This window comes from Jaculus jaculus, chromosome 11 (genome assembly GCF_020740685.1).
Source record: "Jaculus jaculus isolate mJacJac1 chromosome 11, mJacJac1.mat.Y.cur, whole genome shotgun sequence".
NCBI classification, from domain to species: domain Eukaryota; kingdom Metazoa; phylum Chordata; class Mammalia; order Rodentia; family Dipodidae; genus Jaculus; species Jaculus jaculus.
This window is the reverse complement of record NC_059112.1, coordinates 1,031,864-1,099,042: the sequence shown is the minus strand read 5'-3', so window position 1 is coordinate 1,099,042 and position 67,179 is coordinate 1,031,864. Positions and strand designations below refer to the sequence as shown.

The 67,179-nt window shown below is 42.4% G+C and overlaps 3 protein-coding genes across 4 annotated transcripts; 1 reads left to right on the top strand and 2 right to left on the bottom strand.

Annotated features, from left to right (window-relative positions):
- Positions 1 to 10,732: 10,732 nt before the first annotated feature.
- Sdad1 (SDA1 domain containing 1) lies at positions 10,733 to 40,459 on the bottom strand. 2 transcript variants are annotated; one of them, XM_045161474.1, is made up of 22 exons: positions 40,268 to 40,459; positions 39,106 to 39,210; positions 38,441 to 38,539; positions 36,684 to 36,794; positions 33,018 to 33,089; positions 32,843 to 32,943; positions 31,942 to 31,999; positions 31,373 to 31,447; positions 29,228 to 29,329; positions 28,111 to 28,180; positions 27,627 to 27,730; positions 24,230 to 24,287; positions 22,235 to 22,293; positions 21,253 to 21,329; positions 20,139 to 20,236; positions 19,941 to 20,017; positions 19,015 to 19,141; positions 17,859 to 17,959; positions 17,545 to 17,735; positions 17,354 to 17,438; positions 15,409 to 15,570; positions 10,733 to 11,388 (listed from the first exon to the last, which is right to left on the bottom strand). In XM_045161474.1, exons 1-22 carry the CDS (start codon positions 40,355 to 40,357, stop codon positions 11,341 to 11,343), a joined length of 2,070 nt encoding a protein of 689 aa, XP_045017409.1. In that variant the 5' UTR covers positions 40,358 to 40,459; the 3' UTR covers positions 10,733 to 11,340. The 2 variants fall into 2 exon arrangements, with proteins under 2 accessions (XP_045017409.1, XP_045017410.1); XM_045161475.1 differs by lacking the exon at positions 40,268 to 40,459 and adding an exon at positions 39,911 to 40,109.
- LOC105944518 (alpha/beta hydrolase domain-containing protein 17C-like) lies at positions 34,182 to 35,479 on the top strand. Its single transcript, XM_045130134.1, has 2 exons — positions 34,182 to 34,193; positions 34,354 to 35,479. Exons 1-2 carry the CDS (start codon positions 34,182 to 34,184, stop codon positions 34,969 to 34,971), a joined length of 630 nt encoding a protein of 209 aa, XP_044986069.1. The 3' UTR covers positions 34,972 to 35,479.
- A 14,970-nt stretch (positions 40,460 to 55,429) lies between the features above and the next one.
- On the bottom strand, positions 55,430 to 60,167 carry Cxcl9 (C-X-C motif chemokine ligand 9). The gene is made up of 4 exons (XM_004664811.2): positions 60,088 to 60,167; positions 58,582 to 58,708; positions 57,993 to 58,077; positions 55,430 to 55,531 (listed from the first exon to the last, which is right to left on the bottom strand). Exons 1-4 carry the CDS (start codon positions 60,149 to 60,151, stop codon positions 55,430 to 55,432), a joined length of 378 nt encoding a protein of 125 aa, XP_004664868.2. The 5' UTR covers positions 60,152 to 60,167.
- Between the last annotated feature and the right edge of the window lie 7,012 nt (positions 60,168 to 67,179).

Genomic DNA, 67,179 nt, shown 5'->3' with positions numbered 1-67,179 from the left:
GTGAAAAGCGATTAGGAAAGTCCTACTGTGGTAGAAAGGAATCCTATGCCTTCCTCTCACTCCGTCCCTGTCATTTGCTCACTTTTTTTTTTTTTTTCAGGGCTGAAGAGATGGCTTAGTGGCTAAGGCCCAGGTTTCCCAAGGACCCACATAAAGCAAGATGCAGGAGGTGGCACATGTGTCCAAAGTTCATTTGCAGTGGCTAGAAGCCCTGGCATACTCATATTCTCTCTCTCGCACACATGCACACACACTCTATCTGCCTCTCTTTCTCTGTCCCAAATAAATAAAAATAAAAATGATTTTCAGGGCTGGAGGGATGGCTTAGCAATTAAGGCGCTTGCCTGCAGAGCTGAAGGACCAAGGTTCGATTCCCCACGACCCACATAAGCCAGATGCACAAGGTTGAGCATGCCTCTGGAGTTCTTTTGCAGTGGCTGAAGGCCCTGGCATGTCCATTCTCTCCCCTCTCTCTGACTCTTTCTGTCAAATAAATAAACATAAAAATATAAAAAATGTTTTCAAACATTTATTTGGATTTTACATAAGGCAGGAGAACCTTTATATTTATTTTATTTTTTCAAGGTAGGGTCTTACTCTAGTCCAGGCTGGCCTGGAATTTACTATGCAGTCTCAGGCTGGCCTCAAACTCATGGTGATCCACTTACCTCTGCCTCCCAAGTGTTGGGATTAAAGGCATGTGCCACCACACCCAGCTCAGGGTAGCCCTTTCTTGTTTAATACTTCCACTTCAGTTTTAAATAAAAAGTGAAAAATTTAACCAACATTTACGTGCCTAATATTTTTGCTGTTTCATTTAACCAACAAAAATAGACCAATGATGGGTTTTACTAATTCATCCTCAATTTACTGTTGGAGATTGGGGCCTTGGAGAGGCTTGTTTTAAGGTCACACTGCTGAAGCCAGTATCCCCACGATTTTATGGAAGATGTAAAATATCCTTAATAAGGCTGGAACACTCTTACACATATCTTAGATGTCTACAGAGAGAGTAAGTGTGCACAAGAAACTTGGGAAGCTTTTTCTGGGGTCCCCATCCCCCCATCCTTGTGTGTGTGGCAGGGGGAGGTGTAGGCAGAGGTTGAGGTTGATTGCTCTCCACTTTATTTACTGATGCAGGATCACTACTTGAACGCGGAGCTCACTGATTGGGCTAGTCTAGCTAGCCAGCTTGCCTTTCCCAGTATTTGCCTCCCAAGTGCTGGGATTACAGGCAGGCCACCACACCCAGCATTTAAATGGGTTCTGGGGATCCTAACTCTGGTCCTCATAGTTGCACAGCAAGCGCTTTATCCACTGAGTCGTCTCCCCAGCCTCCACCCTTTTGTAACCTCTGCTCCCCAGTAGAATACAACAACCTCTGAATTTCCCCACTTCTACCACCTGCATGTCACTGGGTTGAAGTTCCTTTTGTTTCTCCACGTCCTGTTTCCTTGCTTTCCAGCAGAAGCCCAACCTTGAACATAACAGCAAATATTCAGCAGAGCAAGAGGAGCTGAAATGTGACTGCTTGGAAGGCATGACTCCTGGTTGAGATACTCAAGCTCAGCTCAGGTCCTCTAGCATGTGGAATCTAGGCTTGCAAAGGGAAGCCACTGGGCACATGGACCAACAATCGTGTGACCCTGCAGCCTCCTTCTTGCTCTGGCTGAGATTGCTGTCTGCAAAGAACACTGGCTGTCATACTAAAAATACTAAGAAGTCTTATGCAAAAGTCCCTGTATTGAGGAACTGAGGCCTTTTACCCAGAGGGGAACTGAGACTTCCAGCCTATGGCCATGTCAGTAAACCATCTTCAAAGTGGATCTTCTTGCTCCAGCTAAGTCCTTCCCAAATAACTCACCCAAAGAAACTGACAATGACCATTGCTTTAAGTCACTAAGTTTTTGGGTAATTTGTTATGGCAGTAAGTATCTAATACAAACACCTAAAAATGCATTGCTTCAGAATTGGTTGTGGGTGGAAGAATTTCAAGATATGACAGCTTAAATTTCCTTGAATAGACAATTAGTAAAGTAGAAAGCTATGAGTTGACTGATGGCTCTGAAGGGCCATGTGACTTCTAGAGAAGTGAAGAAAAATGTTATTAGGAACTAGAATTAAAAGGTTGCTTTGTCATGTGGCAGCAACACTTGTCTATGCTTCTATAGAGAAACAGTCCCTAAGGAACTGGGTACTCGAGCAGATTGCAAAATGTGGAAGTTGCCACCAGGTTTCTTACACCTCCTAGTAAAAGGTGAGGTGAGGGGAGGGCTGGAGGGATGGCTTAGCACTTAAGGTGCTTGCCTGCAAAGCCCATGGACCCAGGTTCGATTCCCTAGGACCCATGTAAGCCAGATGCACAAGGTGGCACATGCATCTGGAGTTTGCAGTGGCTAGGGGCCCAGGTGTGCCCATTCTATTTGCCTCTTCCTTTCTATTTCTTCTTCCTCAAATAAATAAATAAATTTTAAAAAAAGGTGAGGTGAAGCTGGGTGCCTTTCATCCCAGCACTTTGGAGGTAGAGCCAGGAGGACCACCGCGAATTTGAGGCCAGCCTGGAACTACAGGATGAGTTCCAGGTCAGCTTGGGCTACAGTGAGATCCTGCCTCAAAAACAAAACAAACAAAACAAAACAAAAAACCCAAAAACAAAGTTAAGGGCTGAAGGGATGGATTAAATTAACAGTTAAGGCACTTGCCTGCTAAGCCAAAGGACCCAGGTTTGCTTCCTCAGGACCCATGTAAGCCAGGTGCACAAGATGGGTCCTGCATCTGGAGTTCATTTGTAGTGGCTACAGGCCCTGGTGCACCCATTCTTTCTCTATCTGCCTCTTTCTCTCTATGTCTCTCAAATAAATAAATAATAATAAATTTTAAAAAACTAAATTAAATAATAAAATCCAATTGAGTCTGATTAGAACACATGTCTTACTGCTTTCAAATAAATTAAAAATGAGTGAGATATAAGGTCATCTTGAGCTACAGTGAGACCTTACCTTAAACAAAAAAGTTAAAAGGTGAAGAGAGAAACTATAGTAAAGACTTTTAGAAAGGATTCAGGACTAGTTTTGAAAATCCCCAGGTCCAAAGTTTATACAGGAATTTAGTCTATTACAGATAGACCATTTCCTATCTATGGAGACAGTTGTAACATAATTAACAGAAAATTAGAACCCAGAATATATGAAGATATATATTATTTCCTGTAAAGCAGTAAGAAATGGCTAGCCAGGTGTGGCGGTGCATGCCTTTAATCCCAACACTCAGGAAGCAGAGGTAGGAGGATTGTCTTGAGTTCAAGGCCACCCTGAGACTATATAGTGAATTCTAGGTCAGCCTGAGCTATATAGTGAGACCCTACCTTGAAAAACCAAAAGGGGGGCAGGAAGAGAAATGGCTATGTAAAAAAAAGATGAAACCTAAAGTGAATAAAAACAGAAGCGGTCATCCTTACTTGATTGCATATTAAAATGACACCATATAAATAATGACTTTGGAGACCGATACTTTATTATTGTGAAAACATCAAAAGATCATAAAATGTTTAGTTTTTTTTTTTTTTTTCAAGGTAGGGTTTCACTCTAGCTCAGGCTGACCTGGAATCCATTATGTAGTCTCAGGGTAGCCTCTCCCAAACTCATGGCGATCCTCCTACCTCTGCTTCCTGAGTGCTGGGATTAAAGGCATGTGACACCATGCCCGGCATAAAATGTTTACTTTTCTAAAAATTATTTTGTTTTTATTCATTTATTTGAGAGAGAGAGAGAGAGGGAGGGAGGGCGAGAGAGAGAGAGAATGGGCACACAAAGGCCTCTAGCTACTCCAAACAAACTTCAGATGCATGCACCACCTTGGGCATCTAGCTTATGTGGGTCCTGGGGAATCAAACCTAGGTCCTTGGGCTTTGCAGTTAAGCACCTTAACCTCTAAACCATCTCCCCAGCTCCTAAAATGTTTGCTTTTTTTTTTTTTCCATTTTTCGAGGTAGGGTCTCACTGTAGCCCAGGCTGACCTGGAATTTACTATGTAGTCTCAGGGTGGCCTCGAACTCACGGCAATCCTCCTACCTCTGCCTCCCCAGTGCTGGGATTAAAGGCATGTGCCCCCACGGCCGGCATAAAATGTTTACTTTTCTAAAAATTATTTTATTTTTATTCATTTATTTAAGAGAAAGAGAGAGAATGGGCACACAAGGGCCTCTAGCTACTGCAAACAAACTTCAGATGCATGCACCACCTTGGGCATCTAGCTTACGTGGGTCCTGGGGGATCGAACCCAGATCCTTGGGCTTTGCAGTTAAGCACCTTAACCTCTAAACCACCTCCCCAGCCCCTAAAGTGTTTACTTTTTTAAAAGAGGAAGATTCAAGTATCCTTGAAACAATAACTTGTTGCAAGTATCATTTATCCTTGTTTTAGTTCCTTTGTGGCTCCTTTACACATCCCCTGCTGAGACATTTCCAGAACTACAGTTCCCATCTTGTCCTTAATTCCCATTCGTTCTATGGTCTAATTCAGCTTCAAAGTATCCCTGATGTTAACTTACATATTAGGAATAGCAGGTCATCCAAAGTGAATCCCCCACCCCCCAGGTAGGGTCTCACTCTAGCCCAGACTGACCTTGAATTCACTGTGTAGTCTCAGGGTGGCCTTGAACTCACAGTGATCCTTCTACCTCCTGGAGTGCTGGGATTCAAGGTGTGTACCACCTTGAATCAGGTGCTGGAGACTGGGATGCATGTTCACATTACCAGTGTTTACACCTTACTTTGAGACATGGTCTACGTAGTGCAGGTTGGCCTTTAAGCTCTCCATCTTTCCACCACAGCCTTCTGAGTGTCACCACATCTGGCTTGTCCCTTATAAAGTAACTCTTATTAGTGATTGGTGTTTCATGAGTATCTGTTATGGCTAGGGTGTGAAATGTCACTCACAGCCTCATGCACGTGAGCACTTGGTCCCCAGCTGGTGGCACTATTTTGGGAGGTTGGAGAACCTTCAGGAGGTGGGGCCTGGCTGGAGGAAGTGAGTTGTGTGGTGGTCTTCAGGCTTGCTCTGAGTCCCCGCCACCTGTTTTGACCAGAGCCGCGCTGCCATGCCTTCACCACTGGCTTGAATTCTCCAAACTGCGAGCCAGGACAAATCTTTCCTGTTGCTTCTTGTCAGATATTTGATCACAGTAATATGAAAAGTAACCAGCAATATTCTATCTAATCATGTGTGATTTATATGCGAGGTACAACCTGGTTCAAGAGAGAGGCACAAGAGCGAATGCCCTTTTAGAGATTGGGAGTGTTCAGGGTGGTATGACTATGCACTGAAATGCTCTTTTAGAAGTACAACTTTATTCTTTATTTATTTGCAGGAAGAGAGAGAATGAATGTACGCCAGAACCTCTAGCCACTGCAAGTGAACTCCAGATGCATGCACCACTTTGTGCATCTGGCTTTACATGGGTACTGGGGAATTAAACCGAGGTCATTAGGCATTGTAGGCAAGGACCTTAATCACTGAGCTACCCCTTTAGCCCTATAGCTTTATTCTTTTAAAATATTTTCATTTTACTTGCAAGCATAACAAGGGAGAGAAAATGGATATGCCAGGGCTTCTTGCAACTGCAAATAAATTCTAGATGCATGTGCTGGTTTGTGCATCTGGTTTTATGTGGGTACTGTGTAATCAAACCTGGGCTGGCAGGCTTTGCAAGCAAACACCTTTAACCCCTGAGCCATCTCCAGTCTTAGAACTGGAGCTTTATTAGGGTTAAGAATATCTTGCCACAGGAGCATGTGGTCTGAAGGTAAAGCCTTAGTTCCAAGGAACAAAAGGGAGGTGTGCCTTTTCTGTTTCTGGGAGAAGGGCAAACTATGTGAGAGAAGTCTCATAGGGAACAGAGGAGAGAGTGGAAGTCCTCTGGTCCTTTAAGGTGTCTCATGGGGAGAGGCTGAAGGCAGGAGTGGGGGCTAGGGGTTAGGAAGGCACTAAATAAGAATAAGGTTATAATTCAAGGTTGCCTAAGCCAGGGCAGTAGGGGAGCTGTGCCTGCTTGAGCATGTGCCTATGTGGGAGATTTTGCACCTGTTTTTGTCACTATGCGTAGCTTGCAGGAGACACTGCTAGCAGTCCCTCCCAATCTACTTCCCTCTTTCCAGTCCTGCTGGGCTGCTGTGGCGTATCTGAGGGGCCGACAGTCCCATTTCCATGTTCTTGGGTTTTCTCTTTGACAGGGTGGCTATTGAGCCTATTCTGGCTGACGAACTCTAGAGGAAGGCTGTGGAGACTTCCATGGAAACTCTTGCTTTCCTAGGAAAAGGGACCCCAGAGGCCACTTTTGCCCCTTGCTGCTGCCTTCAACACAGAAGGGAAGGTGTCAGCATTTTTCACTGTTTCATTGATGAAGAAACGGGGGTAGAAATGAGTGAGTCACAGCTTTGTCAGAACAGTGCTCTGATCCAAAGGCTGCCTTTACTACACCAAGAATTGCAAAACAACAGGCTGGAGAGATGGTTTAGTGGTTAAGGTGCTTGCCTGAAAAGCTAAATGAGCCAGGTTCGATTCCCCAGGACCCATATAAGCCGGATGTACAAGGTGGCACATGCAGTTAGAGTTTGTTTGCAGCAGTTGGGAGCCCTGGTGTGCCCATTCTCTCTCAAATAAATAAACAGAAATAATAATTTAAAAAAACTTAAAAGAAAAAAAAAATGAATTGCAGAACAGGAGTCCAAGGTTCTGGTGTGACTGTGAGAGCAGAGCCAGGGTATCACTGTCTACCTCCAGGCCTATGTGAGACAAACTCCATCCCCAGTCAGGACATTTTCAAATGCGTTTTCTGCTGCAGGCAGTTAAACATGACCACTAACGTAGCTCATGTTGTATCTAAGATAATTTTCTTTGCCCAATTTTGCAAAGTAGACTTGAGCCAAAGGTTAGGTGTGTTTTTAGGTTCTTGGTACATGGTACAAACCACTTTCCCCCAAAATTGTGCCAACAATTGCACTTTGCAGACATTAAGTACTGTTGGTGGAATTCAAGAGGGGCCCAGAGGATGACTTGGGCAACCAGTCAAGAAACAAGGGGAAGAGAGAGAGAGAGAGACACCCCTGGAGGTCTTCAAAGCAACCTGAGCCGTGGCTTCTTTCAGGGCTGGTGGTAGAGCACTTGCTCTGTATGAATGAGGACCTAGGTTTGATTCCAGCAACACAAAGAATTTAAAGTACATTCTTTTCCAGTTGTAGAGAAATTTCACTTGAGTGACTTTCAATGGACCATATTCCTCACCTCAAGTAAAGTTGTTTGTTTGATGTAACTATTCAGAAAGTAGAGAGAAAAAATAAACTTCATACATGACTCTTAGCACCACAGAAAAATTTAATATTTGGCATATTTTCTCCAGGTCCTTTTATAACTGCCCACTGACTTACATGTATGTTGGATTATACAATACTTTCATATAACATTAACTTCCCATTGCAAATAATTTAGTGGATGTACAATATTCCATCATACCTTCACCATCCTAACTGAGCTCAGGCTAACAAAGCATGAAATAAAATATGCAGAAGGAAGTAACATGACACACACACGGGCCCTATCTATGCACATATACACAAATGCATCTTCATGCTGCCTGAACATGAAATGGCTGTGTTCTCTGCTTTTTATACAAACATAAACCAAAGACTCTAGTAGGGAGGGGAGGTTATGCCCAGAGCCTTGACCTTGTGAGAATGAGTTGCTCTGCCTCCTTCTCGTGCCAAGACCTTTCCTTCTCTCCTTTTTCCCCATCCCATGGCTTGGGATTTGCTATGTAGCCCAGGCGGCCCTCACACTCACAGTACTCCTTCTGCCTCAGCCTTCTGAGTGCTGGAATTACAGGTGTATGCCACCATTCCTTGCTTTAAACCTCAAAAAATACAATCCAAAAACATTCAAGGATTTAATGAAGAGGTCACCTAGGAGAACCTCATTATCAACATATAAAGATGTGTTATTTAAAATAGCTTTTAAAAAAGCATGTAGTCTGACTAGACATTTTAGGTAGAATAGAACTGCAATGTAATATCATATGCACATTCTAATATTTCAAGAAATTAAAAATGGAAAAAACAAAATTTACATTAACCATAACTTTTCAAAATTACATCAAACTTATACCAACTTTGAAAGTATAGCCTTTCTTTTTAACACTCAGGAATATCTTCTAGTATTGCCAGCAAATAAGAGTTTGTGTCTGCCCACTGAGCTACCCTTTCCTTAGACTGCCCCAAGGCCCATGGCTGTGCTTTTCTTGACAAAAATGCATGTATTTATTGTGCACCCTATGAGGCTTTTGTGTCTACTGTAAAATAACTGAGTCAAGAAAGCCAGTGTGTCCACTCACACTTCCTCTGTCATCTTCAGTGGAGTGCATTCAGTATTCAAACTAGTTGTCTGAAAGTTGGATTTGAGGGTTAAAATACTTACTTACCATATTTATAACAACTGTAACTGTTTTATGTAAGAAAATAAAAGCCAACATAATAGGTATTTAATCTTTGCTGAGACATTTACTGAAAGCTTACTCTGTGGCAGATAGTATGCTATTAAGATCATGTAAACATCAGTTCTTAAGTAAGCACCTTTAACCGTTGAGCCATCTCCTCAGTCCTTAACATTAATTCTTAAAGTTCACAACAATCAGTGAGGCTGTTGGTAGACACTGACCTAACAGAAAACTGGATGGGGCTGTGGCTCCTGTGCTGTGCCAGACACAACCAACACTGGGGCGCATGGCCCTACATGGAGCTTACACAGATTGGTAGTGAGTAAGCATTTTGGATTACGTGCCACATTAGACACTGTGAGTGTGGACATTGTGCATTCACACTGAAATGGTTCCAGTCTGTGTTGACAAAAATTTGAGCCTGAAAAGTACAAGTTTAGATACAGACAACTGACTTCTGCTAGTTGAATTCAACCCAGGGCAATCTGATTTTCAGACACTAAACAGAAAAATATCAACAGATTTATAAAATAACAACAATAATCACAGAGAAATAGGAGCACAGGATTAAAGAAACACAGCAATTAAGAACGGAGTTTTGGGCTGGGGAGATGGCTTAGCGGTTAAGCGCTTGCCTGTGAAGCCCGGTTCGAGGCTCTATTCCCCAGGACCCACATGAGCCAGATGCACAAGGGGGCAGCACACTCGTCTGGAGTTCATTGGTAGTGGCTGGAAGCCCTGGCATGCCCATTCTGTTTCTCTCTGTGGGTGTGTCTCTTTCTCTGTCACACTCAAATAAATAAATAAAAATGAACAAATGAAATTAAAAAAAAAAAAAAAGAATGGAGTTTTGGTCTATGTGTCACTGCTAACCCACCTGTTTCTGTCCTTAGCTGGAGACTGGACCCAGGACCCTTTACCACAGAGCTCAATCCTCAATCTCTAAAACTGTAGCTTTTATGAGAGCGAGCAAGCAAGTGAGAGAGCACGCGCCAGGGCTTCAGCCTCTGTAAACAAACTCCAGTGCCACCTTGGGCACATAATGTGGCTTTTAGCTATTAACTTTCTGCCTCAGGGTTGTCAAGAACAAAACAAGGTCACTGTAGAACTGGAGTCAGAGTGTAGAATGGCTTCCTGGTATCTGAGTAGATGATCCAGAGGAAGAAATAACTCCAGACTCCATCATAAAAGACACAGCATGGCTGTGGCTCCCAGCTATGTGGCGATTTAGAATTTAATTCTCATTCTGGATCCTGATAATGAGGCATAACAACGGGAGACAGTTCTGAACACACCAAAAAAAAGGAACAGTTTCAGGACTAAAGTACATGAACTTGCACTGGGCACTTCTTGATGTAATTAGGTTGCTGGGGCTGATGGACAGCTGGACTAGCTCTGCCTGATCTGGGGCATTGTGGGGAGAGCCACAGGATGCATTCAAATCAAGCCCAAGTTGAACTCAGTGAACAGAAGCAACTAGAACGGGAAGAACTCCAGAAACTGCTTTCTACTTCTGAGTGGGCAGAAAACTGTCTTTTAGTTTAATATGAAGTAAGCTGAAACAATTTCTAATTACCAGATCAGCTAAGAAATCTGGGCAAAAGGTACCAAACTATTTCTAAATTCAACAACTTGTGCACAGTAATTGTCCCTTAAGATGGACTCAAGCATGCCTGTTAACACACACCACCACAAACAGGGGCACCTATATGACATTAAAAACTTTTCAACTTTTTTGAGAACAAGGCAAATAATGACCTGAAAGTTTCACATAAAAGGAAGCCAAGTTAGCAGCTTGGTGGTGTAACACTTGCCTAGCTAGCTTGAGGCCTGGGTTTGAGCCCCCAGTACTACAAAACAAAACTCACTCCCAAAACAATGGACAATAAGCAGGCTGCTCAAACACTGAGCTAAAGACTTTTTCCTTGGAGTTTAAACCGGGTTTCACTACATATTCTAGGCTGGCCTGGAACTCATTGAGTAGCCCAGGGTGGTCTCAAACTTCTCAAAATTACAATCCTGCATAGACTGTTGAGGGCTGGGATTATAGATTACCACTACAGCCTGCCCAGATATTTCAAAATGACCAATTTAAATTTAAGGCAATTTAAAAAACGAGGTCTTAACCAAAATTCTTTATAAAGCATTAAAAATGTTTGGATTGACTAAAAAAGCTAAATTATCTATCTGTACAGCAGGGTCCTGTTTTCAGCAGGTAAGCCTATTTACAAGTAAGAACCTCTTACTCTTGTAACATTGTCCTGTTTTATTTTCAGAGCATATAAAACTCCCATCCTTACAGAGTTAGTCAGTGAGGCCCCAGTGACCCCACACACCCACCTCTACAAGGGAACTATGTACACAGCACTGTAAACACACACAATATGTACACCTGCCCCACCAGCTGTGAATGCTAGAATGGAGGGCCTATGGCTCATTAATTACAGATTCAGTGACAATTCACAGGCACTTCATTTTTTTGGTATGAGTTAAATGAAAATGACTCCCCCCTACCCCCCAAGACAGGGTCTCACTCTAGTTCAGGCTGACCTGGAATTCACTGTGTAGTCTCACGGTGGCCTTGAACTCATGGTGATACTCCTACCTCTGCGTCCCGAGTGCTGGGATTAAAGGTGTGCACCACCACACCCAGTGAAAATGACTTTTAACACCACTATTATTTCCATTTCACACATGACTACCACCAAATTAAAAGTACCAAATTGCTACCAGGTTTACCGTGGTTTGTAAAATATGGTCTTCTTGACTCTTTAATGCAGACAAATATTCTTGATTTACTAATTTTCAGACTAATGATACAAATTTAGCTTTCAGCATGGAATGGGAAACTGCAAGTTACTTCATCCTTTTCCTCTTTTTCAAAAGTGCATCTCGTAGTGCAAGCTGCAAGACAAGAACAAAGATACTTCAACACAATAAGTCTATGGTACACTGTTATATTAATTAGGTTATAAAGAAGTTTACTGAAAAAGAACCACTAAATCAATAAAACACCTTGCATCAAGTAGCAAAATATTCCCTAAGAGTAGAGCTGTATGCAGAAAGTGGGGGCCTCTACACTTCTCGTGACCACTGTTCCAATCTCAAAGACAAAAGCTCAAAGTGTGATTGACTAGAGAACGCAGAGACCAGTATCACCTGTCTCTCAAGATATTTTGAGACAGAATTTTGCTTTTTAGCCCTACCTGGCCTGGCACTTACTATGTGGCCCAGACTGGCCTCAAACTGATGATCATCTGAGCTCTGCTTCTCAAGTGCTGAGGTCACAGGCAGGCTTGACTTCGTCTGAATAGAAATCAACAGGACAGAAGTTCTCCACAATCACCTTTTCTAATGTCATCGTCCATACTAAATAGTGTGGTGGCACACGGCTGTAATCTCAAAACACAGGAGTTATAGCAGGGAGATCCAGACAAGGCACATCCCCCCAGCATGTGAAGAGCACTACTCCTGAAGCACTGTTCTTTGGCCTATGCATTTTTGGAAAACTGCTAGCTTTTGAATCTTAACAGGCTATGTGTTAATATTTGTGTTAGAAAACCAGTTTTGGCAACTGGGTATGGTGGCTTACACCTGCAACCCCATTACAAGGCACAGTGAGGACAGGAAAGCTACCATAGGTTTGAGGCCAGAATGAGATACTGTCTCAAAAAAACCCCCCAAAACAAAAAGCAAACAAACAGAAAACATTCCTGGGTTGAAACTGCCTTTCCCTACATCTATATGTTTTGAAGTTCTTTTTGGTTTTTTGGAGGTAGGGTCTCACTCTAGCCTAGTCTGACATGGAATTCACTACGTAGTCTCAGGCTGGCCTTGAACTCATAGTAACCCTCCTACCTCATCCTCCTGAGTGCTAGGATTAAAGACATGTACCACCGTGCCTGGCTACTGTTTCAGATCTTTTTAAAAAAATATACTTTAATATTTTATTTTTATTTATTTGACGGGGGGGGGGGGAGAAAATGGGTGTGTCAGGGCCTCCAGCCACTGCAAACGAGCGTCGCCTTGTGCATCTGGCTAATGTTGAGTCCCGGGGACTCAAACCTGGGCCCTATGGCTTTGCAGGCTTACGCCTTAACTGCTAAGCCATCCCTCCAGTCCTGTTTCATATCTTTTGATGTAAGTTATTAATCCCTTGTCTTCCAGTTTACACCTGGGCCTTTGTAGATAGTTGGAATTGTTAGGCTATTTAAGGTAGAAAAGAACAATCTATAAGTTCATTTTAGCCTCATTGGGCCAAGGAGACATTTCTCAGACTTATCTGTGCCCTGTTTTCTCCTTGTATTAATAGTCTTGCTCATAAACCTGCTCATGTGTACTGAGTTCATGAAAAGCTCTGGAACAGTTAAGCTCTCCAGGGTAAGAGCCCGTGTCTTAGCGAATGTTGGTTATAACCTTTGTAACAAAGCACACGCTATACTCACATGTCTAAGTCCCCTGCCCCCTTCCAAAGCCACCACCTGAACATAAACAGGCACATTCTGCCTCCTCTTCGTTTATCCTCCACAGTTCCCCTACAATATCCTCTCAACCACTGTCATACGCTTCATTTCCCCTTCTAGTCTCATCTCATGTCACCTATTTCTCAAGCCACATGAAATCTTTCTGTTTAAGACAGAAAATGTCAGTGAGGCATGGGACGGGTATGTGTGACATATGTTGCTCCCTTTCCAGAGGGCACCTGTGCCACATGCCTGTGTCAGCTACTGAGAGTCTGAGCCAAGGCTGGCACTTGGTTTCAGCATCACATACACTGCACTGGAGTAACATGAGGAGTAAGGATGGGCTGTGATTCCAGTGAGCTCACAACCACAAATGCAAAATATCTCAATAATTTTTTTTAATGGGGGGGGGGGATTGGCACACCAGGGCCTCCAGCCACTGCAATCGAACTCCAGATGTGTGTGCCACCTAATGTGCAAGTGACACCTTGCACTTGTACCACCTTATACAGGATCTTGAGAGTTGACCATGGGTCCTTAGGCTTATGTGTTAGAATTGGAACTATTCTGACATACTAGGTTAAATAAGATACACTATGAAAACTAAACATGTTGGTCTAACATGAAGGAGAGAGAATCAAGGCAACCTGGAACCTAGAGCTGTTTTTTTTTTTTTAAATATTTAATTATTTGAAAGAGACAGAGACAGACGACACAGAAAGAGTATGAGGGCAAAGATGGTACCAACATGAGCTGTTTACACACTAAGTAAGTACATAAGTAATAAACTCCAGACACATGCACCATTTTGTGCACCTGGCATTTCATGGATATTGGGTAATCAAACTCAAGTGCCTTTAACCACCAAGTAATCTCTCCAGCCCTAGAGTTATGTATTATAATGAATAAACCTTGAGAAAAATATAGAGCAAAGAAACAGAGAAATTTTGACCAATTTCATGTTTCAAGAAGCAAGAAAACTGAAGGACAAGGCAGTAGCATTCTTAAAACAATAGGTGTGTATGTTGAATGAACTCATTACTACTTTTTCTTAATCTTTGAGAGAAATGTCTTACAAGGTGCTGGTAAGGAACAAAGAGACTTCTCTGTCATGCCAAAAAAGGCATTCTACAAAAGAGGAAGTAGGGGTGGAGGATGACCTTACCCAAAATAAGCCTCAAACTTCATAATGAAACAGGGCTACACATAGGGTGGCTACTATTTCCTCAACCATAAAATTTAGGAGCAAACAAAAATAGATTAAAGGACTTAACTCCACTATTAAGAATAACTTGCTGTCACTTTATCTACATGTTGTGTTACACACAGATCTTAAGTCAAAGATTTATAAAAACAGTAAGGTAGAATTTCAGGGAATCCTGATGTGACACCCAGACAGCATAGCTTTGGAGGGCAGCCACTGCATCTAGGCCTGGTAGATGCACCTTTGGCTATTAAGAACACTGATTCAGAAGGTGGGACTACGTAGCTTGGAACTGATTTTCTGGAGTTTCTTCAGGATGACATTTAGCGGTGTACACCTTGGTACACTCCCAGAAAAAACAAAAGCATGTTTGTTTGGCAATGAATTATGAGATAAGCAAGGTACCCAAGCAGTATGGGATTACCATGCAAAGGCTACAAGCTGGGCCAGGTATAGTACTGCATGCCTTTACTCCCAGCACTCAGGAGGCTAAGGCAGATGAATTTCAAGTTCAAGGCCAGAATGAGCTACATACCCTGTCTCAAAACAAAGGATACAAATCAAAAAAAAAGGAAATTCCATAAACATAAAGACTTTTTGCAAAAGGAACATATAGCAATGATCAAACCAACAACAAAACTGCTTTACACTGCTTTCCTGAAACTGAGCTATAACCACACAGAGTGGGGCTTCCTGAAAAGCACCACATTAAAACTGTGAATATCAATATATTGAAAGTATTGGGGACTGAGGAAATGGCTTAGCAGTTATGGCATTGGCCTGTGAAGCCTAAGGACTAGAGTTCAATTCCCTAGGACCCACATAAGCCAGATGTACAAGGGGGCACATGTGTCTGGAGTTCTTATATAGTGGCTAGAGGCCCTGGCATGCCCATTCGCTCTTTCTCTCATAAATAAATTAAATTTTAAATGTGTATATATATGTGTGTGTGTGTATATATATGTATATATATATAAATTATTGATATCATATTTTACAGACAAATGACAATTTTAGCATGGAAACAGACCCCAGGAGTGATGTAGCTGGCTTCCTTTTGCTTAGACAAGAAACAAACAAGGCAAATCCTGCGGGTCACACAGCTGATCCCATTCTGCTTAGGTCTGAGACTTTCATGCCCTGAGCTTCCCCAAACCCCAGTGCACTTAGCACATGAAGGTACAACCCACCTCAAACATAAAGGCCTCTCAGAACTACAGTCTTGTTCGTGCCACCAGGCATCAAAGTGGAACTCACCTGCTTTTCCCGGAAGGAACGCTTGTTTTTGGACCGGACATTCTGGCTGTATCGCATCATCATAAAGTTCTTTTGCTTTTTCTTCTCTTTATTTGTAGAACTGGAAAATGGGTTTATTTTGGTTTTCTTCCTCACAAATTCCTTCCGGTCTGTCTTTCCAGCCTATCAGCACAAAAAGATTGACATTTCTTCTTAAAAAGCACACTTGAAGAATTCTCTAACCAATGAGCTGCCAGAGGTGCTGTGCTGGAGGCCAAGGAAAGCCCAAGAACAGAACAAAGCCTTGCTCCCTGGGACTCCACCTGACAGAGAAACAGCATGAAGAATTACAATGAAGTAGGGAGCCCAGTGGAAGGAAAGGCTGTAGTTCACCCTGGTTCCCAGAAAGCCAAGGAAGTTGTTTTGGCATGGTGAGAAAATGATAGGTAGTTCGCTGAGATGAACTTCCAGACCAGGCACAGTTATGGAGGAAGGGATTTATTGAAGCTTACAGATCCAGGGGAAGTTCCATAATGGCAGAAGCTGGCCTGCCTTCACAGGCCAAAGCAGACAGAGAGAAGCACAAACTTAAAGATCAAAAGCCAAAAGCCACACAGCACACTTCAGGAACTCCAGCTAGGCACAATTTGCATATCTTTAGATGAAATCAGAAACCCATCACCACACCTTAAGATCACCCAGTGACATTGCCACCAGCCAGGTAGCAAACAGATGCAAACTACAAACAATAAAGAACTGAATATATCGGGGGCCATCTATTCAAACCACCACAGACTGCAAGAGGCAGGGACAGTGTATGAAGAAGTAAAGGAGAAAGAACACAGGTTACTACACTTACTTAAACAGGTTTCCAGGCAAACAGACTGCAGGGCTGAGGAAGTAGCGTGGATGGAGCCCAACACCAGTTAAGGCATAGAAGATAAAGCTGAAAATGCAGTCAAGATGCAAATAGCACGAACCAGAGACCAACTCTCATTACCTGTAAACATATTTCTATCACCTTAATAAATGTATTCAGCCTCAAGATACCACATACAGGCTCTCAATCTTGTTTTGTATGGTGGCTACATAATTATATATAGTTGTCAAAACTGATCTGCCAGGAGTGGTAGCACACACCTTTAATCCCAGCACTGGGGAAGCAGAGGTAGGAAGATCACTGTGAATTCAAGGGCATCCTGAGATTACATAGTCAATTCCAGGTCAGCCTGGGCTAGACTGAGACCCTACCTCAAAAAACAAAACAAAACAAAACAAAACAAAACAAACCCCAAACCAAAACAAAACAAAACAAAAACCAAACTAATCAAACTAAGGTTGGGAATGTAGCTCAGTTGTGGTAGAGTGCATGCCTAATATGAACAGGGCTCTAGGTTTGATTCCAGCACCATATAAACAGATATGTGGCACTATAACCTATAACCTAGCACCCAGGAGATAGAGACAGAAGGATAGGGATTTCAAGGACATCTTCAGACATGTTTGAGGCCAGTCTGGACTACATGTAACACTGTCTCAAAAATACAAAATAAGATAAAAATCTTACCTAACAGCCTAATAATGGTGCATTTTACCTTAATTATAATTATATTATATAATTATATAATTATAATTTTTTGAATTTTTATTTATTCGACAGAGAAAGAGGGAGGGAGGGAGAGGGGGAGAGAATATGAACGAGCGCATGCCAGGGCTTCCAGCCACTGCCAATGAACTCCAGACGCGTGCGCCCTCTTGTGCATCTGGCTAATGTGGGTCCTGGGGAATCGAACCTGGGTCCTTTGGCTTTGCAGGCAAATGCCTTAACCACTAAGCCATCCCTCCAGCCCTTAATTATACCTTTAAAACATTAACAAAATAGTGGTCTATGTCTGTATATACTGTGGACTATCTTTTATTTTATTTGTTTTCTACTTAAGAAATAAGGAATGATATAATCACTCACCATTGCGGTTGCTAGTCTTGTCTCCTTGTCAGACTTTGGTTTTTTATGAAGGCGCTCAATGTCTCGAAGAGACAGTAATTCACCCCTATGGAGAGGGAAAAAAAAAAAATGAAATAAGGGTAGAATTCCTTTCTCTGATGCTTTCAGTATCACGCAAGATGACTGCAGGTCTGGCTTATGTGCTACTTTACCTGGACTCCTCATCGCTGTCTACTTCAATATATTTCCTCTTTTGAGCTTTCCCGGGGGCAGCATCCAGTTCTTTCCTCATCTGTGCCAAGCGGATTTTCTGGAAGTCATCCTGTGTTAAAACTCGACTTGTGCTGATGGCTGCAGCTTTGGCTTTCCGCTCCTCCACAGGCATGCTGTCCAGCTTCCTGGCCTCCAAAGGACACAGGCAAAAGCTTACTGGCTACCAGGTCAAGTGACAGCTCAACATGACTAAGCAAAACTGACACCTCAATGAACACCCATGATGCTCTTGGAAGGGGATATCCAGACTTACAATTTCTTGTTGTTCTTCATCGGAAGAGTGGTGCACATCGACCCATTCACCACCCTCCTCCTCCTGCTCGTCCTCACTGAGACTGGCACTTTCCCATCCATCTGTGTGAAGAGTTGGCTGATATAACTACCCCTTTTCATTGAGTATTCACAGCAAATGAGAGAAATCAAGCAATGTTTTTATAAGCCAAAACCTCACAATCGCTTCACCTAACCCTCATAACTCAAAGGATGAGGAACACACTCTGAATTAAGTTACACACAAGAAAATGCTGCCTATGCTGAAATCATGAGGGCCCTGTCTGACGCCAGAGTCCACCTCCATCTTCTTTCCACTGAATCAACGGTGCTCATCAAAAATGCATGTGGAGGGCTGGGGAGATGTCTTAGCAGTTAAGGCACTTGCCTGCAAAGCCAAAGGACCCAGGTTCAATTCCCCAGGACCCACGTAAGCCAGATGTACAAGGCAGTGCATGCATCTGGAGTTCATTTGCAGTGGCTAGAGGCCCTGGTGTACCCATTCTCTCTCTCTCTCAAATAAATAAAAATATTTTTAAAAAATGCATGTGAACATTTAACTAGGGCTGAAACCAAGTATCTGGTATCTGACTCTTTCAGATGTACTTATGCATGTATGCTAAATGATTTCTAACTATTCAGAGAACCAAGGGACAAGACTGTTAGATGAGAAAGAACCCTGTAGACACCTTAATGAAATGCCTCCTAAGGCTCTACTGGACAGTATCGCAGGTCTTTGGTTTGGCACATACACAACCACTCATGACAAAATCTCCCATATTATCACATTGCTTTGCTCTGAATAATGCTGAAATAAAAGTGAGCCTTTTGGGCTTGAGAGCATAACTCAGTGATAGGGTGCTTGCCTAGCATTGTAAGAACCTATGTTTAATAAGCTGGGCGTGGTGGCACATGCCTTTAATCCCAGCACTCGGGAGGCAGAGGTAGGAGGATCACCGTTGAGTTCAAGGCCACCCTGAGACTACATAATGAATTCCAGGTCAGCCTGGGCCAGAGTGAGACCCTACCTTGAAAAACAAAACCAAAAACAAAACAACAACAACAAAAAGAATCTATGTTTGATACCCTGGAAAGGGGAAAGGAAGAGGGAAGAGGAGAAAAAGGATAGAAAAACAAACCTTCATCATTTTCAGTTTTCTCTTCCTTCTCAACCTCCAGCACCTCTGCTCCTGGAATGTAATCTTTAGCATCTAATTCTCCGTATTCCTGTATTCTTGCTTCTATGGAAGCTTCTGTAGGTTTACCCTAAAAGAGAAGGCATTATTTCTAGTAAGGTGCTCAGATTACAAGTAAACATTCATCATGCCAGGTATCCTCTGGGACTAGCAGAGAATATTATAAAAAATCAAGGCTAGGGCTGGAGAGATGGTTTAGCGGTTAAACGCTTGCCTGTGAAGCCTAAGGACCCCAGTTTGAGGCTCAATTCCCCAGGACCCACATTAGCCAGATGCACAAGGGGGTGCATGCATCTGGAGTTTGTTTGCAGTGGCGGGATGCCCTGGTGTGCCCATTCTCTGTCTCTCTCTCCTTCTTTCTCTCTGTTGCTCTCAAATAAATAAATTAAAAAAAAAAATCAAGGCTAATGTATCGGTCAAAGCATTTCCCCAGCCAGACCTGTCCACTTCTCACTCTCTTTTGATCCCAATCAAGAATCTGGTCATTACTAAAGAACAACTGCTCTGACTTTTTAAGTCTCAGAAACACCATCACTATCTATGACCTAGAAGCCTCCCTGCTCCCATGCAAGGGATGGCACATGGCTGGGGATCAGCCTGCTCCACACTGGCACCAGCCAATGACTGACAGCATCAAAAGTACGGAAACATACTGACAGGTCTTTACAACTCACCACCAAAGAGCACAGGCCACTATCTAATATTTGCGGCTGAGGAACTCAATCAATTGCATTCAGAACTTAAAGAATAAATGATGTGTGTGTCATTCATAGTCATCATGTGGCATCACTGATACTAACATCCTAACTAGCACGTGACTTTCTTTCTGAGAACATTCTCTTCAGACCACTTAAGCAAGCTTTACCTACCCGGAATTTCTTCTGCAACATCTGAGGATTAAGTGTCCGGAAGAGCTGGATCAAAGTTCTGGCAGACATCATCACATCTGTAGAATAATACTTCTCATCAGAAACTTTGCAGCAAAGAGTACATTGAAGTAAAACTGAGTCACACCGTGCTACTCTTTGGCACCGTACTACTCTGGCTGACAGTAAAATGCAACTTACTCTTATCTTTGTGTGTCTTATACTGGGCCAGGTCTTGGAGAAGTTCTTCTGTCATGGCTAGAGGACATCGAGCTGTTATTTCTTTTATGGCATTGATTCTAGAAAAGTAAAACTGAATTAAAAATAAGACTATCTCTCATTAAAAAAGAAAGAATAAAAGGGCAATTTTACATGGTCCAACTTAAGAACATTTCCTAAAGTCATTACAAGCTCAGGTCTTTAACCCTGCAGAATGGTAGACAACATGAGGCGAGAGCCCTGCAGGCCGTTACCCAACAGCCACACCATCATGGTAGCACATGCTGACCAGCACTAGGACACAGGCATCAGATGAGGTCAGATAAGAAAGGTATAACAGCGCTGGAGAGATGGCTTAGTGGTTAAGTGCTTGCCTGTGAAGCCTAAGGATCTCCGTTCAAGGCTCGATTCCCCAGGACCCACGTTAGCCAGATGCACAAGGGGGCACACGCGTCTGGAGTTCGTGTGCACTGGCTGGAAGCCTTGGCGCACCCACTCTCTCTCTGCCTCACTCTCTGTCACTCTCAAATAAATAAATAAAAATGAACACAAAATATTTTTTAAAAAGTCCTTCACACATTTTTTTTTAAAAAGAATAAAGGTATAACATATCATTTACATAAAAGGACTAGACAGTCCTTGAACCAACTCTTACACACATCAGGTGTTTCTGAATTAAAGTACTGATTAAAAGGACAAGTAGCTGACAAATCAAAACACAGAATCTCCTGAGAAGACTGAAATATATATATATATTTTTAAATTATTTATTTATTTATTTATTTGAGAGCGACAGACACAGAGAGAAAGACAGATAGAGGGAGAGAGAGAGAGAATGGGTGCGCCAGGGCTTCCAGCCTCTGCAAACGAACTCCAGACGCGTGCGCCCCCTTGTGCATCTGGCTAACGTGGGACCTGGGGAACCGAGCCTCGAACCGGGGTCCTTAGGCTTCACAGGCAAGCGCTTAACCGCTAAGCCATCTCTCCAGCCCCTGAAATATATTTTAAATGGCTGCTTTAGAGGCCACACCAACAGCTGTAATAATCCATCATTGTACTTAAAAACACCGACTGTACCCAACTGTGTTCTACATACCCTACTGTCATGACTTCCCCAGAGTTCTTGTCGGAAACAAAATTGTTGGCCACAGTCATGAGCAATGACTGAATGATCTACATTGAAACAGAAGAGAGGAATGCAGGTGAAAGAAACATCAGTGTCCCTCAGGATAGCAGATATTAGACACAGCACAAAATCAGTCTTCTGCCTTTAGCTTGAAGTTGGAAATGCAAACTAAAGTTAGAGGTAGAAACACTCACCCTAATTTATTCTTCTGAACTATGCTTGAGGTAAATTTTATTTATTTATTTATTTATTTATATTTTTAATTTTTTTTGAGGTAGGGTCTCATTCCGGCCCAGGGTGACCTGAAATTCACTATGTAGTCTTAGGATGCCTTCAAACTCAGTAAGGTTCACTCCAGGCTGATGTGGAACTCACTTTATAGTCCCAGGCTGGCCTTGAGCAATCCTCCTATGTCTGACCCTCAAGTTGCTGAGATTGAAGGCATGTGCCACATCATTTTTTATTTTTCAGGGCTGGAGAGATGGCTTAGCGGTTAAGCGCTTGCCTGTGAAGCCTAAGGACCCCGGTTCGAGGCTCGCTTCCCCAGGTCCCACGTTAGCCAGATGCACAAGGGGGCGCACGCATCTGGAGTTTGTTTGCAGAGGCTGGAAGCCCTGGCGCGCCCATTCTCAATCTCTCCCTCTATCTGTCTTTCTCTCTGTGTCTGTCACTCTCAAATAAATAAATAAATAATTTTTTTTAAAAAGAGGAATTTTCAGCTTTGAAAAGTAATCATGACATACTTACTATTATTCTGACCTTCCTTAGTCATAACACTTGGGGATAGTAAGATGCAATAGCTTCTGCTGTTGAACTCAATGGGAACCCTCAGCCTGTTCACCTTCTGTGTGTCTCCTCTGCTCACTTAGAAAGGGGGCAGCAGCAAATGACTCCTATCTAACAGTGGCACTGCTTTGTACGTGTGAGGCCCAGAGCAGGTAATAGTTCTCACCTCTGGGGGTACCAGGTGATGTGAGGCCTGTGCAGCGAACAGAAGGATCTTCGTGACTTCTGAAAACACAAGAAACAAGGAAGGTCATACTTTGTCACCCTGCCTCAGTTCTATAGCAACACAGTAAACCTGTACTGCTGTGATGCAACTGCTGCTTACTCTATTTGACAGTCCTTAACCACAACCTGTGCCACGGCTCCTCGTTCAGCCTGAAGTCCCCAACCCCGATCTATGCCACAGCTGCTCACTCTACCTGAAGTCCCCAAACCTGACCTATCTGCACACTCACCCTTTGCCTCTTGTAGGTCTCAGCTCAAATGCTGCCTTATCACAAGGTCTTAGAGCCTGTCCTCATACAACCTACTGTCCTGACTGCTTTTCTCCCCCAATACTTCACCTGGACACATTATATATAGCATGATCTGCATTTCTCTCACATAAGCACTACAAGGGTGAGGGCTTTCTTCAATGCTCATGAACACAAATGGACGTATACACATACATTCTCTTCTGAAGGGGAGCCCAATATATGTAAAGAACAAGATCGCTCAGCCTGGTATAGTGGCTCACATCAGTAACCCTACAACTGAAGAGGCTGAGGTAAGAGGATCACCACAAGTTTGATGTCAGCCTGGGTTACAAAATGAGATCCTGTCTCAAAAAAAAGAAGAGAGGTAAGTCTCCCAAAACACCAAGAACTTTGGTGAAAGAAAGAAGCAAGGCAAATGTGGACCTGCCATTTATTTGGGCATAATCTTGGTTATTTTCTTTATTTCTTCAAAGGATTCATGTAACAATTTGATGCACGGAAGTATGGAAAGAAATTAGTATAATGCTTGGTTCATGTTAGATCCTCAAGAAATGGTAATTGGGCTGGAGAGATGACTTAGCGGTTAAGCGCTTGCCTGTGAAGCCTAAGGACCCCGGTTCGAGGCTCGCTTCCCCAGGTCCCACGTTAGCCAGATGCACAAGGGGGCGCACGCGTCTGGAGTTCGTTTGCAGAGGCTGGAAGCCCTGGTGCGCCCATTCTCTCTCTCCCTCTATCTTTCTCTCTGTGTCTGTCGCTCTCAAATAAATAAATAAATAAAAATTAAAAAAAAAAAGAAATGGTAATTTCTGTTTCAGTTAAAGAAAATCCTGCTTTCATGCTTTTTTTTTTAATCAGAGACGGGGGTGGGGTGGGGGGTGGGGGGGGAGGGAGAATGGGTGCCCTAGGGCCTCTAGCCACTGCAAACGAACTCTAGATGCATGTGCCACCACGTGCATGTGGCTTCATGTGGCTTATGTGGGACCTGGAGAATCGAACCGGGATCCTTTGGCTTTGCAGGCAAATGCCTTATCGACTAAGTCATCTCTCCAGCTTTGCTTTCATGCTTTTTAACTGAGAATGCATATAAGATCAATGAAACCAGTAAGGTAAAATCCCATTATCACACAGTCATAATAAAACATTCAACTTCGACAGTTTTTGTTTGTTTTTTTGAGGTAGGGTCTTGCTCTAGCCTGGGATGATCTGGAATTCACTATGTAGTCTTAGGGTGGCTTTGTACTCACGGTGATCCCCCTACCTCTGCCTCCCGAGTGCTGGGGTTAAAGGCATGTGCCACCACACTTGGCCTTAGGATTTTTTATATTGTGTATATTATAAAGGCTTCTATAGGATATAAAGACATTTATACTATAAAAAGACTTGCCTTGACAAACTAATTTATTGCTGTTTTTTAGCCTGTTTATTATTATTAATGAATAGGACAATTAACTCATGGCTAACTCTAGAAAGAAAATATAAAGGCTTCTCTTCCATTTTGATTTTTGAGACAGGGTCTTGCATACTCCAGAATGGCCTTGAATTCCTGATCCTCCTGCCTAGAGCTCCCATCTTCTTTTTTTCTGTAAAACATACTTAAATCCAGCTGTCTTTGATGGTAGCAGAACAACAGATTAGAGTTACTCCAATGTCTAGACCATCATAGAACAGGCAAATGGGCTAATTACCTCTCTGGTGGGGCTGCAGAAATCTTTGTACAAAGGGATAGAAGTTGAAGAGGAAAAGCTGTGGAGAGAATGTACCAAATTTAGCTTTAATGAAACTTACGCATAAAACTTCATTTTTCCACCAGACAGTTTTATCAGCAAGATAAGCTCACTGGGGACCATTTTTTACTTTTGTCTCAAGAAGCAGTCAGGCCTCAGGCTGGCTCAATATGCTATAGTGACCAAGGAAAGGAACTTTCTTATGCTACTATCTTCCTGTGTGAGGGAGGAGGAAAGCATGTACAGAGTATACTCAGGGAAAGGCAACCAAAAAGTAACACTCTTCTACTTCCGAAGCAAGCATGACCACAGAACTGTCAGGTTGTTCACTGATGGACACACTCAGTGAAGGGGAATAAGAGAAGAAACAGCACTGCAAAGCAAGGGACAGAATACAAGTCTAAAGAACACTGGAAAAGACTTTTTTTTAATCACCCCAAACCCAGTATAGTAAACTTTACTGCCTACTGGTCCACATAACTACTCTGCACTAATACTCTGGAGTCTACTTAGATAAGGTAAAAAAAGGGTCTGGTTATGAAGAAAATGGTGATAAGTAAGCTTCAAGAAGCAAGCTTTGGGACTGGAGAGATGGCTTTAGCAGTTAAGGTGCTTGCCTGTGAAGTCTAAGAACTGATTTTTAACTTTTTTAAATGCTAGGATGTGCTACGGGGAAGTGAAAGGGTGACTCACTATGAAGATGGATGTTCATCTATACTCAAGTTATACGACTCTACTATTTCCATTACACCTTACTTAATCACAAATCAGTTCTGCATTTTTTTTTATTAAGTTCAAATTTAGGTCTGACATGGAATTACTGCACAAATTTAAGATGAACTGACCTACTAATCATATTCTAACACAACAGCCTTTGGGAAAAAACAAGTGCATTCATTAAACTATAGAATGGGTTTTCTTGGGAGAAAAAAGAGCTAGTGCTTTCACTACTGTTTTTGTCCCCCCCCTCCCCCAGGTAGAGTCTCACTCTAGCCCAGGCTGGCCTGGAATTCATTATGTAGTCTTAGGGTAGCTTGGAACTCACAGTGATCCTCTACCTCTGCCTCTAGAGTGCTGGAATTAAAGTTGAGTGCCCCCATGCCCAGCTGCTGTTTTACATTAAAAAAAAAATTGTTTATTTGACTGACGGGGGTAGGGGAGAGAAAGAGGCAGATACAGAATGGGCACACCAGGGCCTCCAGCCACTGCAAATGAACTCCAGATGCATGCGCCACCTTGTGCTTCTGGCTTATGTCGGTCCTAGGGAGTGGAACCTGACCCTTTGGCTTTGCAGGCAAGTGCCTTATCCACTAAGCCATTTCTCCAGCCCATTTTCCATTTTAATATTATGTCTATACTGTTTGAGTTTCAATAAACAAGCCATTTACTTCTCTTATTTCGCTTCTTTTCTGAGGGGGTAGGTACTAAGGATGAAGCCCAAGGCCATGAGCATTCTGAGTTGGCACTTTATCACTGAGTTATGAAATCCTTGAAATCATTTTCTTTTAATTTATAAAAGTTTGTAAAAGCAAATGTTCAATAATTCCCACAGCAATACTAGTCATGAAATTAAACAGATAGGGAATAATTTCAAGGACCATATCTTTATGATCTAAATTTTGGGTTCTCTCTCTTTTCCATGAAGGCAGCTAGCCTAAGAATATGTGAAGTATCTAGTTATACTATATATCCCAAGTAGTAGCTCTCACAATCTACATTTTTTTTGCAATTTAATTTACTTACTTTTAAATATTATTTATTTATTTGAGAGAGAGGCAATAGAGAAAATGAGTGTGGCAGGTCCTTTAGACACTGCTAACAAATTCCAGATGCATATATAACCCTGTGTATCTGGCTTTAGGTGGGCACTGGGAAATCAAGCCTGGGTTCTTTGGCTTTGCAGACAAGCAACTTAACCAACCACTAAGCCATCTCTCTACTTTACCCCATTCCCCCCCCCCCCCCCCCCCCCCCCCCGTGGTAGGGTTTCACTCTAGCTCAGGCTGACCTGAAACACACACAGCAATCCTCCTACCTCTGCTTCCCAAGTGCTGGGATTAAAGGCGTGCACCACTACGCCCTAGCCCCATTTTTTAAAAAATATTTTTATCTGGGCTGGAGAGATGGCTTAGTGGTTAAGGCACTTGTCTGGAAAGCCAAAGGACCCAAGTTCAACTCCCCAGACTCTCGTAAACCAGATCCACAAGGGGGACCACACATCTGGAGTTTGTTTGTAATGGGTGGAAGCCTTGGCGTGCCCATTCTCTCTCTGCCTATTTCTATCTCTCAAATAAATAATACAAATAAATAAAATAATTAAAAAATATTTTTATCTATTTGCAAGCAGAGAGAGAGAGAATGGGAATTGGTGCGCTAGTGCATCTTGCCATTGCAAACAAACTCCAGATGCATGTGCTACTTTGTGTATCGTTTTATACTGGTACTGGGGAATCAAACCCAGACTGTCAACCTTTGCAAACAAGCACCTTTAACTACTGAACCATCTCTCCTGCTCTGCAATCTAATTTATTTTATTTTTATTTATTTGACAGACAAAGAGGGGGAGGGAGAGAGAGAGAATAGATGTGCCAGGGCCTCCAGCCATTGCAAAGGAACTTCAGACACATGTGCTCCCTTGTGCATCTGGCTAATGTGGGTCCTGGAGACTTGAACCTGAGTCCTTTGGCTTTAAAGGCAAATGCCTTAACCCCTAAGCCATCCCTCTGCAATCTAATTTAATATAAAGAAAGAACCAGGGAATTCAGCTTTATAAAATGATTATTTCCTATCAGAAGGATCTGGAAATCAAGACAGTTATGAAATGTTAGGTAAACTGTGAAATGTAGGCAGAATTGATAAAGAATATGTGTTATAATAGCTCAGGAGAATGTAATGTGAAATGAGTAAGATTAAGTAGATAAAGTAGGGCCAGGGACTTAGCTCAGTGGTAGACCACTTGCCTGGCATTTGAAAGACCCCAGCTAGGTTCAATTTATAGCACCAAAACAAACACACAAGAAGTAAACCAGGCATGGTGCCTGGAGTTCAAGGCCTGCCTGTGGCTACAGAGTGAGTTCCTGGTCAACCTGGGCTACAGTGAGTCCCTGCCTTGAAAAAACAACAGCAGGAAAAAATTTAAAAACATAAAATACTTACCTACCAACTAAATATATGTATAAATTAACATCCATACTAACTGGAAAGAGTTAGTATAAAAACAGCTTCTCAGATGGAGATACTGTATCTTTTCCTACTAACTGTATGGGGGAGTACAACTGAGACACTGCTCTCTGTAACAGCTTTCTTGTCACCAAGAAGACTACTTGTAGCATGCCAGGAGAACGGAATGAGTACAGACCTCGTGAATTCCCACCAGTCTGGAGATGAGGTTCATGAGCATCATCTTCACCTCAAACCTCTCCTTAGAGCTCTCCAGCTGCTTCAGAAGCTTTTCTGCAAAGTCTGGGAAGGGGAGGATCAAAGAAGTATACTGTGGTCTCCAGTCAGCACAACGCTGCTTATCAGAAGGCACAGAGAAGACCATGGTTAGACCACGGGTAGAACATGTTCCTTCAGAGGACCCAAAGTTCTCCTGAAGGATTCTCTAGAGTGGCTGTTGAGGGGTGCTCCACCTGCTCATTTTACATAGGGTGGTTGGCAGACCAAAGCAGCTGGGCTACCTGGACCTTCTTAGAAAAGCCGAGTCCTGGGTGCCACCCACACCCTACCAAGTCAGAGCCTGCATTTTAACCAGTTTCAGGTGACTGAAGTTTCAGAAATACAGGCCTAGAGGACTTAGCAAAAGAGGTAGAGACAAAGTTTGGAAGTCATAATTCCAGTACCTTGGGGATCATGAATCAAGTGAATAGCTGAAAAGTTAAACACCTCTGGTTTCTTCTTCTTCTTTTGTTTCTGAAATAGGAGGAGAGGAAAAACATTTACCTTGAATTACAGTGATGATGCCCCTGGAATTTGTGTGGTAATGCCATCTAAGGCCATACCACCCTGAACATGCCTGCTCTCATAAATGTGCTAATGCCCTGAGGCTATTGTTAAAAAAATTTTTTTTTTTAAATCTAAAAACTTTTGAAGGGACTGGATGGATGGTTTAGTTATCAAGGCAGGACCCAGGTTCAGTTCCCCAGTACCCATGTAAGCCAGATGCACAAGGTAACACATGCATCTGGAGTTTGTTTGCAATGGCCAGAGACCCTAGTGTGCCTATTCTTTTTCTCTCTCTCTAGTAAATAAAAAGCAATCTTTCAACTGGCAGAAGTTGAGGCTAAATTTAAACCTTGGAAATGGTTCGGCTATTAGCACCTGAGAGGTTTAAAGGAATTTGAAAATGAGAGTACTGGGAAACACGTAGGGACCAAATTCATGAATTTTGGAATTATAAAATACCAACCTTGTTTTCATTCCTGTCCTAAAAATGCATGTCTAGCAAAGATACCTTAATACAAACCACTATGATCAAAACAACTGAAAAGTGAATTGAATTAATTTGTTCACATCAATTTTTAGTAGAGCTGAATTATCTATTCATCTAAATTATTGGTGCTTACAAATTCATCTCACACATTTCTAATGCTCTAAAAATTGCTCCATCTTGAATTCAAAGTCTTACTAGTGCTGGCTAAAAGAAAAATCAAAGCAACACACATGGGCTGGAGAGATGGCTTAGCATAAGGCACTTGCCAGCAAAGTCAAAGAAACTAGGTTCGATTCCCCAATACCCACATAAAACCAGATGCATGAGGTAGCACATGTATCTGCAGTTCATCTGCAGTTGCTAAAGTCTGTGCCATACCCATTCTCTCTCTTTCCCCTCTCTTTCTATGTGCTTCTCTCTCTCTCTCTCAAATAAATAAATAAGATAAAATAAATCTTTAGGAAAAGAAAGCACACATGCTGGAAGTCCTAACATTACTACTTTGTTTTCCCAGGAACAAATCTCACCTTGAGCACTTTCATTGCCTTTTCCAACTTCTTCTTGTTTTTGGAGCTCTTCTTCCCGGTAGCATACTGCACTAGCAGGTCTCTGGCTGTGAGTCCTTCATCCTGAAGAATATGCTACTTTGTTAACACTGTAATAAGGAAATCTGCACAGAAGCAGTGCATACCACTTCAACTCCTTCCTGGTTCTTATGTTCCTTACTCACTCCCATTAGTGAAGATGACTTTCAAAATCAAGAAAAACATGCACATGTGTGTGTGAAATCAGGCACTCACAAAGATGTGTGCGTGCATATGTGTGTGTGTGTGTGTGTGTGTGTGTGTGAGTGTGTGAGTGAGAGAGAGAGAGAGAGAGAGAGAGAGAGAGAGATATCAGGCACACAGAGTTTTTCTCTGAAGTGTTGATTTTCATGCTTGAATTTAGCATTTCTTTTTCATTTCAGTATGATATACAGAAGAAAACTGTATAAATGGGAGATACTCAAGATATATCATACATTCGTATTCTGAAATAGGTGGCAGTAATTACAGTAATTAAGATATAAATAAACTGGTAGATTTGGATATACTGATACAAAGCACAATGCATAATGTCCATGCTATACATATAGTTTTTTTTTTTTGGAGGTAGAGTTTCACTCTAGTCCAGGCTGACTTGGAATTCACTATGTAGTCTCAAGGAGGCCTCAAACTCATGGTGCTCCTACCTCTGCCTCCCTAGTGCTGGGATTAAAGGAATGTATCACCATGCCCAGCTTTATATATGGCTTTAAAAAGATTACTACATGTAAGATTTTATGTGCACATATCCATATATAAATGCACTGGAAATGAAATGGACAATATGAGGGGAAGAAGCTGAAAGGCAGGAATACACAAGGCCAAGAAACTTTTCAGTTCATCTTTAATAAATTAAATTATAATGAGCTTGTATTGTATACACTGTTTGAAGATGTTATATTCCAAACCTAAGTTACCAACATGCTAAAATGGGGAGGGTTTCCCTGCCCTGTTGAGGTAGTTTTACTCTAGCTCAGGCTGACCTGGAATTCACTATGTAGTCTCAGGGTTGCCTCGAACTCACAGAGATCCTGCAATCTCTGCATCCAGAGTGCTGGTATTAAAGGTATGCACCACCATACCTGTCCAGATGCATGTGTCACTTTGTCCATCTGGCTTTATATGGGTATTGGCATATCAAACTCGAGTCATTAGGCTCTGTGGGCAAATGCCTTAACTGCTGAGCCATCTCTCCAGCCCAGGAGGGCTTTACTCAATGTTTAAAGTGTTTGCAGGCTTGTACGTATGTGGACATATGTAAATGTTCAGGTGTGTGTGGAGGCCAGAGGACAACTTCAGGTCATTCCTCAGGGCTCATCTGTACTTTTTTATACAGGGTCTTTCATTGGCCTGCAGTTTACCAATCTGGCTAGATTGACTAACCAGTGAGCTCCAGGGATCCTCCTGTCTCTAACTTCCTAGTACTAGGATTTCATGTGCTCACCCCCAAGTTTTTTTTTTTTTTAAAACACACACACACAAACAAAGAAATAAGGGTTGGAACCAGGTGTGGTGGTGCATGCCTTTAATTCCAGCACTCAGAGGTTGGAGGATCACCATGAGTTTAAGGCCACCCTGAGACTACAGAGTTAATTCCAGGTCAGCCTGGACCAGAGTGAGACCCTACTTTGGGGGTGGGGGGAGGGGGAGAGAACAAAAGGGTTGGTACTAGAGATTAAACTCAGGTCTTCCTGCTTGTAAGACAGGTGCTTTATCCATTGAGCTATCTCCCTTAAGACTCTCCCTTGAATTTTATCACACCACAAATTGCGACTTTCCCTTTTAAAGATGCTCTGTGACCTTTCACGATGTTGCCATTACCTCAGAAGTATGCTGGCAGCAATTTTCCTCCTAAACTTAATAGCTTCAGAACCAAAAGCAAGGTTGAATGAATCTATTTTTTAACCAATTTGCCTAGAAGATCCAAGCAATAAACTCTTAAATGCAACAAAATCCTAACATACAAAACTCAAAGGACATGTGACATGTAAGTTTCCTTTTAACTCAAACAACTAAAGGTTTTCCAACACTCAGAGTGCTCATAAAGCGAGGATGTGCAAACCTACATGGATCTACGATTAAGCTAACCTCAGATTCTGAGTCGCTGTTTTGTTTCTCATCTTCATCTTTCCCAAGGAAGAACGTCAAAGCAGCAACCAATATCTAGAGGCCAACCAGAAAATATACACTCAAGCCAGCTTACAAATACTTCGTATTCTTCATACATGCATACTAACTAGTCACTGCAGAAACAAAGTCAGAGAGAGTAGGGTATTTACTCTTTTTTCATAATCTAAAATCTTTTCATAATGTTATTTGCTCCACAAATAGGTAACTTTAAGACATCTTTAATTAGGACCTGGGACATAGCTCAGAGGTAAAGCACATGCTCAGCAGTCAGCTTCATTACCCCGGGTTCAAGGCCTAGCACCACCAAATCAATCAATCAATCGATACACAGATAGACTAATCTACAGAAAAACTTCCAGGCTCCAGTTTTCTGTCAGGCAGACTGTCAAGAAAGCATCACTAAATCTAAACTGGGATGATTCACTTCACTTCTTCCTCACACTATCCCCCCACCCCCGCCTGCCCACCGCCTCCCACAGAAGCATTACCCTGAGACAGTGCTTCCACCCTGCCCTGTAGATGCCCACCTTCGTGACCTTGGAGAAACACGCAGTTGTGATAACATTGACAGTTTTGGCATCATTCCTGGGGGGAGGGGAGGAAATGAGTGTTTTGAAGTACATTTTCACACTACTGTATTTCAAAGCACAAAAATTGGCACAAAATAAACAATAAATACTTCTGGCAGCACCTGACCCAGCTAGATTGCATATCATTTTTTAAAAGAAATTTTTTGGTTTCTCCTACTGTTCTGTTGTAATGACTATTTCTTTCTTAGTAAAAATTAAGGGCTGGAGAGATGGTTTAGTGGTTAAGCACTTGCCTGTGAAACCTAAGGACCCTGGTTTGAAGCTCGATTCCCCAGGATCTACATAAGACAGATGCACAAGGTGGCACATGCATCTGAAGTTCGTTTGCAGTGGCTGGAGGCCCTGGCGTGCCCATTCTCTATCTATCTGCCTCTTTTCACTCTCTATTGCTCTTAAATTAAAAAAAAAAAATATATATATATATATATATAAAAACAAAACAAACCCCTCAAGTCAGTAGGAAAACACAATAGACAAAGCCAGGTGCATGACTATAATCTTATAATCCCAGCATTCATGAGGCTCAGGCAAGACAATTTTAGGTTTAAAGTTAGCCTGGGCTCTATAATAGGCCCCTTGAGTTAAGGAACAGTACCCACAAAACCAAGTGTATGAAATGTGGTATTTTTACATACACAACATGAACTGATTCAAGAGTGGCAGGTTTGTTTTCAGTTGTTCTGAAGTTAGATATTCAAGAAATGGTTGTCATTCAGATTGCCTCTGTATTTTTAATTCCAACCAAATTCTATGAGATATTTATTAAAGAGTGTAAGTCTGTGCTAATTACAAATGAAAACAGTCTACTTCTCATGAGAAGAGTGCAGGGGTCTATTACCAGATGTTTCTTCTATAGAGTTCAATCATCACATCCAGGGACATCTTAGCTGCAGTTGCGTTGCTGTCTCTCAACATGGTATACATGAAGTTCTGTAAAACCTACAGAACCAGAGAGAAGGCTTAACACTGACCGCAGAATCTGTGTGCAATGTGGACAACAAAAGCAGACTTACTGTGTTCACTTTGTTGTTCTTGTGCTTTGAATTTATATTCTTGATATCAGTTACAATATGTGTGTACAAAGTCTGAGGAAAGAAAAAAAAAAAGCATATACATTAAATCTAACCACTATGTCTGACCTTGCTATGTTTAGAGGAAAGTACAAATGCACAGGATGACTTACCTTTTCCTAATTTTCATTCTATCATAAAGGGACCCAAAACAAACAAAAGAAAACAAAAATAGCTAAAAGGCAAAGTTATCCTTAAGAGGCTCAATATGCAGTTATCACATGACTGAACAAGTCCAAACAGAAATGAAAACCCATTTCCATATTTGTATTCACACATTCATAATAGCTCAAGAACTGAAATAACCCAAATGTCCATTTACTGATGAATGGGTAAACAAATGGAATACTTGTCAACAAAAAGATGACGACTACTAAAGAACATATACTACACAACTCCACTAAAATGAAGTATCTAGAATAGGTAACTGAAAAGCTAAAGACAGTTTGGTGATTAGTTAAGGCTGGAAGAAACAGGAACAGACTCAGTGCTCACTGAAATGGGATTTTAAGAAGTGGTTAAGTGTTCTAAAATTTATATTCATGACAGCTGTATAATTCTGAAACCAGTGGCCAGATGTGCTGGTGGACACCAGCTGGAGTTACATATCAAGTTCAAGGTCAGCCTGAGATATAAAGTGAGAACCTGTCTGTAAAAAGTGAAAGAAGTGCAGTTCGTTGATTAAGAACTTGTCTGGCATTTTCAAGGCACTGGTTTCAATTGCTAGCACTGCAAAAAGCAAACAAAAAAACCTAAAAAAATTAATTAATAAACTATCTACAAATGATAACTCAATAGCTTTTTTGTTGTTTTTTGTTTTATTTTGTGAGGTAGGATCTCTCTCTAGCCTAGGCTGACCTGGAATCTACTATGAAGTCTCAGGGTGGCCTCAAACTCACAGCAACTCTCCCACTTCTACTTCTTGAGTGATGAGAATAAAGGTGTGAGCAACCACACCCGCTGCAATAGATATTTTTTTTAAAGGAACATTGTTTCACTTACCAAATATCTAACCCAATACAATTCTGTCTTTTTTTTTTTTCTGAGATCTGCCTCATAGACTTTTAGCCTTTGGTCTTATGTCAGTAAATACAAAGTCATGGGAAAATGTTAATAACAGTAACAACAAAAGTTAATTTTTACTGGCTGGGGTTGGTTATAGCTATGGGTGTCCACACCCTGACCTAGCCAGGAATATAGTACAGTCATAAAGAGCTTTGGTTCTGGAGCCAAGCCACCTGGATCTGTATTCCAGTCCTCAAGAACTATCTCACTGTAGGTGCGCTGCGCGCCCTCCAGCCGCTACACGCTGCTCTTCTCGCACGGCAACGCCGTGGACCTGGGCCAGACGTGCAGCTTCTACATCAGCCTGGGCTTGCGCATCAACTGCAACATCTTCTCCTACGACTACTCGGGCTATGGTGTGAGCTCCGGAAAGCCCTCCGAGAAGAACCTCTACGCCGACATCGACGCTGTGTGGCAGGCGCTGTGCACCTGGTATGGTGTGAATCCTGAGAACATTATCCTCTACGGGCAGAGCATCGGCACTGTCCCCACCGTGGACCTGGCGTTGTGGTACGAGTGCGCAGCTGTCATCCTCCATTCTCCTCTGATGTCCGGTTTGCATGTGGCTTTCCCAGATACCAGGAAAACATACTGCTTTGATGCTTTCCCCAGCATTGACAAGATATCAAAAGTCACCTCTCCTGTGTTGGTTATTCATGGTACAGAGGTTGAGGTCATCGACTTCTCTCATGGCCTGGCAATGTATGAGCGCTGTCCCCGAGCAATGGAGCCCCTCTGGGTTGAGGGTGCTAGGCACAATGACATAGAGCTCTATGCACAGTACTTGGAAAGACTAAAACAGTTCATATCTCACGAGCTTCCCAACTCCTGAAGAAGCGGCCAACCTTACCTCATTTACTGTGAATGGAGGAGTCCTTGTTTGCACACTCTTTAACTGGATGATATCTATACTGGCTGGAGAACATGGAGAAGGGCCCAACCCTTGGGGTATTCTCCTTAAAGAGCTAACAAAATCTCAGTCTTTTTGTACCTAATTCCCACCTCCTGTTAGGCCGAACAGCCGAACTATGGGGACTGTGTCCCAATGCTGTAGACTAAAGTCTGTTTCTTGCCCTCACCACCACCTCTTGTTGACTGACACAGGACTCAGCCCTCCACCCATGTGCAATGCCCTCTGCCTCCTGGCTCATCCATTCATGGAGCCGTGATAGTATAACTGGAAAACTGTTGTAAAAATGCCTTCATTAATTTTTGTTAACATGCTGATCTTTCCCCACACAAACAAGTTGGAGAGTAATTTTCTGGAACTATTAAAAACAGCTTCATCAACTGCAACCATATAAATATAACTGGAATGTTCTTAACAGGAAACTGGAGTTTTTTTAAAGTGTAATTTATTACTAGCCAACAGTTTTAATATTTTGATTGTCTGGTTGGTCGAACAGCCTGGCTGACTTCCCTCTGTAAAGTCCTTCCTGTCGGCTTTTTTAAAGTCCTGTACATATTTGCAATGACATTGTGCATAGATTCTTAATGGTAGTTTTCTTTTGTCAGGCTACAACAACAGATTTCAAAATTCCTTGTTCGTATTGTAAATGATTGAATACATTTTGTTAATATGTTTTGTTATTAAAATTTTTATAACATTTCCAAGACAAAAATTCCAAGTTTATGCTTTGAAGAACTTAGGTAATTAAAATTTCCCTAAACTACTCTTTTTAGTTTAGGAGTTATTTGGGTTTTGACACTGGAGTTGTGCCAAATAAGCGGCAGAAATGTACGATGCTTAAAATTGATACACTACTTGTATTGGTTGGGTACTGGGTTTGGGGTCCTTTGGTCTGATTTTAGTTTAGTTTCTTTTCTTTCAAATTTAAAAGCCTTAAATGTACTGTAAGCCTCAGACTGTTGTACAACTGGGTTGCATTGGTTGCCAGTTTGTGTGCTGTTGCCTGGATGCGGCAGTGGTTGGTAATGGAATAAAGGATGCATGGATCAGGAAAAAAAAAAAAAAAAAGAACTATTTCACTGTAGCTCAGCCTATTTATCCGAAAAGTAAGAATGGTAATGATAAGATTAACTATTCCAATCTCAGGTCTCTGTGAATAAACACATGCACAAAAGCTCTGAGAGTGCCTGGCCCAAAGTACGAAGTCAGTAAATGTCCATCATTAACACTGTATTGTATGCAAGCAAGAGTTGACTTTTCTTCCTATTGAAGTTATTCTTGGGCTAGATAGAAGCTCAGTGAGTAAAGTGCTTGCTGTACAAGAACAAGGACAAAAGCCGGACATGGTGGTACATACCTGTAATCCCAGCCCTGCAGAGAAAGAAGAATCCGGGGCTTGTTGGCTAGTTTATCTAGCCAAATCAGGGAGTTCTAGGCTCAGAAAGTGTTTCAGCATATAAATAAACAAACTTATAAAAATAAGGGGGAAGTGTGATTGAGGAAGACACTACACATGTGCACACACATAAATGAACATATGCACACCTCACAGACCTAAAACTAGTTCTTAAATACCGTGGACTCTAAGTCTGTGAGCTCTACTTTGAGACACAGGGAAACGATCTGTTCTTTACCTTCCTTAGAAGCTTGTCGTGGCAACGCAGAAGCTCAAAGAACAGCTCCAGCAAGCATGATGGGTTGATAAGATTCTTGTTTCGTAGTAAGATCAAAGCCTTGCAAAATGTCTTAGGAAGAAGCAGAAGACAGACTGTAAGTGGAGGTAATGTGAAGCAGACGAAAAACGGAGCACATACGTCCTAAGCAGCTTGTTTTCTTCTAGTGAGGCACTGGTCTAGGCATCAGTCTCTGTGCTGCGCTGGGCGTTGGGGCACAGAACTATTATCCCAGTACTCAGGACCTGAGGCAGGAGGACAGGGAGTTTGAATCCAGACTAGGCTACATAACAGAGAGCTCACACTTGGGGAGCAGATAAGGAGATCTAGGTATACATAATTGTTTCTGGTAAGTGTTATGAAGGAAGTGTAACAAGGTGATAAGATTGGTAATTCATAATGAGGCACTACTCATAGGAGCAATGCCTCTCTGGAGTGTTTTCACAAGACAAAACCATTATGATTAATTAATCCACAAGGAAAAGACAGGTGGGGTAGCAATAACCCAAGACCCTAAATTGGAATTGTCCATGTGAGGTTGTGACCTTACAGGGCAGAGAAAGGCAGTGTCAGTCCTTGGCTGGAGCCCAACAGTCCAATCTCAGAGAAGAACCACCTGCAACACAGCTAGCCCCACTGAGAGTGAGGAGCTGCGCGCTGTGGATCAAGTGACCAGCTGGGAGGGCAAGCTCCAAGATACCAGGATTCCCATTTACGAAGGGACCATTAGCAGCAGGTGGGGGGAATGGCACAGGGGATTCCTAACAGAACCAAAAGTCAACCAATGAATGTGCAAACTACTGTTTAATGGATAGGTTTATTGCTTTAAGTATCACAAAATCCACAAGGCGTAACCAGAAGATGCTAGTAGGGTTCAAATGCCAGTAGGGTTTATATGCCAGAAAAACACAAAGACCAGAGAGGAGAGCAGCAGAAAAGAAAATATCAGAATCACAACTAAGAACTGACGAATCCATAATAAATGACTTTAGGGCTGTGTGGAAGAGTGCTTATCTAGCATGTACAAGGTCCAGTGCCACCAAAAAGGTGAAATGTTATTGCAAGTGTAAGTAAGAAGTAGGATTTTAAAAAATTTTTCTGATTTTTATAATTCTGTAATAGGATTAATTTTTTAAATTAGTTATGTACACAGTGTGTATAGTCATGTTGGTATCACTGTTAGCCTCCTCCCTGTCTTCCCCGCTCTGCAGGTATCCTCCTTGTTGGGGAATATGGGTAGTGCATTGTGGGGCTAGCCATCAGTTATGGGTAAGAGCCAATATCTCTGTGGATTTTATTTATTTATTTATTTATTTATTTTGGTTTTTTGAGGTAGGTTCTCTCTCTAGCCCAGGCTGGAATTCACTATGTAGTCTCAGGCTGGCCTCAAACTCATGGCAATCCCCTTACCTCTGCCTCCCAGGATTAAAGGCAAGTGCTGCCACGCCTGGCCCAGAAGTAAGAATTTTAAGGAAGAGGTATCCATGGGTAGGGTGGGTTATGCCTGTAATTCCAATACTTGGGAGGTAGAAGCGGGAGGCTTGGGAGGTTCAAGCTAAGCCTTGTCAACACAGCAAGTTCAAGGTCAAACTGGCTACATAAAGACTCTTTCAAATAAAAACAAACATGTAAACATAGCAAGAAGATGTCTGGTTGAGAAGTTCTTAGACAGATTATTAAACACACACAATACAATTTACTGATCTAAACACTCCTACCATTCGGAGATCTGGATCCAAAACAGTGTGATTGTAGGAGAGAAGATCTTTCAGCTCTTGAGGGAAGTTACTTAGATGATCTGGGTAGCAGTGACCAATCTATAAGAAAGCAAAGGTTCTTCTAAAGTTGTGCTCTCCCTTAAATCCATATACAGAGTTAGATGTTCTGTAAAAGCTGTTTCATGGAGGCAGGCTGTTTTGTATTATTTTTTTCTCCACAACTGAATTTATTTTACCATTTACTATTTTTATTTTTAAAGTGACAAAATTAAGAATATGCTTGTATAACAAATTTGGCAAAATCATAGATGACTTAAACATCTATTTCTTCTTCTTTTTGTTTGTTTTTTGAAGGTCTCACTGTTTCAAAAAATCTGCCCAGGCTGATCTAGAATGTACTCTGTAGCCTGTAGCCCAGGCTGGCTTTGAACTCACAGCAATCCTCTTACCTCAGCCTCTCATCATGCCCAACTGTAGTATCAATGATTTTATTCTGTGATAAGATCTGGCAAAATCCTGTTACACATTTTACGATGAAAATAAAAATCTACAAAGGGGAAAGCTTTAGAAAACTAAGTTTCCTTTCCAGTGTGGGGTATTATTTAAAAATACTTTGCAAATTGTGTGATACTGACCTTTGCTTTATTCAGAAATTATTTTCTTACCTGTGCCATAAACATCACCAGCTCTGTCAGTTCTTTGCTGGGTTTATTAGGTTGCAACTTGAAAATTTCCACATTGGATTTATAGTGATTATACTGCTGGAGAAACTGGAGAAAAATAAAATTTGAGTTTATCACATTCTATTACTTGATCATCAGTACAGAATGAAAAATGAATACAACTCATTAACAGTGGTGAGGAGAAAAAGACACAACTAAGAATATACAAATGATCTGTGTGTGTGGGGGGGGCTAGGGGTTGCACTAAAAACCACCTACATACTAGACAAACACTCTGACTAAGCTACATCCCTAGTTTTTAAAATATTTCCTTTTGGGGCTGGAGAGATGGCTTAGTGGTTAAGCGCTTGCCTGTGAAGCCTAAGGACCCCGGTTTGAGGTTCAAGTCCACAGGACCCACGTAAGCCAGATACACCAGGGGGTGCATGCATCTGGAGTTCATTTGCAGTGGCTGGAGGGCCTGTCGTGCCCATTCTCTCTCTACATATGCCTCTTTCTGTCTCTCTGTCGCTCTCAAATAAATGAATAATAGTAAACAAAAAATTATTTTAAAAATACTTTCTTTTCTTTGTTCTTCCAAATGAGTTTTGAAAAACAAATCTATGTCCATCATGGATAATCTAATGACCTCTGCTTAGAATTAACGCAAATTTAAGCAGTGTAATGGCAACAATAGCTTCAAGGGCCTGGAGAGATAGCTTAGCGGTTAAGGACTAGCCTGTGAAGCCTAAGAGTTCGAATACTGGCTTAACTAAATGTTAAGCTTCTGACTGACTGTCCCTCGTACTTGAGAACACCCCGCTTCTTCCAGGCATCATTAGGACACGGGAGCGGACATGGGCGGAAAACATTAAGAGATTCATCAGGTGTTATGTCAGGGTGGGAGTTTCCGCAGAGGCCGACGGCAGGCTGGCAAGGCAGATCCGCGCTGGCGGGGTCCACACAAGGCGCACCACCCCGACCGCAGCACGTTTTCCAGCGCTGGAAAAGGAAGGGACGTTCCTCCCCAGATTCGTCCCTCCCCCCCGCCAGCCGCCCGTCCTCCCGTCCTCCCGTCCCCCCGGGAGCCCGGGCAGGGCCTGACAGCAGCCCGCCCCCGCCGTAGCCCCGCCCCGCCCCGGCGTCCGCCGCGCCCGGCTCCCACCTCCTCGATGTAGGCCGGCGGGTCCCGCTTGATCAGATTCTGTAACTGCGGCAGGTTGCTGGGCAGCTTGTTGTTGTTCCTGCTGGACATGGCGGCCGCGGACGGGCTCCCCGAGAGCACTTCTGAGAGCTCCAGCCGCGGCCAGACCACTCACACCCAGCAGCCGCGAGCACTCGCGTTCCGCGTGAAACCGGAAGAAGCACGCGGAGCACGCGTTAGGCCGCACCTCCCTGACGTTTAAGGAGGGCTACGGGAAGCTCGTAAGATCAAACTTGGTCGCACTGCTTTGTAGGCTTTTGAATGCTATCGCCCCTGCGGTGCAGCAACGTTACTACCACTATTACCAAGAACCGAACCGATTTTTTTTCTTGTACATGACAGATCACAGTTTTACTATTTCAACACACTCTTAAGACGCAAAGAAATGATGATTCATTATTTATTTTAGTACTGCAGCCCTAAGCCGGGGATGGTGGCGCACGCCTTTAATCCCAGCACTCAGGAGTCAGAGGTAGGAGGGTCGCCGTGAGTTCGAGGCCACCCTGAAACTACATAGTGACTTCCAGGTCAGCCTGGGCTACAGCGAGTCCCTACGTCGAAAAACCAAAAAACAAAATAAAACAAAACAAAAACAAAAAAATACTTCAGCCTAAAGTTATAAAAAATACTTCACTACTTCGTGGAGACAAGTATTCCATTTTAAGAAAGGGAAAATAACTAGGGGCATAAATTAGTTTTTATTAACAAAGAGAGAATGGGAAGGAGGAGGAGGAGGAACCATAGCCTGTTGTCACTTCAAAGGAACCCCAGATGCATGCACCACTTTGTGCATCTGGCTTTACATACGTATTGGGGATTTGAGCCCATATCGTCAGTCTTTGCAAACAAGCACCTGTAACTCCTGAGCCACCTCTCCAGCCCTGTATATGCTTTAAAATATTTTCTATTTTAGGGCTGGAGAGATGGCTTAGCGGTTAAGTGCTTGCCTATGAAGCCTAAGGACCCCGGTTCGAGGCTCGGTTCCCCAGGTCCCACATTAGCCAGATGCCCTAGCCAGATGCCCAAGGGGGCGCACGCGTCTGGAGTTCGTTTGCAGAGGCTGGAAACCCTGGCGGGCCCATTCTCTCTCTCTCCCTCTATCTGTCTTTCTCTCTCTGTCTGTCGCTCTCAAATAAATAAAAAAAAATTAAAAAAAATTTCTATTTTAGTTAATTCCAGGTCAGCATGGACCAGAGTGAGACCCTTCCTCGAAAAAAAAAAAAAGAATTTATTTTATTTTTGTTGTTTCAACTCATTGTGATTCAGACAAAGGAAAAGAATGTGTACTGGATAAACTGTGATCATTTGGGCTAGTCTTACAATGCAAATTAATTAATCTATACTTAATATTCAACCAGTTTAAAAGCACTTATGAGCACCCCTAGCTAGAGTTTTAATTTCAGATTGAAAGGTCCAAGAATTCAGAAGCCCAGAAATACTATCACGCTCCAAAGGGAGCTTAAGCGGGCCCCTGCATACCTCAAACTCCAGGCTTTACTCTCTATTGGAAGCAAGTAAAGAATCCCTCTTCTCATTATATCAGAGCCCGCTCCTAATATAAAACCAGGTAAAAAGGGCATGAGATAGCCCTCAAGGATGGGAAATGAGTAATGAAGTGAACCATTTATTTGGTTTCTGTAAATAGCCTGCACCATAAGCCTTAATAGCCCACACTGTAAGCCTTAGTAGCTCGCACCATAAGCTGTAGCAGCCTGCCTCAGACCACCAAGGTCATAGGAGGCTGATACCATACTCTGCTACCCCCAGCTAAGGACCTGCGCAAATGCTGACCTCCAAGGTCATAGGAGACTGGTACCACACTCTGCTACTCCCACCCAAGGACCTGCGCAAATGCTGACCACCAAGGTCATAAGAGAATGATTGGTCCATGAGGGGCTTGAACAAATTAAACTAATTGGCTTAGAAACTATGGGGTGGCACAAACTGACTGGCTCGCACCCTGCGGGCTCCTGATATTAAAAGAAATGATTGGTCTAATGCACAGGCTTTGTTAGAAACCCTATAAAAACTGTCCCGTTCCTGCATTCGGGGCTCTGCAGTCCTCTACCCCTGTGCGATGTACGACTGTGGGCCCCAGCGCGCTTGGAATAAAATCCTCTTGCAGTTTGCATCAAGACCACTTCTCGTGAGTGATTTGGGGTGTCGCCATATCCGGGCAGAGCGTGGGGTCCCCCTCCTGGGGTTCCTTCAAGATCTTGGTAATTTAAAGAGAAAAAGTTTCTACAATGTCATGATGTGCATAAGTAAACATGAGAGGGTGGGTTAGGTTAAATAAAGTATGGTGGCATTAAGACAAAATATACACTATCACCCACCCCATAGCTCAAAGCACTTCTCTTAAATGAGCCCCTCTAATCCTCACAACAGTCCTCTAAAATAGGCACTACTATTGTTTTCATTCCACAGATGAGAAACAGGCTTATGGAGACTGACTGTCCAAGTTGTCAGCTGTTGAGTCAGCTGGGATTTCCACCCAGGCACCACTGCTTTCACAGTCCAGACATATGAACCATCTTGTGCATCTGGCTCATGTGGGTCCTGGGGAATCAGATCTGGGTTCTTTGGCTTTGCAGGCAAGGGCCTTAACCCCTACAGCCCAAGGAACAGTCCTTAAAAGGTCCAATTTAAGTCAGATGTGGTCTATAATCTCAGAAGTCAGGAAACTGAGGTACAGAATCACCATGACTTCAAGGCCAGCCTGGGCTAGAGTGCCACCCGGCCTCCACAAAGAGGTATAATTGGATGAATTTTTTTTCTTGTTTGTTTGTTTTGTTGTTTTGATTTTTCAAGGTAGGCTCTCACTCTAGCCCAAGCTAACCTGGAATTCACTATGTAGTCTCAGGGTAGCCTCCAACTCACTGTGATGGGATTAAAGGTGTGTACCACTACGCCTGGCCTGATGAATTTTTACAATTGTATGCATCTATAAATTATTATCACAATCAAGATAATGAATAAATTTGCCATTTTCAAAGGTTTCCTTGAGCCTGCCTGTTCCCAGACAAACTTGTTATAAGACATGTTTGCCTTTACTAGCATTTTTTTTTTTTCCTGAGGTAGAGTGTCACTCTAACCCAGGCTGATCTGGAATTCACTCTCTAGTCTCAGGCTGGCCTTGAATTCACACAGATTCTCTACTTCTGCCTCCCGAGTGCTGGGATTAAATGTGTATGCCACCATGTCTGGCTTGCTAGCATTTTATACAAATGCAGTCATATACTTTATACTTCAGAATATACATGACTCATAACCTAATATTATTTTATATCAGGCCTCTTTCAGTTACTGTGTAATTTTTGAAATGCATTCATCTGGGCTGGAGAGATGGCTTAGTGGTTAAGTGCTTACCTGTGAAGCCCAAGGACCCCGGTTCAAGGCTTGATTCTCCAGGACCCACGATAGCCAGATGCACAAGGGGGCGCACACATCTGGAGTTCGTTTGTAGCGGCTGGAAGCCCTGGTGCACCCATTCTCTCTCTCCCTATCTGCCTCTTTCTCTCTCTCTGTCACTCTCAAATAAATAAATAAAAATGAACAAAATGTTAAAAACTGCATTCATCTTATCATGCATATGAATTCCTTTCATTCATAAAAGTATTCTATCTATAGCTATATAGGAATTTGTCTGCCCATTTTTAAATTTTTGTTTTATTTTAGAGAGTGAGAGTATGAAAGACAGAGAGAGAGAGAGAGAGAGAGAGAGTCAAAGAGAGAACTCACCAGGGCCTCAGCCACTACAATAGAACTCAAGACACTTGTGCCACCTAATGGGCACGTGCAACCTTGTGCTTGCCTCACCTTTGTGCCTCTGGCTAACGTGGGATCTGGAGAGTCAAACATGGATCCTAAGGCTTCACAGGGAAGTGCCTTAACCACTAAGCCATCTCTCCAGCCATACCTATTTCTTTAATTCATAAGTACTAACCTATCTATAGCTATACAGCAATTTGTCCATTTCCCTGCTCTTGGTCCCTTGGGGGTTCCAGTTTGTTGCCAGTGTTTTGTTGTCACCATTTCACTAAAAGTGTTTTTCTTTGTTCTGTCTGGTACTAAGGATTAAACTCAGAGCTTTGTACATAGTGGGCCAATGGTCTGCCACTGCCCTACATCACCAGGCCCCTAAAACTTACTAATCAGAATCATACGTCACCTCTGCATTGCTAAGTGACTTTTCACTATCTATCTTACCTTTGGTATTGTCACAATTGATGTCTTCTGTCTCCTGGAAACATATTTGGTTAATGAGCTTCTCTACTTATTCCCTTGGTGGCCAGAGAGAACCTTACATGGATGAGCAACTCCTCCAGGTTTCCTCCTTACTCAGATTAGCAGCTAAAGTTCTTCATGGGCAAAGAAGGCTACTATGAACTGCATGCTTGTCTCCACTCCTCTATTCATGTGTTGAGCCCCTAACCCTCAGTGGGATGGTTAACAGGAGGTAGGGTCTTTGTGAGGCAGCTAGATTGTGAGGATAATTAAATCAAGAGCCATCATGATGAGAGTAGTGCTTTCATGCGAACACATGGAGAGAGCTTTCTCCTCTCTGATTAGAAAGCCAGTGGTCACCCACTGAGGCTGTGTGCCACCATTGCACTGCTGTGTACTTCTTGGCAGGCTGGTTGTTTCTGAGTAGATTTGACCCTTGCCTGCTCACATCGTTGTTGGCCACTTTCCCCCCAGAAGTTCATGTAGCGCTTTCCAGGACTAGATGGCCTGTCTGGGGGCTGTCTTTCTTTGGGGTTCCAGCCAGGACTCTCCCTGTCAGAGAGGTCTTTAATTTCTTTAAAAATCTTTTTTAAATTTATTAGAGACAGAGGGAGAGAAAGAGGAGAGAGAGAGAGAGAGAGAGAGAGAGAGAGAGAGAGAGAGAGAGAGAGAGAGAAAGAAAGAGAATGGGTGTGCCAGGGCCTCTAACTACTGCAAATGAACTCCAGACACACGTGCCACCTTATGCATCTGGCTTATGTGGGACCTGGAGAATTGAACGTGGGTCCTTGGGCTTCACAAGCAAGCACATAACTGATAAGCCATCTCTCTAGTTCAAGAGAGGTCTTTTTATGAGACAAAAACTTTATTTAATAATAATTTTCCTTTGGCTTGTCTTTGAGCAGACATCTCAAATGCAGTAGTTTTAGCTGGTTTTGGTCATAAAGCTTTCAGTCTGTAAACATTTTGGCCTTGTGGCCTACTCGAGTATTTCATGACAAAGCAGAAGTAAACACATAGCATACTGTTAGTGGGCAACAGGTCAAGTGTTCAAATTTTCTTTGCTATTTGTCCCCTTAAAGTGGTCTCTTCCTATCTGTGTGAAGATTCAAGAAGATGCCTATCTATAAACATGAAGAGGGCCCTCACTGGACACCAGATCCACCGGCATCTTGATCTTGGGCTTTGCAGCCTCCAAACCTGTGAGAAATAACGATTTGTTAACTGACCTTGTCACTGGTGATGTGTTACAGCAGCTCTAACTGACACAAAGACCTGGTAGTATCTGATCCTAAGACACATCTCTGGGATCTTTTCCCATCAGTCTTTGCCCACTTTGCTCAAAACAATATAAAATAAAATAAAAGGATTTTGCATGTGCTATTTCTTCCAAAGCCCTGTGAGTCTCACTTTGTCACTTTCAGGTCCCTGCTCAGTGACAACTTACTGGAGATGCCCCTGACCTTCCACCCCTCTTCTCACCCTCTACACCCTTCCTCTGCTTCATTTTCCCACGGCCTATTCACCTTGTATACCACATAGCTACTAGCTTACTTGTTTGCTGTGTGTTTTTTGCATGACAGTAGAAGGTTGATGAAGTGTCTGTCTTTGCTCTACTCTTTACAACTGGAACAATGCCAGACACTGCAGGCAATCACTTAATATTTGAGGTATGAGGGGATGGCAAATCTATAACATTTCTTCCAATTCTTTTTTCTTGGTTTTTCGAGAGTCTTGCTATAGCCCAGGCTGATCTGGAATTCACTATGTAGTCTCAGGGTAGCCTCGTACTCACAACGATCCTCCTACCCCTCTGCTTACTGAGTGTTGGGATTAAAGGCATGCACCACCACAATGTTCCTTCCAATTTTTCAACTGTATGTTAAAAAATAGCAAAATACCTTGCAGCTACATAAAATTTATCTCAAAAGTATTAAGGTAAATTCTAGCTATTGCGTTTCATTAGAAACCAAGATTCAAAATATTCAAAATATTGTCAGCCTTTATGGAAATAATTAAGAAATTGTTAAACTGACCACTAGAGGGCGCTTGTGCACTTTTTAACAGGAAAATCATAGGTTTGACAACATGACCACATATAAATAAGAACTTTATTTTTCATTGGAGCTTTCCCCACGGGCTTACCTATTTCTGTCTTCCTTGGCAATGTAAACCACGGGACTGCCTGTGGGCAAATCTATCGGCCCCAGGCTTAGTGTGGGCTAGGTCTTATATCCTTGTTTGATTTATTTTTCTCTTAAACACTACAGCCGACTCCTTAAAACAACCCGGGTTTGATTCCCCAGTACCCATGATAGTCATATGCACAGAGTGGTGCATACATGTGGAGTTCGTTTTCAGTGGCTGGAAGCCCTTGTAAGCCCACTCTATCTCTCTATCTGTCTCTCTTCTCTCTATCTCTCTTTCTGCTTGCAAATAAATAAATATTTTAAAAAAATTTAAAAAACCCATTCTTAAAAACCACTGAATGGATTTTACACTTGACACTTCAAAAAGTGGCTGGGGATGTAGCTCATTTGGTACAGTGCTTATCTAGCACTTATGAAGCCATGGGTTTGAGCTCCAACACCACGCAAGCCACCTCACCTGGCTTATATGGTGTTATGTATCCCAGCATGCCAGAAGTAGACACAGGAGAACCAGGAGTTCAAGATCATCCTCTACAAAGGGAGTTTGAGGTGAGCCTTGGCTACACGAGATCCTGTCACATACATACATACATACATACATATGTATGTAGCTTTATTGAGGTAAAACTGCACATCAAACTGCACATATTTAAGGTATAAATTCCATGAGTTTGAACATATTCACAGAGTGCCACAATCAAGACATATCCAGCACCTCCACAAGGTTTCTTGAGAGCTTGTTTGGAGGTTCCAGCAGGGGAGCGCAGCTCCTCGTGTACCCTTGCCTGAAGACCGCTCCTCCTCTACTTGGGAAGGTTGTCCTCTTTGACCGAGCATGCAGCTTCAGGAGGGAACTACATGGAGCAGTGAGGGAGGAAGGGACACCCGCCTAGTCAGCCAGATCAGCCGAATCAACCCTGGTGATCAATGGGGTGACAGATGTCACAGCCAGATGGTCCTCACATCCTCCACAAGGTTTCTTGATCATGTGTGTGCATGTGTGGGTGAGTGTGTGTGAACAACTGACCTATGTTTGTCTCTTTTTGGTGTGTACCATGTGTGGGTGAGTGTGAGTGTAGTGTATGTATATGTGAGTGTGCAAGTGTGCCTTGTACACATGTATGTCAAGGCCAGAGGAAGACGTGTTCTCTTCTATTGTTTTTCCAACATAATCTCCTTGAGACTGAGTCTCTTGCTGAACTTAGATATTGCAGTGTCTAGGTTAGACTGGCTTGACCAGTGAGCCCCAGTGATCTACTTGCTTCACCACTTAGCATTGAGGCTCCGGGCATGTGCAGCCATGCCTCACTCTTCATGTGGATGCTGAGATGTAGCTCAGGCCCACATGTTTGTTCTGCAGCCGCTCTTACTGACTGGGCAATCCCTCCAGCCCCCTGTGTACCTTTTAAGCCAAATTTTAAGTGCATAGTATAATATTACTAAATATAAATACATGCTGTGGGACAGATCTTCAGGGTGGCTATATTTTAGTTGACTTTGGAAAATCTTGATGATTTTGTGGAGTAGAATTTTCTGAGTGGAATTTGTCAGCCAACTGATTTTCTTGTGTCTGCACACAAACTTCATTGTTGAAAGGTTACCTAAAATCTCCATAGCTGTTGTGTACTACATAACCACATGGCTCCAAAGTTCTGTATACTAGAGTTAATTGCAATAGCAAATAAGGTGACTGGGGCCCTATTCTTTTTTTCCTTTTGAGGGAATTTATGTATGGGTATTATGGGCATACACATGACACAGCATGCATGATGGGGAGGTCAGAGGACAACCCTGAGATGTTGGTCCTCTCCTTCCACCTTGTTTGAGGCAGGATCTCTCTTGTTTTGCCTCTAAAAAACCCAGACTAGGGCTGGAGAGATGGCTTAGCAGTTAAGCGCTTGCCTGTGAAGCCTAAGGACCCCGGTTCAAGGCTCGGTTCCCCAGGTCCCACGTTAGCCAGATGCACAAGGGGGCGTACGCGTCTGGAGTTCGTTTGCAGAGGCTGGAAGCCCTGGCGCGCCCATTCTCTCTCTCTCCCTCTATCTGTCTTTCTCTCTGTGTCTGTCGCTCTCAAATAAATACATTAAAAAAATTAAAAAAAACAAACCCAGACTAGCTGGCCCTGCAAACTCCAAGATTCTCATGACTAAGCCTCCCATTGCCTTAGGAGCATTGCAGTTACAGATGCTGTGGTAGTTTGATTCAGGTGTCCCTCATAAACTTAGGTGTTCTGAATGCTAGCTCCCCAGCTGATGGATATTTGGGAATTAATGCCTCCTGGAGGGAGTGTATTGTTGGGGGCGGGCTTATGGGTATTAAAGCCAGTTTCCCCATGCCAGTGTTTGGCACACCCTCCTGTTGCTGTGTCCCACCTTATGTTGGCCAGGGGGTGATGTCCACCCTCTGCTCATGCCATCGTTTTCCCCTGCCATCATGGAGCTTCCCCTCGAGCCTGCAAGCCAAAATAAATCTCTTTTTCCCAGAAGCTGCTCTTGGTTGGGTGATTTCTACCAGCAATGCAAATCGGACTGCAACAGATGCATACATTACTTTTACTTATGGCTTTATGTGGGTTTTGGGGATCTGAATTCTAGTCAACAAGCTTGCAGAGCAAGTGCCTTTAACCACTGAGCAACCTTCCCAGACCTAAGACCCAAATGTTTCCAATATTTTTAGAAAGTCCAGGAAAGGCCTACATTTAAAACTGAATAATGGAATGGAGAAATGGCTTGGTGATTAAGGCACTTACCCACAAAGCTTAAGGACCCAGGGTTGATTCCCCAGTACCCATGTAAAGTCAAATGTACAAAGTGGCCCATGCATCTGGAGTGAGTTCGTTTGCAGTGACTAGAGATCCTGGCACACCCATTCTCTCCCTCTCTCTCTCTCTCTCTCTCTCTCTCTCTCTCTCTCTCTCTGTGTGTGTTTCTCTATGCTTTCAAACAAACAAGCAAAATGAATATTACATCTGTTTAAAGTTGATGGTTCTACCACAGGAAAGTTCTTTTTGGTGTCTCTACTTTTACTTCATACTGCTACCATTATTATAGCCCTTATTCCATTTTGATGGGTGACTGTGTGTGTGTATGTGTGTGTGCATGCATGTATGTTCTATCTTTGTAGGTATGGGCAGGCATGTGGCCCAGGGAGGGTGTGCAAAAGTCAGAGGACAGCCTTGCGGTGTGGGTCCTCTCCTTCCACCTGTTGAAGACTGGGTCATTCTTGTTTCTCTTGCTGTTTGGCCAATGGGAAGGCCAGAATAACTGACCCCTCGAGCCTGTGTCTACTGACTCTAGCTCACTGTGTACACCTACGTGGATAATATGCAGAAAGAAAATGCTTGAGTGAGCTTGTGTCACCCTCTGCCAGTTATGGAAGTCTCACTTTTTCTTTGGAAAATCAACATTTGACACATTTTGACAAATGCTCTGAGTCAAGTTCACAGCATCAACAGCTGGGTTACAGTTTATAATAGATTGTCAGCTCTTATTTTTTTAAATAAGATAGAATATTGTACATTCTAGATATTTTCATTTCACCCACATCCAGGGAACTTCACCCTATTTAGAAACAGTACAATAAATTCTGGGTCTAAGGTGGCTATTTTACTGAGAGTGAGGTGAGAAGGAAACTTTGCGAAGTGATATTTTAAAAATATATTTACTAGAGAGAAAGACAGATAGACACAGAGAGAACAGAAAGTAAATCTGAACATGCCAGGGTCTCCTGCCATTGCAAACAAACTCCAGATACACATCACTTTGTGCATCTGGCATTACATGCATTACATGTGTACTGGAGAATCAAAGCTGGTGCATCAGATTTGCAAGCAAGTACTTGAACCACCAAGCCTTCTCTCCAGCCCTTGACATTTGAGCTGAATTTTTTTTCATTTTATTAACAACTTCCATGATTATAAAGAATATCCTATGGTAATGCCCTTGAAAAAAATGTTTTTTGAGCTAGACTCTCACTGTAACCCAGGCTGACCTGAAATTCAATATGTAGTTTCAGGGTGGCCTCGAACTCATGGCAATCTTCCTACCTCTGCCTTCCAAATGCTGGGATTAAAAGCATGTGCCACCATGCCTGGTTTAAAGCTGAAATTTAAATGATGAGGTGAGAACAGCCATGCAAAGGAGAGTGGTTTCCACGTTGGGTATGTCAGAGAACAGAGTCGCTGTGGACATTATGGAATCAAGAATCTATTATGGTATGGACTAAAATCCCAAAAGGAAAATTGGGACTGGAGGAGAATCATGGTCTGGTCCCAAAGCACTGGCCCAGTTGAACAATTCAGAGTTAGTGAGAAAATTCCAAAAGCTGAGCTACAGCTGCCACATGGGGAGTGCTAAGGTTTCTGGAAAGCTACTGCTTCTGCATGTATTGCTAGCCTCTGGTGGAGGACCTAGGTGCACTGGTCACAAGGCCAGCAGGTGCAAAGATGAAACACACATGGAGGAGGACCAGTGGAGATCCCCTGCATACTGCTGTGTCTGTCATTAAGTCCTAAAAGGATGAATGTCAGCCCCTCACTTTTTGTCTTCCAAACCTCATCCAGTTCCTTACTGGCTAACTGTAACCTAGAACCATGCAGAGAAAGAGATTTAGGGAATATTGCTCACAGTCTAAGCAACATGATATGCTATGACCCAGAACAACAGGAAACAGCATATAGGAAGGACTTGAAAAGGAAAGGAACTCAAGTGTGCCCACAAGACAGAAAGAAGGTAAGGCCGAGGCTCAGTAAGTGAGGAGAGAGAGGGGCCTGGTCAGAGAAGCAGGAGAGCCCAAACAGTGGGAGAGGGTCCTGGTAGCCATCGTATATTTTGATTTAATTCTACCTTGCAAACTTTTTAAACAAGGTGATTGTGTTATGAATTATTTATTTATTCATTTGAGAGAGATAGAAAGAGAGGGAATGAGCATGTCAGGGCTTCCTGCCTCTGCAAAGATGCATGTACCATCGGGCATGGTGGCGCACACCTTTAATTCCAGCAATCAGGAGGCAGAGGTAGGAGGATCACCATGAGTTCAAGTCCACCCTGAGACTACATAGTGAATTCTAGGTCAGTCTGGGCTAGAGCAAGACCCTATCTCAAAAAACAAAACAAAACAAAACAAAAAGATGCATGTGCCACTTTGTCCATCTGGCTTTATGTGGGCACTGGAGAATCAAGCCCAGGCCATCAGTCTTTGCAAGCAAGTGCTTTTAACCACTGAGCAATCTCTCCAGGCCCTAATTATTCTTTAAAAGGGTCATCCTTGCCATTATGGTGATAGAAAAGCAAGAGGAAAGTTGAGAGAAATGCAGCCGGGAAAACAGGAAGCCACTGATGGAACCCAGAAGGAAACAGTAGTAGTCTTCGCTACAGTTATGGAAATGTACCCACAGAGAACTAGTCTGGAAGGGTTTTGGTTTCATTTTTCCAACACAGTTTTTCACCTGGATTCACCTCTTTGTACATGAGATGTGGGACAGCCTCTGAGACATCTCTGGGTTAGGGTCAACTAAGCATGCTGATTAGCTGCATGGCCTTGGTTCATATGGACTGCAAGCTCCCTATGCATTTCTTCCCATTCAGGACTACCATGAGGGCGGGCTGTGTAGACACTCTGGTGTGTAGAAGCACCAGACCGTTGGCTACCTGCACCTATCACATAGCTAAACAGCATGCTTACTTGACCCAGCCCAGACATCTCAGAATTGTAGCTCTCCCATAATGTCTTGCTACCTCTTAGGTAAAGGCACTTGTGAAAATTCACATACACGACTAGTGGCCAGCATCCACCTAAACATCATACCTGACTGGTCTCAAGAAAACCTCACTTGTGCAGGCTGACAGTTTCTATCTTCAGTCTTCTTAGGGACCTCACACTGTATAGCACCTCCAGCCCAAGCATCCTAGCTATGTTAGCTTTCTACCACCGGCACAAAAGACTCAAGATGACCAACTTAAAAGGCAGAAAAACTTACTCTGGCTAATGGTTTCAGAGGTGTGAATCTTTGGTCATGTGGCTCTGCTACTTTGGGCCTGTGGTGGCATAGTGCATCATAGGAGGGGTTTATGGCAAAGGGACCCTGTTCACATCATAGCAGCCAAGAAGCAAAAATTTAAAAGAAAGGGGAGGGGGCTGGACAGATGGCTCAGCTGATAGAGATGTTTACTTGCAAAGCCTACTGGCCTGGGTTCAATTCCCCAGTACCCACATAGGCCAGATGTATCTGGAAGTCATTCCCAGTGGCAGGGGGCCGTGGCATGCCCATTCTCTCTCCCTCCCCATTTAATAAATAAAAAATGTTTTAAAAGAAATTTTAAAAGGAGAGTAAGGTACTTGAGTCCCAATATCCTTTTCTAGTGAACATCCTGAGTTAGTACTGTCCTATCAGTAGGCCCCACCTCTTACATGTCTATTTTACCATTTCTCAAGAGTTCCACAGGCTAGTAACCGAGCTTTTTTTTTTTTAATTTTTATTAACATTTTCCATGATTATAAAATATATCCCATGGAGTAACCAAGCTTTTTGTACAGTTCTATAAGCCATAGCACTAGCCTCTTAAATAAATCATCTTATGTTTAGGTCTCCACTATACCTACTTGAGGCATTATAATATCTGAACATATATAAAATTTTAGGAGCTAGAAGAGTTAAGGTATTTTGGATTTTCTGGGTTTATATCTTATTGGAATAGTATTCACCTTGAAGATCAGGAAATAAATTGAGCTCCACAAAGTCCTACAAGTAAATGTTATCCTAAGTTCTTTCTTTCAGTTAATGTAATAACAATGAAAGCTGAAAATCCAATGAATGACATGTGAGAATTACTGTTAAGCACACAATAGTGAACAGCATATTCAAGACATTAAGAATTATTTTTGGATCAATGGTCTTTTTATTGATAGCATTGTATTTTAATAATATAGTTCTAAAGTATAAAGTATAAATGCCGATACTGCTTTGAATTAAAAGTTACTTGCTTAGAGAGTACATACAGAAAATGTGTGAATGAGTGTTTATACTGTGGGCAACATACATATTTATCAGAGACATTAGTGAACAATTGTAGTTTGGATGGTTAGCTATGCACCATCCATCTGTGAGATGCGATTGCACAAGCTAACAAATTAGGGAACATTTTTAAAGATTTTTTTTTTTCCAGAGCAGTTGTGTGGAAAGAGCTCAATAGTTTCATGATTAGCTAAAGATGTTTGCATGCGATTGTACTAGAAGGGGTGATGATACTTGGGGAAGAGAATTAGATACCTTCTCTCTTCTACTGGTTTTATTGGATCTGCTCTCTCAGGTGTTTTTCAAGTCTCCTGTAGGCTGAGTTGGCATCAGCTCTGCTTCCACTCTCAGGATTTACTTGTCCCTGTAGCTTCTCTTCTTAAAGGTTGGTGTGGTGGTGGATAATGACAGTGTGCTATAAATTCTAAAATGACAATGAAATCTTATTTTCCTAAAATGAGTTTGCTGAAGGATTTTGGTGGCTATCTTGTCCCAGAAAGCTGGAGCTTTCCAGGGATGGTGATGAAGGAATTGTTGAGTGGGGAAAGGCTGGATACTGGCTGATCAGTAAAGCTCCTTGTGATTCCAGATGCCCTATACATTCATAAATTGTTCAGAATATCCACTAATATTTTAAACACATGTTTCTTGTTTGTTAATGAAATCAAGTTAACATCTTGTCATAACAATCTAAGGATATTGTTTCATCTCTGGTTCTTGCTGATGACATCAGAAGATAGAGGTCACCAGAGGTTAATTAATACAGAACATTCAGGAAATGGCCAGTACCCGCTCTAAGATAGCAGGTGCTGAATGCTTCCCTAATAAACACAACTGGGAGATTATCCAAACCTTGTTCCACAGTCTTTACGGCATGATGGCAGCTCCAAGGACATAAACTATGGCTCCTTCTCTCAATAACTGAATAAGCTAGTTGGAAAGGAAAAATCAACACACAGAAATTAATTAGTTAACAACCAAGTGCTCATTCATGTAATTCTAAACACAAATGAAATAGGGGTTTTGAGATAATTTAAGTAGCCAAAAAAGTTTTTTAAAAAATTTATTATTTTGCAGTGCCAGTGATTAAGCCCTGGGTCTTTTGCAAGTGTTCCGTCACTGAACTGTAGCTTCAGCCCTCCAGAAAAGCTTTATTTAAGAGGCAGGACTGGAACAAGAGAAGGTTGAAGATACATGGCCTCGATAGTCATAGAGAAGGGTCTGGAAGCCAAGTATTAGTGACCTCCAGTGGTGGATCTCTGAGACACCCCATGAGGGAGGCTGTAGGCTGATCCAAATGCAGCTGTTGACAGACATGCTGTTTGCTGAGGTCTGGCTCAGTTCCAAGCTGCTTGGCTGAGGAGCATGCAGACCAGCTTGGTGCTATAAGCCTCAGAATACTCTGGAGGACTGGTTCATGGCTCGGGAAGTCCAGACAGCTGTTGAGTGCGGGATGTGTTTGTGTGGACACTTCTCCAGATGTAGGCATTACTAAGACTGGTTCATGAGCATGACTGATTGTAGCTGGCCATGGGACAGAAGACAGCTATTGTCTCTAATGCTTCTTAATATTTGGACTTTAAAATGAACCTTCTAGCTTGGTTATAATTTCATAATAATACTTTAAAATTTTTAGTCAGATTGACAAGTCTATGTATTATAGGTCATCCCTGTTGGAATTATTTCAGTCTAACTAAAAATGTAACACAAAGTACTTGTTGGTAAATTGGTCTCTCAGGCAGTCTTCTTTTGACGACGCTGTTTGGGTTTATTAACTTTTCGAACTTTTTTGCTTTTTTGATGTTTCATTTTCTTTTGCTTCTTCTTTTGGCTGATCTGCAAGGAGGGGAAGAAAAGCATTTTTGGGTGTGTGTAGTGTGTGCCATGGTGTGCTTGTGTGTATGTGCTGATATGGTGCCCACGGAGGCCAGAGGAGAATGTCAGAGTTCCCTACATTGCTCACCTGCCTGGTTTTCCTTGAGATGGGATCCCTTACTGTTGCAGAGTTTGCCAGGTTTGTTTGTTTGTTTGTTGCTTAGTGAAATATTGCAATTCTTTGGTCTCAGTTTCCCACAGGACTGGGGTTACACACATACATGGCCATGCCCAGCTATTTATATAGATATGGAGGGGATCAAGCTCAGCTGTTCTCCGGCCCCCTAAGGCCCTCATGCTTATGTGGAAAGAAGCACACTTTATAACCAAACCATCTCTCCACCAGCAATTTTCTGAATCTTGTAATTTCTCCCTCCTATTGTCTTTCTTTATCCACAAAACTGACTTAATGTTGCCTTTTCTCTCTATTTTTTTGTGTGTAGCATGTGTGGTGTATATGTACTTGCATGTGATATATGTGCATGTGTGTGTAGATGGGTACCACCATGCACACAAATGCAGAGGCCAGAGGAAGACATTATGTGTCCTATTACTCTATTACTCTTTGACCTTATTCCCCTGAGACAGAATCTCTCTGGACCTGGAGCTTGCCAGTTTTTTTCTGGTTACACTGGCTGACCAGTGAGCCTCAGCAACTCTGTCTCTGCCATACTCAGCACTAGGGCTACAGGAACACGTGGCTATGCCCAGCTCCTTACGTGGATGCTGTAGATCCTATTCAGGTCCTCATGCTTGTATAGAAAACACTCTTACCCGCTGGGCCATCTCCCTATCCCCCAAGTGGCTGCTTTTAAAAAAATCTTTTTATTTTTATTTATTTATTTGAGAGAAAGACATGGGGATATACATGTATATATATGTGTATATATATATATATATGTGTGTGTATATGTGTATATATGTATATGTATATATGTGAGATATATATATATATATATATATATATATATATATATATGGAGAGAGAGAGAGAGAGAGAGAGAGAGAGAGAGAGAGAGAGATTGAGAGAAAAGAGAATGTCCTCCAGCCATTGGAAATGATCTCCGCACCTTATGCATCTGGCTTATGTGGGTTCTGGGGAATCAAACCGAGTTCCTTTGGTTTTGCAGGCAAGTGCCTTAGCTGCTAAGCCTTCTCTCCAGCCTAAGAGGTTTCTTTTGATCTACTGTTTTTCTCATGCCTAGGAAAAAGCAACAGCTTTCTAACTATTATTCCCCCTTTGTTATTTTCTGGCTTATTCTTGCTTTCACCCCAACCTCATTCGTCACCCACCAGTGCTAACCACTGCCCTCTGAAGTTGGTACTGTCACCACTGCCTAACCTGGAATTCACTGTGTAGTCTCAGGGTGGCCTTGAACTAATGGTGATCCTCCTACCTCTGCCTCCTGAGTGCTGAGATTAAAGGTGTGTGCCATCATGGCCGGCTTACCACTCACTTTTTAGATAAGAGGAGGATGAGGACAAGAGATGTGGCTTGCTCGAAGGTCAACAGTTGAGGTATGACAGAGTCAGTAGTCAGTCAGACTCTGGAACCCAAACTCTCCACCACATACTATCATCTTCCTCAAGCCCAACTCCTTAGCATGTCCTGTAGGGTTCTCCCACTTTGTCCTGGGCTGCATTCCCAACTCAACCCCTTCACCCTCTCCACTTAAACTCCAGAAACATCACTTGAAGCTTCCTGAACACAGCCAGATCTCTCATAACTCCACTCTTGCTCACATAGTACTTGCCTTCCAGGTAAATAAATCATTTATTCTTCAAGATCCAAATCAAGTCACCTCATACAAGACTTCCTTAATTCTTTCTTTCTTCCCCCTGACAAAGTTAATTACTTCTTCCTCTGATCTTCAAGATTCTTGTATATGCCTTTATTTTATATTTCTCCCATTATGTCACAATTAATTTTTAGGCATTTTTAAAGGATATCTGCTGGGCTAGGGAGATGGCTAAGCAGTTAAGTTCACTTCCTCAGTGAGCATGAGGGCCTGAGGGGGCAGGAGACTTGCCATAGTTTGAACCTCCAGATCCTACATAAACAACGGCATGGCCTGTGCCTGTATTCCCAGTCCCGCAGGGGAGCAGGGATTCAAGAATTACTGGGAATCCACAAGCTCTGGAATCAGTAGAGACCATGCTAGCTGGCTAGAGTGGGACACCCAACTTTCTGCTCAAGCTCAAGCTATCATAGGTGAACACTCCCTACTGCCCACCCCCAAAAGAATGTCAGGTATAGAACAGTAAGTTATATTTTATTAGTTTACTGTCCATGTTTTACCCTTTAATTTAGCACAATTCAGAAGGATGGAGGATAAAAAGTATATCTTTAATGAAATGCAGATTCTTTGACTTCCAAGTTAATTTCTAAACAGAAAAAAAAAAAATTAGTCTTTTCACCAACCTGTTTCTCCCAGTCTTGCACCAGTTTCTTGACATGCTCTGAATCTGGGTTTAGACATGTTTGATCCCCGTTCTTCAATGTGGCACTGCAAAAGAAATGCCAGTGAGATTTATATGTTTTTTTCCTATTAATAACTGTTATAGAAATAATGAAATTAAGTACAGATATTACTGAATTTTCCAATGAAGCTACTTCAAATACAATAAAATGTTTCCCTAAAGTTAACTGGTGAATTTTCAAAGCTATAGCAGATATTATAGGAAAAATTTCAAATAATTTTTTCATGAATTTCTCTGGCAGTCTGAGATTAAGAATAGAGATTAAGAATGCTTAAATATGTGTTTTCCTGAATTGCAATCTTAATTAGTCTCAAAATTTTTTTCTTTGTTCTTGGACACATTTTTCTACAATGATCATGTATTACTTAAATAACATATCACCCTTGGTTTCCAGTCTTTAGCAGAAATTTCTAATTTTTTTAGGAGAGGAAAGAAAGGAGCAGACAGGAATGATAGGGGGCTAACCATCTGCATCTAAGTATCTGCCGGGCAAATAAATTCAATATGGTATACAGCAGGCTTTTACTTACATGATTTCCATCTTCTCACAGGTAGGGCTTGGGGCAAATTGTTTGAGGTCTCTTAAGGTTTTTGAGTTGATTTTCCCTTGGCTAGTGCTGATGCAGGAACAGCGCTGATACCTTATGATAGAGGTTCCTATGGGAAAGACATGGGTTTAGGTCAAGGGTTCACTTGACATGATCCATCAAAAGGATACATTTGACTGTCGACATCACTGAGTGTCCATCTCTGTACATCATCACTGCATAGTTTAGAAGTAGGTATTATTTTCATTTGTAAATAAGGCAGCAGACATTTTGTGAGGTTAAGAACAAATTCATTCAGCTTTTAGGGGCAGGAGTAGAATTTCAGTTCACTTCGCAGCTATGGTAGGAAAAGAAACTTTCACAATCCTTAGTTAATAAGTCCCTGTTGTGGGTTAGACTCACAGTATAGAATTAATCTGTGCTATATGGACCAATTTCTTAACAACTCCCTAAATCCATCTATTACCTGACCTTAGCAGAAAGGAGTTGGTATAGGTTTGGACAGAAAACTGTACTTTTAAGAATCAATGACCACTTCTCCCCACCCTTTCTCCTTTCTCTTCTCCACTGCTCTGATATTCAATAATACTTTAAGCTTATATGAAAAGCCTTACACTGAACCAACATATATTTACTTAGGGCTTACTATTCCACACATAAGCTACAGAATTTTCACTTTACCAATATGGAAACTAAATTCTAGAAAGGTTATTTGTCCAAGTTAACAAAAGTAAGTAGTAAAAAAGCTAGGAACATGGGCGTGGCAATACACACTTTTAATCCTAGCACTTGGGAGGCAGAGGTAGGAGGACTGCCATGAGTTCAAGGCCACCCTGAAACTACATAGTGAATTCCAGGTTATCCTGGGCTAGAGCAAGACCCTACCTTGAAAAAACAAAAAGAGAAAAAGTTAATAACAACTTTTTTTGGTCTCTGGATTATCAGTTGGTTAGTTATACACATACTTATCAATAAACAATATAATGGGTGGGGATATAGCAGAGAAGGTCAGAAGTTCAAGGTCATACTCAGCTAAATAGAGTTTGAGGCCATCCTTGGATATAGGAGACCCACCCTTTAAAACAAAGCAAAAATAATATAAAGGTGATGAAAATAATTCAGGAGACAGAAGGCTTTTATCTTATTCCTAACTGCCACATCCCTTACTGTAAATTGCCCATTTATATGAAAGGAAAATAACACAGACAGAAATTCTCTTGGATCAGAGGGAGGATTTCTTCTTATGAAATGTGCAAAGACATACTGAATACTTACTAGAAATTCACACTCCTAGACTGATGTATATTTGACCTGGCAGTTCAAGTTATGACCTTTGAATAATTGCTTATGTCACCAGTTGCTTTAATGTGTGGACAGCATCACTTCCTGCTGCATGCAGAGCACCCTGCTCTATCTGATGACCTTGCAGGCTTTTACAGCCACACCCACTTCAAGTTCACTAATTCAATGTAACTCAGAACCCCTTACCTTCAACTCCACACAGGACCAGGAAGATGAAGCCACCCAGGAAAAGAGTGCCAGGCTTCTTCATCGTGGAGGAAGAGGGTCTTACTGTCCCTGCTCTGTGAAGCGTTTTAGAGAACATGTTATTGGGAATCACATTTATTTCGGGACTCCATCTTCCTTCTAGGCTCTGATTGGCTGGTCTCCTTAGCTGATCAAAATAAATGAAACTAACCACAAACTGGATTATGCAATCAGGAAACCCTGATTGCAGGTCCAAGGGAATTTCCACATGTTTGACTTCCATTTCACATAAATGGGTGGCTTCTAGTAAGGGATGAGAAAACCGCAGCACTTGCCTTTAGTACACTCACAGATGCTCAACTGTAGGAAGAGTAGATTACATAATGAATAGCCCAGTGCCTTATAATGAGGGAGATGAGGTTTCCAGATGGGAAATCTTCCAATGAGTAATTCTCTTTTTTTGTGCCATGTTCTTCTGACATATTTTATGACTACATCTTCCTTCCTTCCCTTCTTCCTTCCTTCCTTCCTTTCTTCCCTCCCTTCTTCCTCCCTTCCTTCCTTCCTTCCTTCCTTCCTTCCTTCCTTCCTTCCTTCCTTCCTTCCTTCCTTCCTTCCTCCCATTCACCCATCCATCTTTCTTTCTTTCTTTCTTTCTTTCTTTCTTTCTTTCTTTCTTTCTTTCTTTCTTTCTTTCTTTCCTTCTTCCTTCTTTCACTCCCTTCCTTCCTTCTTCCTGAGTGACTCACTTTAAGTAGTAGAAATAAGATGACTGAGCTGGGCGTGGTGGCGCACGCCTTTAATCCCAGCACTCAGAAGGCAGAGGTAGGAGGATCGCCGTGAGTTCGAGGCCACCCTGAGACTACATAGTGAATTCCAGGTCAGCCTGAGCCAGAGTGAGACCCTACCTCGAAAAACCAAAAAAAAAAAAAAAAAAAAAAAAAAAGAAATAAGATGACTAGGCTGTAGAGATGGTTTAGCAGTTAAGGCACTTGCCTACAAAGCTGAAGGACTCAGGTTTAATTCCCCAGTACCCATGCAAAGCTGGATGCACAAGATGGCACATGCATCTGGAGCTTATTTGCAGTGGCTGGGGGCCCTGGTGTGCCCATTCTCTCTCTGTGTCTGCCTCTCTCTCTGTCTGTAAGCAAATAAAATAAAATAAAGAAATAAGAATACTTGTTGTGATTAGGGAAATCATTCTTTCTCTCCCAAAAGAATTTGTTCTCTTGAAGCACAGTGCTAAAAAAAGAAAATCCCAGAACAGTCATAATTTGATCTAAATCTGTCTCATGGAGGTCAGGGTCATGTAGCATGACAGAGTGAAGCTTTTCATGGAACACAACTGCTCTACGGTGTCTGTTGCTTTTCCCAGATGTGTTGCCATCTTTGACATTAGCAGTATGATTATACAGCATGAGAAACTGTACATTCATGATTGTTTTCTAAGGGGTGTAAAGAGGCCTATGTTTTCCAAAACACCCAATAGCAAATAATTAAAAATTTAAAGTAGTTATTACATATTCCCTAATAGAAGCAGAAGTGCAAGCCTGTGTGTGCATAGACTATGCATAGACTTTCTCTCTAGACATCTGGATTGGGGTTTCAGTGAAACAGCTTATGTACCTTTCATTTAATTTTGCCCTCAAGGAACACTGCTGGAGAAGTAATAAATTGGCATATAAATTATTTTTCTCTTCTCCTTCCTCCACCAGCAGCTTGTCCCCTGCTTTTATTTTTTTAACCCATCCTCTCCCTAAATTAGGTGGTTTAACTCTTGCATAATCACTAACTCTGGAGATTGTTTAATCATGTGGGCTACTCTACAACTTAAGCAATATCAGAATCACAGTAAGATAAAGAGTAAAAGCATTTTGGGGATCAAAAGTCATTTAAACAATTTTTCTCAACTTTAAAAAATTTATTTATTTATTTTATTAATTAGTTTTGTACTCAGTGAATACAGTCAAGTTGGTACCATTGTTAGGCTCTTCCATGTCCTACCCCCTCCCCTTGGCCCCTCCTTGTTGAGGTATATGGGTCATTCATTGTGGAGTTAGCCCACAGTTATGGGTAGGAGAAATCTCTCTGCATATCATGACCCAAAGTGTAGCTCTGACATTCTTTCCGCCCTCTCTTCCGCAAAATTTCCCTGAGCTATGTTGGGTTCATTTTGGGTCTGCTTCAGTGTCAAGGTGTTGGGAGCCTCTGTGTCTCTGGATATCTGAATTGTAGGAGTTGATTGTTCTCTGTGTTGATCTTCACCCTTGTGGTAATACCCGGTTCACCAAGAAAACAGCACCCTTGCTTGTTTTGCCAATTATTCTTAGTTTCAACTGGGACCCTTTTGAGGTATGATGGGGTGGTTCTCTCCATATTTATTCAACTTTGCTGGGGAAAATACATTTAAGTTAACTAAAATCTAAAAAGAATTAATAAATGAAATCTAACTTCAATTTCTTCCTAAAGACAGAAACTTAATATTGAGAAAGAGATTTTAGGGCTAGGAAGATGGCTCAGTGAGGAAAGTGCTTTCCATCCAAGTACCAGGGTCTGAGTTTGGCTCTCCAGCATCCATGTAAAAGCTAGGCATGGTGGTGCAGTAACACTGGGAGGCAGACAAGAGCATCTCTAGGGCTTCCTGGTTAGCTAAACTAGCTTAATTGCCAGTTCCAGGTTCAGTAAGAGACCCTGTCTCAGAAAATAAAGGTGGAGGGTAACTGAGCAAAACATTTGACACTGACCTGTGGCCTCCACATGCAGTGCATTTATGTGTACACACACCCACACGTACATATGACCCCCCACACATGAACACACATACAAACATGCACACATCACATATACTCATACAGAGAAATGTATTTTACAAGTAAGGATTGAATTATTGTAATATATTACAGGCTTGTGCCAGCATGCCCCACTAATGTGAGAATTTTTTTAGCCATCCCAGAAGCAATATTTGTCCCCTTTTGAGAAATACCCTTCCTCTCCCCCTTTGAGAATGCATTATATAGGATAAGGGGAGCACATATATTAGCACTTTATGTTACATGATGCACATTTTGCCTGGTTTCTATATGAGTTATTGTTACCTAAATAAAGTATTACAAAATTTGTTTGGAAAAATAAACTTGCAGTGACTTTTGATAAAGCTTGTTTATCTGGTAATTCTTAATTCTAGTAACAACTGTGACCATGCCCAGGGTAGAGCTGGGTTCAGGTATCTGCTCTGTTACTTAGTGATTGTTGAGTGCTTTAAATTCTTTGTCTCTCAGCTACCTTACCAGAGTGAACCATTACCAGCTTCACAAGTGGTTCTTGAAAATAAATAGCAACAATACAGTGCCCAATGCGAACCACTATTTAGTGGCTACTCTTCATAGTAAGGGAAAAAAGGCCACTGGAAACATTAGACACAGGCTCAGCGTCATCTTCGCAGTTCACCTTTTCAGCCTCTCCTTGTGTAATTGTTCCCAGTACTCTCTCTCCTCTTCGTTATGACCTGGGCCACTGTTTCTATTCATGCACCTTTCCTACCTGTAACAGTGTGTCTGTCCACTGGCATGCCGACCCACAGCATCATCATGTTTCTCACCTTAGGTATTTAGGCAGGCAAGCATCATTACCTTGGAAAGACTTGAGTTCCACAGGTATGTGGCCACTCCTCCCTACAGTGTGCCCACTTCCCTGTCCTCCCAGGGCAGATAAATGGTACATTTAGTATTTCCCTCCACCACTAGAGAAGGTGGGCCTGAACGAGTCCACGTGGCAACTCACCACCTGTGCTGGAAAAAAATCTTTTGGGGGTGTGCCACAGCAAGCGTGCACCGTATGTATTCACAAGCGAGGCCCAGTTAGGCAGCTCTGGCCATCCTCCAGGGCGTGGAAGCTGGGGCCACGGACTTTGATCTCGTGACCTCTCCCAGAGGGGTGTGCACACTGCGCATGCCCGCGAGGCTGTGCTTCCAGAACTTTCTTCCAAGCGGAGCACCTAACGCTCACTCTTTCGCGTGTGGCTGCCGGGGGGCTGGTCTGCGGAAGGCGAAGCGCTTTGGGGAGGCAAGGTAGAGTTTGTCCGCCCCCGGCCCAGGCCCGTCCCCACGGCTGCTGGCCCAGGTGGCCGGGCTTCCGGGGAGAGGGAGGCGGCGGGGGGCTGGGGGGCCTCCCTGAGCCTCAACGGCTTCCACGCGGGCGAGGCGGCGCCGGGGCCACGGCCCCACGGAGGAGCCGCGGGGTCCGCCCGGCCGAGGGGCAGAGGCCCGTGCGCAGGAGGCAGCCGTGGGGACGTGGCCGGTCGCGCTGTCCCCGAGGACCGCGTCTCTGGGGAGAGCCGGGTGGAGGCGCGCTGCCCCTGCGGCGTCTCCTCACGCGGCCCCTCGGAGGCGGAGGCCGGGCCAGAGCCTCGCGCGGGTGGAGGCCTCTGTAGGCGGCTGCTTTGCAGGCCTCGTGGCTGAGCTCTTGAAGCCAGCCGGGAAAGAGCGGTTCTGGCTGGGCCGAAGGAAAGAGGACACCCACGTCTACCGTGCTTGTGGCCGCACAGGGCGTTTAGGAGGGAGATAAGCCTCCTGAGAGGATGTTGTAGGAGTTTCCCGGCCTTGGGAAGACAGCCAGGGGTTAGCAGGACTGGTGAGACCAACACGTAGTTCTTAATTCCCCTTTGGACAACAATTTGACCCCTTTCGCCTTGAAAAATTCCAAGCCCTAGTCCCTGGGAAGCTGAGTTGTGGTCATGGGTTTGAGATGCTAATCTAAAGATGCGCAAAGGTTCCATCTGGAGTTCCTGAAGAGGGCTGCGTGGCTCTTTGGCTTTTCTCTGCTTGGTCCTGTGAAAGTAGGCCAGCTTCTTCTGCCATTAGGGAACTTCCCCTGGATCTGTAATACCCAAGAGCCATGCAGGACAGACTTCTTGGTCCGTACATGTGTCGTCTGGCCACCCTCCGCCATGTGATGCATTTAATTATGTAACCAGCGTGACTAGTCAGTAAGGGAAGAGCTTCCTTTTGACTGATCACAGCGGAAGTATCTCTCACACTGAAACAAGTAGGCTTATTTTAATTTCCCATGGCGTGGACTTCCCCTCTTTTTGGCATTTTTTTTCCCCCAAATACTAATACAGAATCCTACTTTGACAAAAGATACACTTCTTGAAATCTTAGAAGCTCTGGCTTGGCATTCTGATTTTTCTTTTTACCTTCCTTCTCTCTCTCCCTCCACCCCCCATTTAGGGAGTCAGTTCTTTCTTTCTAAGATGTTAGGATAAGCTTTCTGTAAACAAATCATAATTTTGTGGGGTTTCATATTTTGTCCTAAGCTGAGGTCATTAAAAGAAAGGACAAACAAGTTCTTCCTCTGTTAATCTTATTATCTTGCCCTTTTGGCTTATATCCTTTTATAAAGCCTGAAGACTGGATTCAATTTGTGAATAAACTATATTGAGTGAGTTTCAGGACCTCATATCAAGGACAGATGTGGCTAAATGTTGACAGCAACACAACTTTTTTGTTATCTAGCTTTGTGCAAGTCAGTTTCTTGACTAAAGATGACACTATCCCAAAGAACAATTATCCTGAAAAGGTAAAAAATATATTTATGTTTTAAATATCCATGCTTTATTTTATTTTATTATTTTTTTACAGTATAAGAAAATGTATTTTACTAAGATATTCATTATGGACCAGTAATGCATTTAAATACAATGCTTTAAAACATTATGCACAAAGAGCTTACAGGTCACATTTAATAATAAAACAGCTAATTGCTTAATACATGGTTTTATGATTACAATTTAATTTTCAAAACCAAACATGTAAGTATTAAATATATCACTTTATAGTAAAGGACATTTAAATGGGTTGCCCAAATAGCAGGTAGACTTGTGTTATAAGAGGAGAAAGAAGATAATTATAATTAAGCCCAGAACTTAAAAGACAGTATTCAGACACTTCTGTTTAACTGAGGCCTAATTTTATAAAGATCCAGGTCACTGAGTACTAGATTTTTATAAAAATAATTACCTGTATCAGCTGGTACCACCTGCTTTGGTAATTTGTGATCGATATCTAGTAATTTCCTAAACCATTAATATAGCTTTCAGATGCTGTGTGTGTTAACATATTCTTATAAATAAACTGAGGCCCTGTAACACTCAAACATGTCAAGGTAAAACTTGGTCCTAGAGCTTTATCCATGAATATAGTGAGTATTTAGTGAGAACCTGCCTTCCCCTTGCCTCTAGAACTCAGTACTGAAATGCATTTGCTCAAGCCCAGGCTCTGAGTCATGAGCCTTTAATTCATCCTTCAAGACAGCAGAGATCGAGGTTTTCTCTGTATAGATAAATCTTTCTTCGGACCTTTGTCAAAGGTATATCTGAAGTGTTCACATTCATATAATATAGCCTCCTTTCTGTCATTTGGTACTTAAGTCTATGTCATGTATTTTGTCTTCCCTTTCAGTTTTCTACAACCTATTTTTTTAGGTTTGTCCAGCCTGTGCACTTTTCCTGCAGCTCGGTGCTGTTCCTTGTCACTGCTGCCCTTTGCTTTCCTTGACCCAGTCTGGTCATTTGGGCTTTCCCATCTTCCCTCCCCAGGCTTCTTATCCACAAGATGACTAGTAGTGACGCTGCCTGAAAGGCCAGGTCTTCAGTGAGTTCTGCTCATCCACACTTTCAGTCAGTGCTTCTTTGCTCAAAGACACGTGTACACTTCAGATCTCCTCTGCAACAACATTCTTTCTGAACGCTGTTCAAAAATATCCTCAAAAGTGGTTTCTTGAGGATTTCTGTCATGTAAGTTGTATTAAAAGAATACAGAACTCAATAAAAGATGTTTCTACTTTTGTCAATTCAATTATAAATACTGAATTTTGCACGATCACAGTTAAACTATTTGGTGTAAGATAGATCTAAAAATTCACTTTTTGGCTTCATGATCAGAAATTACGATTTATAGGATATATTAAGGTTAAAAAAAACCCTAGGCAATCAAAAAAACTAAGATTTTTCATTGAAATATCTATTAACATCGTCAGACTATATAGTAATCAAATTACGAGTTAGCAAGTAAGATAATATCAAGTCAATTGTCA

What these genes read in the sequence shown, in the direction of transcription:
- Sdad1 (XM_045161474.1), bottom strand. Translation starts at nt 40,357, where the DNA reads ATGTCCAGCAGGAACAACAACAAGCTGCCCAGCAACCTGCCGCAGTTA. An exon ending in GTTTCTCCAAGGTCACGAAG is followed by an intron (nt 31,448 to 31,941) that starts GTGGGCATCTAC and finishes GTTGGCCTCTAG; the next exon opens with ATATTGGTTGCTGCTTTGAC. An exon ending in GGGGAAGTCATGACAGTAGG is followed by an intron (nt 20,237 to 21,252) that starts GTATGTAGAACA and finishes TTACTTTTCTAG; the next exon opens with AATCAATGCCATAAAAGAAA.
- Cxcl9 (XM_004664811.2), bottom strand. Translation starts at nt 60,151, where the DNA reads ATGAAGAAGCCTGGCACTCTTTTCCTGGGTGGCTTCATCTTCCTGGTC. An exon ending in TGTGAGAAGATGGAAATCAT is followed by an intron (nt 58,078 to 58,581) that starts GTAAGTAAAAGC and finishes TTTCTTTTGCAG; the next exon opens with TGCCACATTGAAGAACGGGG. An exon ending in TGCAAGACTGGGAGAAACAG is followed by an intron (nt 55,532 to 57,992) that starts GTTGGTGAAAAG and finishes CCCTCCTTGCAG; the next exon opens with ATCAGCCAAAAGAAGAAGCA.